Source organism: Sorghum bicolor, chromosome 5, assembly GCF_000003195.3.
Source record: "Sorghum bicolor cultivar BTx623 chromosome 5, Sorghum_bicolor_NCBIv3, whole genome shotgun sequence".
In the NCBI taxonomy this organism is placed as follows: domain Eukaryota; kingdom Viridiplantae; phylum Streptophyta; class Magnoliopsida; order Poales; family Poaceae; genus Sorghum; species Sorghum bicolor.
In genome coordinates, this window is record NC_012874.2 from 65,194,731 (window position 1) to 65,264,826 (window position 70,096).

A 70,096-nucleotide genomic window follows, 5' to 3' on the forward strand; every position below is an offset into this window, starting at 1 on the left:
TTGTTGTTCTTCACGCCCACGAGGCACCCCTCGAACGAGCCCACGCAGCGGACGTTGCCAGACCCCGCTGTCTCCCTTCCCGGCAGTGGGACGCGGCGACACGCACCCATCAGGGTCCCTTCGGAACGGAAGCTGAAGAACGAGAAGTCTGACAGCACCAGCAGGGGCGGGCACGGCGGCAGCCGCCGGTGGATGCGCGCTGCAGCACGCCACCCTCGGCAGACGGAGCGCAGCCTGGCGCGGTCCTCCAAGAGGGCGAGGCGACCGGCCACGACGCCGAGGATGTCTGGTGGGAGGTCCGCCCAAGGCCGGTGCTGCGGACCCGGCGCCTCGTCAAGCCTTGGTGCCTCCGAACCACGGACGCACTTCGTCGAACGCCTTGTCTGCGCCACCGCCACCAGCGACCTGGACGCCTTGGACCCGTTACGGGCGCAACCAGGTAGAGACGCGTCACGAATATGATCAGCGGAGCTTCCTGTCCCGGAGTCCATGGCTGCCGAACAGCGTCGCGGCGCCGGCCGCCGGGATCCCAGCCTCAGGGAGGAGAGTCTTACTCGACGGACCTTCGTTTTTTTTCTCCTCGCCTCGGGGGGCTTCTACGAGATTTGACCTTCCAAAGGCCAGGTGGGACAACCATCTTTTTTTCAGAGACTAGTGGGCCCAACCGGGCAACTATCGTGAGAATTTTTTTACTCGGAATACAATGAATTTTTTAAGCCGGTTGGCAAGTTACAAAAACTATTTACTGAAAAATAATTTGCTATAGATGAGGTGCATCAATACTTCATATCCAATTAGTATTTCAAACCCTTATATGTGCCAATTAAATTAGGAGTAAATGCAGCATGTTTGTTTGGCTAAAAAGTCATGGCTCAAAGTACTGTTCGTTGATTTGTTATGAGAGAAAAACACTGCTGCATTACTGACAGAATTCGATAGATAAGCTCAAACAAGCATGCCCGTTGTTTGGTTGCGTGCCACACCTTGCCACATTATGATTCAGTGGATGTTTGGTTCATTGGTTGTAAGACTCACGACTTCTAATAGAAGCATTTACCACAGTTTTTTATTCATATGTGTGTGTATTCACTTCAATCCACATGCGTTGAGAACTAGAGTGTAAGTTAGTTTAAGTTCGGCTCCAATCTATCCTAACACATGTAGATTGAGGTGGCCCCAAGGATATCCAAACAAGGCCTAAAGGGTGACGAATTGTCTACAATCCTATGACATAATCACATAAACATGTTAAATATTGAATTTGGCACATCAATTTTTTTGCAAAAAGAAAGATATAATCTTTCATTAAAATATCACCTAAATAGTGGAATCCAACAACTCTCTGTACTGAATCCAAACCCTAACAACATATGTAGACAATCACGACAAGGAGCTGCAAAAATAATCATAAACACCATATGCCGTACACACTTCTGGCAGTGTGCATATAGTTCTTTTTTTTTTGAAACTGTGTAATCTCATTACTCAATAGCTAACAAATCGTTAGCGATAATTACATGAACGCATTCAGGAATGGAGCTATCAATTTGCTCCTCCCCTTGATTACCCAAATGACCCAACACAGCTAGCTCATGAGCAGCTCTGTTACAATCACGGTTCTTAAAAGAGCACTCAAAGCTAATGAAGGCGGATGACACTAAAGACTTCATTTCAGTGATCAAAATACCTATAGCAGCATCATCATAATCATTGGTGCTGATCGCTTGGACAACCATCTTTGCATCAGACTCAACATTAAGTCGTCAGATCCCCAAATCAATAGCTGATTGAATCCCATATAGGCAGGCAATAAGTTCATCCTGAAAGGTGTTTAGGAGGTGATCTATCTTCCGTCTACCTGAGACCACTACATCTCCTTCACTGTCTCGGATCAAAAAACCCCAACTGCCTGACAGTGACCCTGGCAAGAAAGATGCATCACAATTCAGTTTTAAGAAGCCTCGGGGAGGTTTTGTCCACTGCTCCTTCGGCCGCATGCAGGCTACTGTTTCTCATCGTGGTGTTGTCGCACAGCACTGCAATGTTCTCATCAGCATATGACCTGATGCAGCGAGCAAGAAGTTCAGCACCCCGCCTTCGCCCTTTTTCTCTAATTTAGATTTCTTTCGCTCCAAAGGAACCACATTGTAATGTCATCAACTTTTGGTCGTCCTTTTGTTTCAGTATCATATCCACTGCATCTCTGACCATTGCAATTGATTCCAAAGCCATTCGCATACTGTCCAAATTGAGGCGCCTCCAGACCTCTTTAGCCAAGTCACACTTGAGAAAAAGATGTCCACCATCTTCACCTACTGCATTACAGGCTAGGCACCTAGTTTCAATTTTCATACTACGCTGTGCAAGGTTGCTCACTTTTATTTTTATTTGACAAACATTATTCAATTATGGAGTAACTAGGTTTAAAAGATTTGTCTTGCGATTTACAGACAAATTATATATAGTTAATTTTTGTTTTCATCTATATTTAATGCTCAATACATGTGCTGTAAGATTCGATGTGACGGAAAATCTTGAAAAGTTTTTGGTTTTTGGGTGAATTAAACAAGGCCTCTGCTTGGGATTTTCAGTTTCCAAATCGCTTTTGTGGTCGTACTTTTTTGCACATGAAATTCCTTCTCGTTTCTAGTATCCACCACGTAGGATAGGAAATTTGCCGTGTGGACGGAACATTCCAGAAGGTCAAGGAATGTGCCCACGAGCTCATCCACCCCGTACGCCGCTACGCGTCCCCAGCTGCGCCACTCCACTCACCTGCTGGGCGCTGCCTGCTGCGTGCTGACCCGGGCGACTCGCTGTCTCTCCCTCCCACCACAAAAAAAATATTCTACTACCCCCACGACCCCTCACTCACCTCCTGGACGAAGAAGAAAAATCTCGGCTTTTTCTCCTCGGCCGCTTCAAGAACGCCATGGAAACCTCTCGCGCTCGCTCGCTGTGATTCCTGCTGCGAGTGCGAGCTCCTCCCAACCACGCTCTGAATAGCCGTTCCCTTCTCCTGCCTTTGCTCTGCACGCCGCACCGCACGTCCTCTCCGAAGCAGAGACGTTCCCGTCCGTCCGTTCCCCGTGGCCATGGCCGCCGCGCCCTCGTCTTGCTGCGCCGCGACCGCGTCCACCAGCGCTCCGCTTCGCCCCGCGCGCGTCCAGTGCAGCGCGCCTTGGGTACCCGGTGCCACCCGGAGCATCTTCAGGCGCAGGCAGCTTCAGCGGCGGCAGAGAGAGCTGTCCGTCCGCGCCACGGCCGCCGCGCCGCCGCCGCCGCCCGTTGACTACGCGGCGGACGCCGCCACCGGCGCCGGCGCTGACTACGTGGCCTCGCTCAAGATCAAGCTCCTGGTCGGTGATTAGCCAGCTACCTATCATTTCTCATCCTAGCGTCTCTTTTCTAATGGATTGCTCGTGCTCTGCTTGGGTAATGATTTTGCGGCGCAGAGCGCGGTGTCCGGGCTGAACCGCGGCCTGGCGGCGAGCCAGGAGGACCTGGACCGCGCGGACGCGGCGGCGCGGGAGCTGGAGGCGGCGGGCACGGCGGCGGGCGGGCCCGTCGACCTCAACGGCGGGGACCTCGACAAGCTGCAGGGCCGGTGGCGTCTCCTCTACAGCAGCGCGTTCTCGTCGCGGACGCTGGGCGGCAGCCGGCCCGGCCCGCCCACGGGGCGGCTCCTCCCCGTCACGCTGGGCCAGGTGTTCCAGCGGATCGACGTGGTCAGCCGCGACTTGGACAACATCGTGGAGCTGGAGCTCGGCGCGCCGTGGCCGCTGCCGCCGCTCGAGGCCACGGCGACGCTCGCGCACAAGTTCGAGGTCGTCGGGACGTCGGGCGTGAAGATCACGTTCGAGAAGACGACGGTCAAGACCAAGGGCAGCCTGGCGCAGCTGCCGCCGCTGGAGGTGCCACGCGTCCCGGACAACCTCCGGCCGCCGTCGTCGTCGTCCAACGCCGGGAGCGGCGAGGGCGAGTTCGAGGTGACGTACCTCGACGACGACACGCGCATCACCCGCGGGGACAGGGGCGAGCTCAGGGTGTTCGTCATCGCGTGAAAGCTGACCTGACCTGACCTCCGACGGATCTGCCGGCCGGCTTGTGTGTGAGATTGCCATCCCTCTTCTTCTTCTCCGGTCGATTTTTGGTTTGTGCGTCTGACCATGTTCTGCCATTCTGTTCTTCGTGAAACTGAATTTGCGATTAGCTGATGTATAATGAAAAATTCGTAGAATTGGATATGTAGAGTGGGGGTAAAGAAGTGTCTCTTTTCAACGCAAAAATGGAATTTCGTGGAATTGTTCACAAGTTTTGGTTAATTAGAAAAATGTTAATATAAAAACAGTGGGGCATTCCGAGAATCGAACTCGGGACCTCTCGCACCCAAAGCGAGAATCATACCACTAGACCAAATGCCCTGTTTGCTTAAATAAAAAAATGGAAATTTGTTGAATTGTTGACAAGTTTTAGTTAATTTTAAATATGTTAATACAAAAAGTGGGGCATTCCGAGAATCGAACTCGGGACCTCTCGCACCCAAAGCGAGAATCATACCACTAGACCAAATGCCCTGTTGTGAATGATGTCCTTTTAAAGACTATTTAACGGAGATAATATCTGCCTCACAAATCAAAAATCATTTGATTATCGTTCCAAAATTTTAATTATATATATATATAAATTGAAAAGAGGGGGCATTCCGAGAATTGAACTCGGACCTCTCACAACCGAAGCGGAATCATACCACGACGTCTAGACCAAATGCCCTTTTTCTTCGTTTATTCTTTAACATTTTGCTATTATTATTTATTTCTCCCAATCACATAGTTACATTGGAAAAACTGCTATTGTTATGAAAAAAAGAAAAGATATTAACAATTTTGGCCTTTTGGGGCATTCCGAGAATCGAACTGGGGACCTCTTGATCCCAAATCAAGAATCGTATCACTAGATATACTTTTTTATTTTTTTTATTCTTTGTCATTTTTATAATTTAATATAGTTATAACTCCTAATTACATATTTATTTGAAAAGGTGCCATTTCTATTTACAAAAAGGGGCATTCCGAGAATTGAACTCTGGGCCTCTTGATCCCAAATCAAGGAACCTACAACTAGACCAAATGCCGTTTTTGTTATTTATTATTTATTTTTATAATTTAGTATTTATGCCTCCCAATTACATAATTATATTGGAAAAACTATCATTTTTATTTAAAAAAGATATTAAACTGCCATTTTTGATATTAATAAAAATGGATCATTTCGAGAATCAAATACCACTAGACCAAATGCCCTTTTTATTGTTTTATCTTTATCATCTTTATAACACATGTGTTGCTATGCCTAACTCAAATCACTTAAATACAAAGCATTAGCAACTTGGTGTCATTAATTACCAAAACAAAACTTGGGCTTTCAGCGACACACTGTAAGCCTGCTACAACCACTACTAGTGCGAGTGATATAATATGCTCACTAAGGGCAATACAAGTAGAACCTCGCATGCCCACGCCGTCACCAAAGCCCTCTATCGGTTTCCCTTGAGGTCACAATAAAGGTGGCCAGGGTGGGGAAGAAGGGGTCTCTGTCTCCATTTTTGCTTCTTCTCTAGGTAGATGATGGCTCTGGTAGTGGTGACGACAACCCCATCCGTGGCAGAGGTGGTAGATTCAACACCATGGAGGTGGATCCGTGTCGATCTCTCTAGCCGTATGTACGCCCATGGGCAGCGTTGTCTATCCTTGGTGGTTGTGGGGTAGTGCCGACTACCATTCAAGTGGTCATGGGTTGTGTTTCAGCTCCATGGGGCTTGTTGGTTGTCCTTAGACAAGATGCCAGTGGATACTACTTAATCCCTCGTCGGTGGTGCTCAAAGCTCATCGTGGAAGGCGGGAAGCAGGAGCATGGCATGAACCATGGCAACATCTTATGGCACGGTTCATGTCCCTTATAATCTAGTGATATTGATGAGGTCATATTCTCGTTTGACGTACGGACCGTCCAAGGTGTGTAATCTTTCACACTTGGTCGTTTTAGATTTGTTTCTTCACTGGTCTTGGTGCCATGCATTTTTCTCCTACATTCTTAACTCATAAGACCTAGTAGACCTGTTTAGCACATTTTTAAATGTATAGTCCTCAACACCCCCCGCGCATCATCCGTTGTCTTTCTTTTAGGAAATACTGAGATTTTTAAGCTTAATGTGATCTAAAAAGCTACTCCTTCCATTCTAAATTATATATCGCTTTGACTTTTTAAATACATAGCAAATTCTATAAACCAAAAAGACAAAGTGACTTATAATTTGGAGTAGAGAGAGTAACTTGTAATTAAGGACAGTAACAACTTAACTACTCTCTCCTTCCTAATTAGTGAGAGATAAAATGGTCTTTCGCCAAGCTCCTTTGTTTGAAAATGGAGCTATTTTGTTACTGGGTGCAGCGGTACTGATCCATGTGGTACCATCTCCTCCACGTCTCCGTAGCTCTAACAGGGACATTACTTCTTTAGATACACACATCATTCTTCAAGAAGGGTCCGATAACTAGAACTCAAGCACGACAATTTACTCTCCAGGTGAGCTTAGTACTCCATTTTGTGAATAGATTGACATCTAATGATATTATTATTTTTAAGAACTATACAGAGGTAATGGAAGTACTTGGAGGGAGGCATAGAGGTGAAGACGACCAACAAGAGCATCCAAAAAAGTTGGAGCCCCCAATCCATATCAAATTTGAGTCCAACTCGGACTTTCAGGAGCAGTCTGCAATAAAATTAAAGCCCAGACCGCACACGAACTCCGTTTTCAATGTTTTACACATCTACATAAAAGCAAAGAAGATAAGTTTTCCAACGGTGTTGATCCCACATCATAATCCGGTAGTAGTCAAAGGGAATTGTGAAAACTAGTGAGGGCATAGTCTATTGTACCTTACGAAAGATCAAACAACTATGTTCCTTGTCACGACCATTGTTGACGGTCCTTAATGCTCACATTTAACCATCAACTAATCATAGAAAAGGATCCAAATGCAACCAACACCTAGACTTAGGGTTTTATCTGACAGAATTCCACGAGTTTTGGTGTTAGTCTATTTCTGCAGGGGGTTATCAGGAAATACGGAAGAAAGGCCCACACGTCGGGTTTACATAGAGATATTAACGTGCCGCGCAATTTTACGTCATCTAGAAGACTCCAGAAGCCACGGGAACGAACGGGAAGGCGAACGGGCCCGGGGGCAGGGCGCCCGCCCACCCCCCTTGGGCGCCCGCCCAGGAGTTGTGGTCAAACACGTCCAACTTTGCGGACCAAGCTCCACCGACCTAAAGGATCAAGGAAAACCGTGCGATCAATGTCGGTTTGATCCGACGGCCCAGATTCACTTGAAGGGACTATAAAACCAGACCCCCCTGGCCCCTGGAGATCATACCTCTTCTACAGAATCAAAGCTAGGGTTTCAATTCTTCATCCAAGTAGAGAGGATCCCTCTAGTTCTTCTAGTTCTACCTCTAGTTCATCTAGATCTAGTTCTAGTTCATCTAGTTCTAGTTCTAGTTCTAGTTCTTCTATTCTAGTTCTAGTTAGTTCTAGTTGTAATCTAGAAAATAGGGAGAGAGAAGAGGAGAGCGGAGGAGGAGCCGGATCTGTCGGATCTTCCTCAATATTGTACTTTTGCAGCAACTGGTTCGTTCTTCATCGTTCTCCAGGTTCTTCAACTCATAACTCCTGAGTTCTCTAATTACTTTTATTTACATTCAAGTTATTTATTGGATTCCCGCTTGCATCAAGTGCTCTAGTCTTTATAACGCTAGAGTAGTAATTAATAGATTAGACATGGTGTTTAGTCTTGCGATTACCTGGAATTGCACCCAATCCTACGGATTGTTGTGGTAGCCCTAGGGTAGTGACAGCCCTAACGGTCGACGTATTCCACCACGTTCGGATCGGTGTTTGTAGGACCGTAGTCAGACCTTCCTAGCCCCCTTCTCATCTCTTTCTGTGGTTAGTGCTCTGATGTCCCGATATAGATAATCTTGAAGTAATTCTTGATTCTTAGATCAACTAGAGAACTCTCAGGAAACTTCCTCTCTTCCCACCAAAAAAATAATTATATAGTTATCCTTGGGCGATCTTGGATCTTAATTAGTACACTCACGTTCCCTGTGGAAAATCGATACTCTGGAATACTCCCGGTGAAGGCTACATCGGTATCCGTGCGCTTGCGGATTTTTCTGTTTGCGTTTAAAATACCCAACAAGCATCCTCTTGCGGGGGCAACCTAAATCGCAACTATGTTTAGTTTCACGGTGTAAAGTTTTGGAGTATCCTTTGGGGTGTTTGGATACTAATAAAAAAACAAATTATAGAATATGTTAGTAATCCATGAGACGAATTTAGAGTCTAATTAATCTATCATTAGCACATAAGTTAGTGTAGCACTTTATTGTCAAATCATGTATACTAACTGGGCTAAAAAGATTTGTCTCATGAAGTAGTCGTAATCTGTGTAATTAGTTATTTTTAGTCTATATTTATGTATGTGTCTAAATATTTGATAGGATATAATATAAACTTTTGGAAGAGGAGGAAGGAGTGTCATTCAGCCTTCCTTTGATCTTCTCTCAAAAAACTAGCCGAGTGTCACCGGTCGTCGTCACTCTAGGCTAGGCTGACTTGCGTGAGGATTGTGTCGGCCTTATTTAGTTCGCAAAAATTTTTGGATTTAGCTACTGTAGCACTTTTGTTTTTATTTAATAATTATTATCTAATCATGAAGATTCGTCTCGTAAATTACAGGTAAACTGTACAATTAATTATCTTTTTATCTATATTTAATGCTCCATGCATGTGCCACAAGATTTGATGTGATGAGAAATTTTAGGAACTAACAAGGCATAAGTCCCAAACGTGTATCGCCCATAGAGACAAACAAGGATGGGACAATTTTAGTTAAGGATATTTTTGAAGGGAAATATGGATTTCGATTACTCAGATAACGCTGAATCGTCGGCAATTACAAACTGATGAATACATAAAGAGATTGAACCCAGAATCGGTTCAGCATCCAAAGAACAAAGACTACCAAGAGTAACTATAGTTAAATAATCATCCTCTCTATACTATTTCAAATTATAAGACGTTTTAATTTTTATAAAAATATTGCTTTTTCTAGTATCTAGACATAATATATATCTAGTTACATAAAAAATTATATATCTAGAAAAGTCAAAATTTTAAAATGGAAAGAATATTTTTTGAAAAAAAAAATCTAAATATATGGCAGGTACATATACCACGTAGTACGTGTATTCAAAAAAGAAAATGACACAGAAACGACTGGGTACTCAAGAATTCCGTCCAAAAGGCCCATCTCTACTCTCCCTCCCTCCCTACCCGACGGCCCAACAAGGCCCAATAGCCCAACATTTCTCTCCTCCTTCCTTGTCGCTGGCATCGCATCCCCTCCCTCCAGTCTCCTCCGGGTCGGCCGGCTTCTGCTCCTCCCTCACGATCCAAACTCCCAACCAAACCCTAGCGGGCGGCGGCGTGTACTCCCTCCGGCGTGCGCAGAGACAGGCGAGGACGCTGGGCAGTGGGCACGGGCAGCTGGGGGGCGCCGGCTAGGAGGATCGCGGTGGGGCGGCGGCCGCTCGGCTCGTGGTGGGGCCCGAAGCCGGCAGCGCGCCTAGGCGGCTGCGCCGCGGGGTGGCCGGCGGCCCGGCTGCTCGGGCGTTTGAGCGACTGGAAGCCAGCGCCTATGCTGGCAGCAGCAGTTCTGCAACCTGCATAGGCACCGAGGGCAGGAGAAGGTCTGACCGATTGGAGTCTTCAGCAATCTTCAGCAAGCTATCAACTGGGAATCCAATTTGTAAGTTTATTTAGTTACTTGGCCTTACATTTCATTTTACTATGTGAAGCAATGGAACTACCATAGTTTGGCAGTGAGCACTACTTTAGTGTGATTTGCTGATTTTAGATCACTGATTCGATTTGAGGTCTCAAATATAAAGACGAAGTGAAGTGGTACTACTAATTTTTAGTAGTTCAGTTCTATGAACATGTGTGCTCAACTATGTGTTACAGCTGCTATATATTGTACAGTGACTATTATGTTGTATTTTACATGCTAAAAATAGACTTTATACTGTAAATAAAAAGAAAAACCTGAACAGCCCTTCACATTTTGAATGCCCAACCTCAAAATCCTAGACCCACCCATGGAGACAGACTTAGCTTTGAGGATCAGCAGGTTACCTATGTCATGGTTTTTTATTTATGTGTGATTTGGTAGAAAGAAAAATCATGTACCATTTTAGTGGTTGATTGAATTTATAAGTAAGGATAGGAATAAATGCTCAATTGTTCGATAAATGGATTCTTTGTAAAGCCTTGTTTAGTTAAATTTTTTTGGGAAATCGACACTGTAGCACTTTCGTTTGTATTTGACAAATATTGTTCAATCATGGACTAACTAGGCTCAAAATATTCTTCTCGTCAATTCCGACCAAACTGTGCAATTAGTTTTTATTTTCGTCTATATTTAATACTCCATGCATGCGCCTAAAGATTCGATGTGACGGAGAATGTGAAAAATTTTGCAAAATTTTCTGGGAACTAAACAAGGCCTTTTTGTAACGCCAAAGGCCTTGTCTGTGTCTATTTTCATCATTCTGAGAGCATGTGTTGACGTATGTGCAGGCTAATGCTGCTAAATGGCTCAACCTTCTGTCATTCTAGCTACTGCAAGTTATGATCACACAATCAGATTTTGGGAAGCCAAGAGTGGTCGCTGTTACCGCACTATTCAATATCCAGACTCTGTAAGTAACGGCTATTGGTATACTTCACCGTCGGCATCAGAGCTATCTAGTTTAGAAAACAATCTTACATACCTTTTCGCTGCTGTAACATGTTGACTGCAGCAAGTTAATCGCCTTGAGATAACCCCAGACAAGCGGTTCTTAGCTGCTGCTGGCAATCCTCATATCCGCCTTTTTGACGTGAACTCAAATAGCCCTCAACCGGTATTAATACATGTTTTCTATAGCAATCCCTATGAGTCATCAGGTTCCTTTTCCTTATTTAATGAGATTACACCTAGCAGGTAATTAGCTATGATTCACATACTAGCAATGTGATGGCTGTGGGATTCCATTGCGATGGTAACTGGATGTACTCAGGTTCTGAAGATGGTACTGTTAGAATTTGGGATTTACGGTGAGCTTTTCAAACCTAATATCTTGTATCATACTATCATTTCTTAAGTTACAAGCTATTTTACTTGATCTGCAGTTCTAGTGAAAACTTTTAAAAAAATGTCCAGGTGCTATCATGCATGCTCGCATTGAGTTTGCTTTAAACAGTCTAAATATTAGGGAAACTTAAAAGGGCACACATATGGACATTTCGAAAATAACTGCCTCACGAATCGATAGCTCATCTGTGAATAACAATGCCACCACACCAAATTTATTAAAACCTGACTATCTGAATCCTCCAAATCTCATACAACTTCTTTCATGAGTTAGTCTAGTAGTGTGTCTAGATGGTAGGTATGATAAATTGGATATTATCTTTTAAATTTTGTACATTGTGGACCTTACTAATTTTCTTAGCTGTAAATCATCTTATGGCTTTGATATTTATTTTTCTTATTTGTTTGTGTATGGTTTTAGGACTGGCACTTGCCAACGAGAATATGAAAGTCGTGCCGCTGTCAACACTGTAGTTCTGCACCCAAATCAGGTTAGAATCATTTTTTCATTGTTCATTTGTATGGTCTGGTAATTGATTTCAAATGTCTTCAATCGTTATCCAAGTACAACACTTATTAAGCTACAATTGGTTATAAACTTGTTGGTTTGCTACTTCTGTTCATTACATACATACTGTTTTAGGTGATTGCTTGGTGTTGATTGGATCCCTTGCCATCTCTGTAATGCAAAAATGCTGACAGTAGACAATATGACTGTGTAGCTATGAATTTAGAGGTTTCAATTTTTTATTTTTTATTTTTTGAAGGATCAGAGGTTTCAATTACTGTGATACACTAGTTGAAATCAACTTGGCAGAGTGAACTGATTTTTCATATGGCTAGCCTTCGTCTCAAACTGCAGAGATGGCTTGGCCTATTTCTCACTCTGTTTCTCAAATTTCTTGTGGAACTTTATTTTCTTGTACTGACTAAATAGTGCTATCAGTATTCTTAACCTTGATGGTTGAGTCAGATAGTTTTTGTTTTGCCTAATCTCCTCTGTTACTTCTGTTTGTTTCTTCCCACCAAATTTCATAACATTGTATGTTTTTTTCCCCCAGAAAGAGCTAATATCTGGTGACCAGAATGGAAACATACGTGTGTGGGATTTGGCTGCTAACTCATGCAGCTGTGAGTTGGTGAGTTACATACTCATATTCCAGTATTATTGTACTACTGTGGAAAGGGAAATGCAAGAAAACAATTGATGTGCTGGATTTAGGTACCGGAGGTTGATACTGCTGTAAGATCTCTGACAGTCATGTGGGATGGGAGTATGGTGGTTGCTGCAAATAACCGTGGGACATGTTACGTTTGGCGCCTGCTTAAGGGTACTCAGGTCAGTCTGTTCTGCAGACTTACCTGTTCTTAAATGCAGAATTGTGATTTCTGAATTTTTCAAGTTGACAAATTCTGTTACGTAGACAATTACCTGCTTTGAACCTCTGCACAAACTGCAAGCCCATGATGGCTACATTCTGAAGTGCCTGCTTTCACCAGAATTTTGTGATCCTAACAGGTAATGTAATAATGGTCTAAAAGGGTATTTTTCATGGTCGTTCCATTGTATTATTGTGTCCTCTTGGATTCCACGTAAAATTCTTGGGTTTGTTTGCAGGTATCTTGCCACAGCATCATCTGACCACACTGTAAAGATTTGGAATGTCGATGGCTTCAAGTTGGAAAGAACTTTAGTCGGTAATGTTCAGAGTCTTCCTTTATATTAACCAACTCTCCATCTCAGATTCATCTTATGTTTCTGAATGATATCCTGAAACATCACTGGCAATCAACTTCTCAGGCCATCAGCGCTGGGTTTGGGACTGTGTGTTCTCGGTCGATGGTGCTTATCTGATAACAGGTATGAACTACACCTTGTTGCCCTCTGCCTTCCCCGATGATTCATCAGTTAGGCCGCCTCTGCCTTCCCCAATGATTCATCAGTTACACTGTTATTATTAACCGGTTTGTTCTCTCTTGCAGCTTCTTCAGACACCACAGCGAGGCTATGGACGATGTCAACCGGAGAGGCCATCAGGGTGTACCAGGGTCATCACAAGGCCACCGTGTGCTGTGCTCTCCATGATGGAGCTGAATCAGCGCCCTCATAAGCATGTTGTGGACTGCTTTTCTGTACATACTTTGGATTGCAGAACTTTTCAGCACTCTTGTAACCTAAAGACCTGGTAGTGTTTAACGCTCAGTTGTTGAAATGCGGGGCTGTAGCTGTATGTTGCCGCAAGCCTCTGGGGTTGCGTACAAATAATCTGCGGGCAGATGCTGTTGGTGGATGATTCTGCAAAAACTTTAGTGATGACTTCATTTTGTTCTATGAATTGGAATGTAGCAATGGTTACGCGTTGGGTTTTGTGCCCTTTTTTTTAACCCTGAGCATATATATGCAGGAGAGCTATGTTCCAGAAATCTAAACCGTTTCAGTAACAAAACTCTTTAACTTTGCAAAACTGGATGAAACAAGTATCGTACACGACGCACACGTTAAAACAGTTTCCGTGACAATTGCAATTTCTTAGTGCACGATCCAAAATGTGCCCTCAATCTACGATGCTTCCTGAAATCAGCCATGCGCACAACGGCACAAGGTAACGGGGACGGGGTGCTTCCGTGGTCTAGTTGTGCAACGGGTTCGCGCTCCAAGGTGTGGTTCGCAGCTCCGGCCTGGAGACGCTCCCGCCGGCGGCCGCCGCCGCCGCCGCTGCCGGTGGAGTGCGTTCCTTGTCCTGCCTGGTGCTACTGCCGTGGTTGTGCAACGGGTTCGCGCCTCCAGGTACCCACCGCAGCTCCGCCGTGACGACGCCCCCCGCCGACGGCGGCGTCGCTGCCTTCTTCACCGGCTCGCCGCGCTGCTGCTCCGTCGGCTGACGGTAGTCAGTTGCACCACCACATGCAGAGATCAGTCACAGAAGCTTAATTTCTTCTCGTAGAAAAAAAAAAGTACTCTCTCTGTCTCAAATTACAAGTTATTTCAGAAATTTTGGAGAGTCAAACCATTTCAAGTTTATCCAAATTTATATGGTAAGATAATAATATTTATAATATCAACTTAGTATCATTACATTCTACATTAATTATATATTTTCATAGTATACCTATTTGATATTATAAATATTCATAATTTTTTCTATAATTTTGATCAAAGTTAATATAGTTTTTCTCTCCAACATTCTTAATAATAACTTATGATTTGGGATGGAGGGAGTACGTATGTATACATACTCTTTCATTTACATGAAAAAACAATAGAACGTGAAAGTAGCCGTGATACCTTTTCGGCATCCAAGCGTGGTTCGGGAAACAGGAGACGATGATCCCTGCCGGTGCCGGTGCCGGTGCCAGGACGGCGCCCCTGCACCGGCGGCAGGAGCAACGCAAGGCAGCAGCACGCCGCCGCCGCCGCCACCGCCAAGCACAGCGAGAACCGGGCCATGGCTAGGCTTGGTCGACGACGACGAACCAGAGGCGTCGATCTTCAGACTTGTGGGTTGGCTTGGATACGTACACACGCACTTATGTATATAGTCGCGATGGCGGAGAGTGTGGGCCCGACCGATTGGTTTTGGTACCGAATTGGACTAGAAAGAGATTTTTGGCAAGCAAGCGAAAGTTACCAAAAGTTTTTTCTTTAGATCATCAAAAGTTGCCAAACGTTGAGCCAACAAATGTGACGACAAGCAAATAGTAGACGTTGTCAAGGTTTGGCAATAAGAAATTAAACCAGATTATAGGGACGCATGCAAAGAGCCAAAGAGCCTGATCGAGTCGATCTCCCTTCGATCGCCTCCTCTAGTAGCTTTTCAATTTTGATATCGCAAAAAAAAAATAATAAATAAAAAATAAATAAATCGCAGGCCGTCAGTCTTGACTGCTTGTGAGTTGTGAAGCTGTGCGAGGTTTTTGCTACGTGCGTGTTGTATTATTATATATATATCCTCGATCAAGCTCCGTACGAATAATTTGAACTTAACAGTCATGGAATAGTTTTCTCTCTCTCTCTCTCTTAATAAATCAGTTTCTAACGGCTTATCAGCCGAAGAGATTGCATCAGTGGATGCATGATTCCGCTGAATTTGTAGTACGGTAATGACCAATGATTATGTGTTTGCATTTTGGTATTTTCTTTTCTTTTTCTTTTCAGACTTGGGAGCGTATGCGGGGGGAGCTACTACGTCTCATAAAGACATAAACCAATGATGAAATCCAAATAATTTCACAAATTGCGCTTTCGATCCACATGGGACGAAACCCATGTCGTACCATTTTGTATACATTGCGTAGTACTTGGTACATAAAACTGCATACAGTATATATTACCAAAACGCCCTCAACCATTCACCATGCGCAGCCCATGCCAGTGCCAGCAGCCTCAGTGCCTCACTCACCTCAACTCGGTAGGCAGCCAGCCAGACACGTGCAGGGCGAGGACGCGCGGCCACAGGCGAGGCCACAGAGTCTCCCCGCGCACAGGATCCAGCGCACGAGGTGACCGTGCAGGATTGCAGTTGCAGGCGCCGGTGGCCGGGAAAGAAGGTCCTCTGGCGCAGGTAGCCTAGCCATGCTTGCCGGCCGGGGGGCGTCACGGGGACCGCGGGGTGCGGTCCTGCTCCGGCCGCCTGCTGGGGCTGCCGCCGTGGTGGTGCAGCGGGTCCGGGCCTCCGGGCACCGCCCTCAGCTCCGGCCTCACGCTCCACGCTGCCGCCGCCCGCGGCCTCGCCTTCATACTCACCGGCTCGCCGCGTCGCTCCGCCGCCGCCGCCTGACACAGCCACAGAGGTGAGCGAAGAAAAGCTATCTAGGCGATCGAAATTAACACGCTAGAGCGCACTACTAATTGGAACCTGCGTACTGCGATAAGTACCTGTTTGGGAACAAAGAAGCGCGGCTCTGGCACTTGTGGCGACAGATGAAGCCTGCGGCGGCCGCCGGCGCCGGCTGCCTGCTGCTGCTGCAGGCCTGAAAAAGAAACACACACAGCCGAAATGAAAACGAAGACGACGATGGAGGGACTCTCAACCATCATCCATGCATCCACAATGCATGCATGCTACAATAAGTAGGTTCTTCAAAAAGAAATGCATGCTACAAGTACACAACAGCAAGATACGAAGCGCATTGCATTGTAAGCATATGAGGTAGGTAGTACATGAACTGATGAACATCGTCAGAGAGGATAAGGAAGAAAAACTAGTGCGAGTAAATGGTGGCATTGCTCGACCGTGCATACCATGGCGACGGGCCTGCGCCGGCGGCGGAAGCAGCGCGATGCAGCAGTACGCCGCCGCCAATAAGCACAGGAAGATCCGGGCCATGGGAAGCAAGAGGAACCGCGGTGTATAATAACCAGACGACGGCGGACAGTCTCCGAAGGAACGACTAGCAGTGGTGTCTGGACTCTCTGGAGTGACGTGTGGCCGGGCTTGTGTTGTGTTGTGACCATATATGCGCAGGGCCACGGTGGTACTCCTACTTATAGATGAGAGCTCGGGCCCACTTGGTTTGTTCTTAAAAATTGCTGGTTACTTACAAAAAAAAAAAAATTGATGTTTTTGACTTTGATCAATCATGTTTACCTGTTCGTTTTATTTAAATTTTTTTATGTAAATTTTAAAAATAAATAAATATTATTAAAGTATGTACCTCTAATGATCAAATAAGTTATATCAAAATAAACGATATTTATATAAAAATTTAATAAGACAGATAGTCAAATAAGATGTCTAAAAGTCAACAGTAATAGTCTTTTTAAGACGGAGGGAATAGCCGTTAGCCTCAAACTTTGGCCATCAACTTGGTCAAGCTCTTTATACCGCTGCGAGTGAGCGGGTAAAAACCTGGAGGAACACCGATTTTTTGTTTTAAAAAAAATAAAACTGGAGGAACAATGAGGGAGGCTTTGTTTAGTTAAAAAAAAATTTGCAAAATTTTTTAAATTCCTTGTTATATAAAATTTTACGATACATATATAAAACATTAAATATAAATGAAAATAAAAACTAATTATACGGTTTACTTATAATTTGTGGGACGAATCTTTTAAATCTACTTAGTCCGTAACTAAATAATATTTATTAAATATAAACAAAAATACTGCGATGTCTATTTTGTAAAAAAGTTAAAATTAAACAAAGCCTTAAATCGTATAGTTTAAGGCTTGACAAGATGGCTGCCGTCGTGTCGAGCAGTAATTTACACAGTAGTTGCTTTGTTTGTTTGTTCTGGGAAAAGGGAGCTGTGGCCTGTGGGAGGGGAGGGGAGGGGAGGGCAGTGGATCAGGATCATGCATGGCTGCACCTCCTGTGCACAGTGGAGTGGAGTGGAGGGGAGATCCTGCTCCTGCGTCGCGGATCCAGTACAGAGATCATCGTTTGGAAATTGGAAAGCGAATTGATGACCGCATCTTTTGCTTGCTCTGACGTGTTTGTGATCCGTAGAGGGTCAAATCGCAGGGCTCAAGTTCAAGAAAAGCTGGCGCCGGCTGCTTCATGCCATGCCACTCCTACTCCTACTCATGTCCAAACAAAAAGGAAGAATCAAAGCTACTGTGCTGCCACATAGGACGCATGCATGCATAGACGATAGATACGGCGGCATATATCCTCTACGTACGCACTACGCAGTAAAGTACAGTACAGTACGTAGCTCGCGCGGCGCGGAGTACGTAGAATGCATGTAGAATCTAGCCAGCTTTGAATAGTTTATACTGTACCACGTACTCCTCCTGCTGAGTCCACCAAAAGAGCGAGATGCATTTTCAGACATCCAAACTTGTCTCGATGTGTGTCATGTCGGTCTCTCAAAAGTTTCATTTTAGCTCCTCAAACTTGGGCACATTATTCCACTATGTCCAAACGAAATCCAAGTAGCCCACATGTTCACTGTTGTTCTTCTCTTCTCTCTTCTCTTCCTCATTGCTGTAAACTTGTTTACTTTTATTTAATAAATCCTCTAAGAGAGGTTACGGCCCCTCTAGTTTCCTCAAAAAAAAAAAGTAATCAACACGTTAGTCTCTACTCTGAATTACTATTAACGGTCCCTCTAGTTTCCTAAAAAAAAGTAGACTATAGCACTCTATCTACATGCTTTCCCTTTCTCTCTTCTAGTTGCATCATGATGCTCTCCCTCTCTCTCTCTCTGCATCTACCTTGTTCTCCCCTCTTTGCATTCTATTGACAGATCGACCATTGTTTGTAGTTGAAAAACAAATAAATACTCTATCTATCTCTAAATATCTATTATTTTCGCTTCTCAAGAAACAAATTTGACTAAATATGTATTAAAAATATTAATAATTTTGGTACATAATTAGTATCGTTGGAAATATCTTTGAATTTAGTTTTTTAAAGTGATTTATTTGGATATACAAATGATGCATATATTTTCTAAAATCGAGTTAAACGTACAACATGTACACCAACGACGACAATTATTTAAAGACAAAGGGTGTAGAAATACTTCAGGCCAGACTCAATTTGTTCAGGTCTATTACTAACTCATCATCCCCTCTCTATGCCTTCATCATCTACCATATCAAAGAGCAAAGGCCATGACGTCATTAGTAGTGGCGGCGGCGAGGCCGAAACTAGTGCTCTTTAGGTGGAGTTTGTCTGTAATTTGTGAGACAAATTTTTTGAGCCCAGTTAATTTTTGGTTGGACAATAATGGTCAAATACAAATGAAAGTACTACAATATCAAAATTCAAAACAAATTGATCTAAACAATGTCTAAGTTTGTTCCCTGGTCAAGAACGATATATGGATCCAATTGTTATGGTATATATTCAACATGTCGCAAAAGTAGATCGATCCTATTCGAACCTAAGGCCTTGTTTAGTTCAAAAAAATTTTGCAAAAATTTTTTAGATTCTCCGTCACATCAATTCTTTAGACGAATGGATGGAATATTAAATATAGACAAAAATAAAAAACTAATTGCACAGTTTGGTCGGAATTGACGAGACAAATCTTTTGAGCCCTAGTTAGTTCATGACTGGACAATATTTGTCAAATACAAACGAAAGTGCTACTATTCCTATTGTAAAATTTTTTGGAACTAAACAAGGCCAAATAACACATCATAACAAGTTTAGGTATCGAGATGACACACACTAAAACAAATTTAAAGACATATAAATGGCATTTCAAAAGTTTAAGACCTAAATAACACATGAAGACAAATATGAGGACTTTGAAACTACAATTTAGAGATCGAGGATCTGAACAACACGACAGAACACTTTGAAGAACCACCCATGTATGTTACTCTTTATTAGGTAATTTTAGGGTATATTGTAAAGTTCATCTCTAACTACTTTATAGACTAAAACACATACTAAGCTTTTGTCTAATCTAACTAGCTGCTAATTCTTGCTTTATAGTTTATCCAAACAGTATAGGGTAAAACTTTTAGAAACCCAAATTTTAGTTAAAGTACTAACAACCACTCTCTACGCTCCAAACTACAAGATGTTTTGATTCGTTTAGATACATAGTTTTTACTGTGTATTTTTAGATATATAAAATGTCTAGATACATATATCTAAAAAAAGCTAAAACGTCTTGTAATTTGGAATTATGAGAGGCAAGCTTCGGGCATCGGGTGCATAGAAAAAATGTTCATCGATGATGGGTAAATAATAGGCAATGAATTGATAGGCAGCGCCGCGCGCGCTCTAGTAGAACACATAAAGATCGTGTCATGTTGTGACAACAAACTAGCCCCACGTTCATCGATGCTGGTGTGTGGTCACTATTATATATATCCATGTCCCAGATCAAACGTTCTGCGCATAAGTTTTCTTTTTTTACAAAAAAAAAAATTGTGCACCAGTTCTTATACATGTTGAAAACAAACGTTCTGAGCATCAAGTTGATCAACCACTAGTTTTAGATTTTGTTTGGTTGGGGTTAAATAAATTTTATCACCCTAACTAAACATCCCCCCTTAAGGTACTTGTCCAAATTAATCATACTGTAGTGTATACAATATACTCCTATGCATTACTGTAGCTACTTGTTGTGGTGGCACCAGGCCGTACGCACTAGTGTCGCCGCCATGTTGCGCGCGTTTGGTGAACGAGTGGATCGGTCATGTGCGTGCCAAAGAGAGCAAAAGAGGAGACCAGCGGAGGAGCCTCGATGTGTGTCATGCAAAGTGGTAAAGTAGCAGCAGTATACCACCAGTACAGTACGTACGCTTGCATGCTCGATCGTAGCACTGTATCCGTATATTATATCCAGAGACTCTGTCTGGCGTCCTCCTCCATCTCCATATGCTGCGGTGCGGGCTCCTCGTCCTCGGTGCCTGCAGCTGGAGACTGCATGCAGGGACAAAACAAAAACTGGCGCGCGTGACGTCCGCCACCGGCGCAGACGGGCGACGGCCGATGCCTGCCGCGGCTCGGCTGACGCCATCACGCGCGCTAGTAGGGGTCGTGGGCCGACACGACCGCGCCGCAGGCCGCAGGCGCATGCCCTCGGGAGCGGCGGCGCATGGCAATGCAATGCAATGCAATGCAATGATGGCGCCGGCCGGGGGCACAGAGGCGACGCGACGCAACTCACGCTCGCGTCACGTCGCCTGGTGACCGCCCCAAGTGATGCTTTGGACTCGGGACACTTTTTGTTCGTTTGTTTATGACAAATATTATCTAATTATGGACTAACTAGAATTAAAAGATTCGTCTCGTGATTCTCAGCTAAACTGTGTAATTAGTAGTTTTTGTTTTCGTCTATATTTAATATTTCATGCATATGCCACAAGATTCGATGTGGCGGAAAATTTTGAAAAAACTTTTTGATTTTCAGGGTGAACTAAACGAGGCCTCGCTGGCACGGGAAAGCGTTGCAGCGGTGCGATGCCGAGCATTTACGCCACTGTCTCCACTCTCCAGCCAGCCAGCTGCTCTGCCTCTGCTCCTCCCCCCGCGCCTCACGCCTCTACTCGTCCTGCTGCTACTAGCAGTAGCAGCAGCGCACAACAGCAGTATAGTACAGTAGATGATAGAGACATGCAGTCAGGTACTGTAGGTAGCCACCTACCGTCTTTTTCCTTGTTTTCTCTTTTTTTTTCAAATATATATTTTTTGGTAGTTTGATTTTAGAATATAAATTCAGAACTCGATGTTATCATCATTAGCACCAAACTAACACATCTCGACGCCAATGGCGCCAAGGTCCTTGCACCGCGGTATTTATAGTGCTTGCGTCGCAAGGAGCTTGGCGCCAAGCTTGGTGCCAGCAATCTTGGCACCAAACCCTTTACAAGTGGATTTAGTTCTTTTTCTCTCTTTTTTTTTTCTTTTCAAGTTCACTCTTATACTTCGCTGCCTGCCTCGACGTCTTTTCCCGCCACCGACTCTAAACCTCCACCAGGGCCTCCTTCGGCACACTTGTCCTGCGCAAACGCAAGCACGCCCGTGCTCCCCCCATCACCTACTCTCCACAGCGGCTGCCGTTCCTGCGCTGCACTGGGTCGCCGCGGCAGCCATGTTGCTGCACTGTTTGCTTGCACAAAAGAAAAAAAAATTATAACATGTTGCACAAAAGAAACATACTTATATATCTGTCAATTTTTATAGTTACACTATCTGACAAATTTTATTGTTACACTATCTTCTTGCATATGTATCTGTAACACAAAACATTGGCTACAAACCTTTGTTAACTTCCTTAGCTTCTACAACATCTTAGATTTATTTTATTTACAGTAAGGTTTCCTTTGATACGTTTGACTATTTCTAAGCCATGCACGAGAGTGACAATCTTTGTTTTAATCCACATGTTAGCAAGATTTACTTGATTCCAGGGCCAAGCCTATTCGTTTGAGCTTTATCAGTTAAATCTGTCAGCCATTCAATAGTATTTTTCTCTCACAACAAATCAGCTAATAATACTTTCTGTCATAGCTTATCAGCCAAACGAACAACCTAGGTGCCTTACACCAATCAATGTTGCTTAAGCTAACTTATAAGCTAATTTAACTACCAGAGTGGGAGTTATTTTTTACTTACTTTTAGTATTGTCAGGTATGTGCTACTGTAGCGTTAGCACATGTATTATATTAAAAATATGTTAGGTTTAATCTAGGACCTCTATCCCTAGTTTGGTACATGTTCTGTCATACCATTTTATATGTTGTGTGGTGTGCATTATGTTATCATATACTTCGTTAGATTTTATTTGCACTACTTTGACTCGTTTCACTGCTTCTGTATTATTGAATTTAATATTAGAACTACAAATAATGAAACCATAAACATATATGACAGGTCCAATAGCATAAAACCTAAGAGAAAGGAGAAACAAAAAGAACCTCGAGGAGGAAGAGGGGCTGACCATTCATTTAAATAGAACTACACACAAGTATTATTAAAATAATGCGGGAACACCGCAGGTTACTAAACTAGGATGAACTTTAGGTGTCGATTAACAATTATAGTTGACCATGAGTTCTGTACATCAACTCGTCGCCTCCTCCCCCATTCCATTATTCTTCTTTTTTTTTCCCTCAATAAGTTAGAGCCGATGATTCTATGCTCCCTCAGCCCATTAATTTGAAGCAAAGACTCCTTCCTTGGTAGAGCTTTGCTTCACATCAAAAAATTATGAAGCAAACTCCATATAGTTATAAAAATTTGTAGCTTTACATATATTGAAATAATTGGATCGGAGGAGCCACGGGCTCATCAATCAATATCTAATCTAACAACACATAAAGTCACAGATCAGTTTTAGGCATCAGGCCCGGGTCCAAAAGCAACGATGTAAATCGTCAGACGATTTGAGGTTTCATGTTTCATGTTTGAGAGTCTTTAAAAATATAATTAGTTGATTAATTCAACAGTTCCAATAAAGAGTTATAGAATTGACAAGGCATGAGTCCGTGTGTTGTGAGTGACTATGTTGTAGTGTGTAATTTAAAAAAAATATAGGCATGTTTGTATGTCAGGACTCAGGACTTGCTTGGCCCATGTGGATGAATTGGGCCAGGGCGTCTCCAAGGAGACCGGTGGTGCAAGTTTCATCGTAGTGGCCTTGTGTCTGTTGCGAGTTGAGCCCAGAGGAAATGAACTCTGATTTCGCTGCAGGCCGTCAATGCTTTGAGAAGCGTGTTTGTTTTAAAATGTAAAATAAAATGTTTTAGGTCTCCCGGGCATGTACAACCCACAGATCGAGGTTTCGTCTCTAAACGCCTCGAATCTATCATACAGACAGGTATAAAGACATATAATACAACCCATAGACGAAGGATAGTCTCTTAGCTGTTTAATGCTTTGCATGTAGATAAGATCAACTATAAACAAGTTTTTGTATACCATTATGTGGCTTCTGATAGAAAATGTATAAAAAAAAAAATCTATCAACCGATGACAAATCTTCATCCATTCATTCGTACTACTCAAACAACAAAGTTTTCAGAGAAGGTTTTTGTGTTTCCAAGACTTAAATCTACAAGATGTATAGATAAGATCATACCATGTAAATTCACTTTTACTGAAAAACGAACTGGAGTGCAAGGTACTGAATGAAGAAAGTCACCTTTCTTGATTGAAGCAGTTTCAGAACTAAAGACACCAGCCTGTTACTCAAAGGGACATCAAATCAACCTTAGAAATACTATATAATCATGTAAAGATTGAATGGTTTTCAACTCTACTAAATTTATTCAGCAGTAGCAGTACACACTCACTGTCACGTACCTAAAGAACACAACTCATACACAGAAGCAATGAAATTGGATTAGTAAACCTTCAACTATATTTATTTTATGGAAAATCAAAGAATTCTCTACTCCATTCTCATTTCTATACTATTGTGCTGCTGTTTCCACTTAACAGATAGCTAGAATTCAGATAACAACTTTTTATTCTTTCTAGGTAGCAGACAGCAGTTTCTGTACATTCATATAACATGCAAATAGCTGTACATTCAGATAACAGATAGCTGGAAACTAAACATGCATAAAATTCAGATGCTGGATAGATAACAGGATAATAGTTTTCTTTTTTCAATAAGCCAAACAACATTAACTATTTAACTGAAAGTTCACATGATTAACTCAAGGTTCACACATTTAGTTTGACAGATAAGCTAAGAATGGCAGCCGATAACTCATTAGGTAGCTAACTCCAGAAGAATGACATCCTCTACACATAACAGTACATGTAACACATCAGGGATGCTATTTTTCTGAACTTCAGAACATATGGCAACATATATGGTAACTTCAGAACATATTTTGTGAACTTCAGAACATGCCACCAACATCTGTAGATCCGGTCGACAATCACCTCAGCCTCCTCCTTGGATATGCCTTGATCTTGCTCCCTGAGTCAAAGGCCTCCAGTCACAGCTCAAAGTCAGTTGCTGCTGCTGCCTTCTCCCCCTGCCATACCAGTCGTGCTGCCGCAACCACCAAGATCCACGGTGGAGTTGAGGATGGCGATGCTCGATGGGTGGTGCGAATAGGATGTCGAGGCAGCAAAGGAGGAGAGTGCGGTGGTCTCCAAACCACAACCACGCACGCATAGGATCCGGCCGTCGTTGAGTTGGAGAGACGAGCCGTACAACGCTGCTGGAACCGCCTCCTCCGCCTCGGAGCATGGGCCACTCCCGTCGTCTCGTGAGACGACGCGGCCTCCGTCTCCAAGCCACAATAGGGTGTTTTCTGCAAAAATAACAACGAAGAGACGAGCCTAGAAGACCCGTTGTACATGCCCTAACCTTCTTCTTCATTTTGACCAACATTTATAGTATATTCATTGGTGGATTCAATAACTAATTTGGTTGCTAATGTTGCTATATTTTTCTATAAGGGTGGAGTTCATTTTTTTAACCTCCAACTTACACGACAGTCTGATTTTCAATCTGGACTATGAAGTCAGACCAGACGCCCTCCAACTATTTATATCTAAACAAGGCAAATTTGGTGTAGCTTGAAAATGTAGTTTTCTACTATAAAAAAAATAAAAACCCATAACTAATTATTTTTAATATAAAAATATGAAACTAGTTCCAATTTTCTTCTAAAAGTGTTATCTAACTATTAGTAATCTATTTGGAGCCATTTTGATTTTATTTTCTTTAAACATATAATAATAAAGACCATAATGAGCAACAAAGCAATATGAACATAAATAAATAATTTCCAAATAAGTCTAAAAAGATAACATTTTTAGAAACCATATTAAAATAAATTAGTTATGGTTTTTAAAGATTAAGCTCGGTTTTTATTAGCAAGGGTACATAGATAATGCACTTATGACAAACTTAGGTCCTTTGGTTATCAGGGGATTTTTAGAATCCGGATAAAAAAATCTAGCATGTTTCATTGGACTCCATGTCTGTGTGTTAAAATCTAAAAGAATCTAACCTATTGGACGAGATTTTATTGGACGAGATTTTAGGATTCTGAGATTTTTTTATATGGATTCTAAAAGTCTGCTAGTAACTAAACGGGACCTTATAACGCACATAGATATCTCGGTGCAATACCATGGAAATAGAACTTAGAGAAGAAATAGGATGGAGAGTTCTGCAACATTATAAGTGCATTATAATTTGGAACGTAGAATGGGCATTATGACAGATCCTCCTGCTCCAGGTGCTTGAACGCCTCGGCTTCCCCCTTGCCTTCCGCGATTGGGTGTCTGCCATGCTCTCCTCAGCCAGCACGAAGGTAGTAGTCAATGGACGCCCAGGCAGGAGGATCTGTCATGCCAGGGGATTGAGGCAAGGAGACCCGCTCTCGCCTCTCCTTTTTGTGATGGTGATGGAGGTGCTCAGCTCACTCATCCGGGAGGCTGATCGGCGCGGTCTCCTCACACCGCTGCCAGGTGGGCACTTTGGGCACCGCCTTGCCGTGTACGCGGACGACGTCGTGCTTTTCCTTGCGCCTGAGGCAAGTGATTTTCTTTGCATCAAGTCCGTCCTAGAGCTGTTTGCGGGAGCCTCGGGTCTGCTCACCAACGTCAGCAAATGCTTGCTCTCCCCGATACGGTGTTCAGACGAGCAGATAGCTGCAGTACAGGCGGTTTTTCCCTGTCAACTATCGCCTTTTCCTTGTCGCTACCTGGGAGTGCCTCTGTCCTTGGGGAGGCTGTCGCGCGCCGTTGAGCAGCAGCTCGTGAACGCGGTGGCGCGGCGCATCCCCACGTGGAAGGCCGGGTTGATCACCACGGCAGGCAGGCTCACCCTCGCTCAGTCCACACTGTCCGCTATCCCGGTACATGTGTCGATTACCTGCGTGCTCTCCCCATGGGCCATTCGGCAAATTGACAAGCGCCGCCGCGCTTTCCTCTAGGCGGGCACGGAGTCGGTCGCCGCTGGCAAGTGCAAGGTGGCCTGGATCTTTGTTTGTTCTCCTCGCATCTACGGTGGGTTGGGGCTGCCGGATCTTCGTACGCTCGGCTTTGCTCTCCGCTTACGTTGGGAATGGCAGAGGCGTCAGCCGAACGCGCCAGCTTGGTCCCAGCTCCCCTCTAATGACGGCTTGATCGTACGCGAGATGATGGCGGCTTCGACCTCTGTCGAGCTGGGGGATGGGGGATGGCGCGCACGCGAGGTTCTGGACGGATCGGTGGCTTCCTGAGGGTCGCATACAGTCCTTCGCGCCCAATCTGTTCAAGGCGATCCGGCGCCGCTCCCTTTCGGTTTCCGTCAGAGATGCTGTGGCAGGACGCGCATGGGTGCGCCATATCTCCGGGGCGCTGACAATGCATGTTCTTGTTGAGTACGTGCTTCCCTGGGAACGGCTGGAGACAGTGGTACTACAGCCAGGCGTTCCGGACCGGTTTGTGTGGAGGTGGTCGCCTGATGCGGTCTACTCCTCGTCCTCGGCGTACAAGGCCTTCTTCCATGGACTCACGCTACTGCCTGGTGCGCGTCAGCTGTGGAGGGCTTCGGTTCCGCCTAAGGTCAAGTTCTTCGCTTGGCTGGCCTTGCGCGGTCGCTTATGGACCAGTGATCGTCGTCACAGGCACGGTCTGCAGGGTGATGCTTCCTGTGCTCTTTGCGACCAAGAGGACGAGACCGCCGACCACTTGCTGCTCGGCTGTGTGTTCACGAGGGAGGTCTGGCACCGTTTGCTCAGCAGCTTCCGTCTACCTCTGCGGCCGCCTGCCGCGCCCTCGACCCTTGTTGATTGGTGGTTGTCCTCGCGTGGCCTGCTACCACGACCGCTTCGCCGGGGTTTTGACTCCGTTGTCCTTCTAGTCGCTTGGTCAATCTGGAAAGAGCGCAACCGGAGGACCTTCGAAGACCTCCGCTCCAGCGCCATTGAGGTGGTCCGATCTATCGTCCAGGAGGGGCAGCTGTGGGTGTCGGCAGGGTTCAGGGCCTTGGAGGTCATCGTCGCGCAATCCCTTAGCGAGTAGTCCGCGTTGGTGGTGCGTCGTGCGTGTCTCCCACGCCTGTATCATCTTCTCCTCGCTTCCTGGCATCTCGCCGGGGGTTATTGTTTCGGTTTTCTTCGCTGTACAACTGTCAAACTTTTTCCTCTTTAATGAAATACACGTGAAGTCGTGTTATAGAAAAAAAAAAGCAAAACGAAAACAAAGAAGGGGGTTACGACTCGGAACGTACTATACGGTTACATACGGTGAGTCCGTGACTTCCTCCACAAGACCATGACCTGACCAAAAGTCATGTAACGCTGACGAGTGGGACCCACACCTGCAGTCCCCTCCACGAGTCGTGACTCCGCTCCGCTGCTTCTCTGTTGTGCCGCCGCCGCCACGCGTGGTGATCTCTGTGCCGCCGCCGGCATTGCCCTCGCCCCCCACACCACCGAGACACTCCTATGGGCCGCAAGAGCAAGAAGGGCGGCGGGACCAGGAAGCCGCCCCGCCCCGCGGCGGGGTGTGCGGCGCCGTCGCCGCCGACCAACGCGGACTGGGAGGACTCCACCGCCGCCTTCCGGAAGGAGGCCGAGTCCGCGATCCGCACCCAGTCCCGGTCCCACTCCCATGACCACGACGGCTGCGCCGCCGCGGCGGCGGCGGCCCGCCTCGCGGAGCGCCACCCGGCGTCGCCGCTGGCGCACCACATCCTCGGCCACGCGCGTGCCTCGGTCGAGGCGCGCGCGGGCGACGCGGTCCCGCCGCTCCGCCGCGCTGCCGAGCTCGCCCCGCGGTGCCCCGGGATCGCCGCCACGCTCGCCTCCGCGCTCCTCTACGCGCGCCGGCCCGGAGAGGCTCTCGCGGAGTGCGCGCGCGCGCTCGACGTCGCGGACCCTACCGACCCGGCCCTGCACGCCGCCGACGCCTCCGCTGGCGCCTCCCGCCGCGCCGCCCTCGTGGCAACAACGAGCCCCCAGGCGCGCGTCGCGGTGGCACGGGAGCGGCTCCTCGGGGTCCGCGCCGACGCGGAGGCACTCGTGGCCACGGGGGCCCGCCGCGCCACCGCGCCACCGCCACCCGTGTCGATGCCGACGATGAAGCCACCTTGCTGTTGTCGCCACGCCACCATGCGGAAGGCGGTGACCGACCACGACCTGCGCGGCTTTCTCACGGTGAACCTCGACGACTTGAGGTCGTACTGCGACCAAACTGGCGGCGGCGGCGTGCATCTGCTCACCCTCGCAGTGGAGTTTGCCAAGGCCACAAAGGCATGGGCGTACTGGCTGTGCCCTGTGTGCGACATGGTTTTCTCGGACGCAAACGCATTCGTGGCACACGTCGAGGACGAGTACATCGATGAACTGCAAGAGCTGCAGCCGTTGATGCCCAAAAGAGCAGCCTTGGATCCCGAAGAGCTTGAGTTTTCCATGAAGTGGACGCCATTTGAGATGGGAGAAGAAGACGCAGAGCGAAGAAGAAACTTGGACAAGATCAAGGATGTCTTTTCTGGTCTCAATACATTTAAGGCTCTCCCTGTTGGTCTTGTGGACAAGGTCATCAAGTTTGCGAGGAGTAGGTCCAAGAAACCATTGCCATATTCCATTCCTTCCTGTGTCACCTCATTGGACTCTATGGAAATTCAAAGACTCAATAAACCATTGGACCAGCTTTATAATCATTTATCCAGAGTCTGGGAATTCGTGAGGATTTTGGGTGATGGAGGGAAGAACAAGGGAGGTCGTTCTGATATCATATCTCTGGTTCAAGATGGGACCTTATTATCTTTGGACGCTGAGAAGATTGCTTCAAGAACAAAGGATGGTTCCTGCAAGGAGGATGCATTGTTTAGATGGCTGTTAAATTCCCTGGAAGAGGTTGCGATGCCATGGGCTAGCTTGAGGCAGAAGTGTGTCCATCATGGAAACGGAGTCCTGGAAAAGATTTATGGAATATCAGCTTTATTGCTGAGACAATTTGATATGAAGTGTGCTGCAAAGAAGAAAAATCATAGGGATTATTCCCTTACGGAGGTCCTTACTTTGCATGTTAATGGTACTTATATTTCAATTTATAACTCACTGTGGGTTTAATGCAATCAGATATAAGGAAATTATATCTTTGAGGCAGTGGAAAATAGAAGGAAGTTCGACATATATTACTACTAAACAGAAAGAGTGCATCTCACTCTCCTTGATTCTTGTCTGTTGATGTTCAGATTTTTCCTGTCAAACATGCAGGAAGATTCTATAGATGTTGAGATGTTGCTACTGGATAATGAAGTGGACTATTTAAAGGGCAAGCTCGTGGAAGTTTGTGCATTTGATTACGGTGCTGCCATTTTGCCTCTTATTAGGGCTTATATATGGGTTAGTGTAGTGCTTATGTCACTTAATTGTTGCATGTCTTTTATCATATTAGTTGCTTGAATGCTTGTATTCATGGTTGTCTCCACAGGATAAGTTGAATAATTCTACTGGACAAGACTCACAGGATGTGGGTGATATAAATGCTGTCAATAATGGAGATGGTTTAGATAATCTGCCTGAGGAATCTTTGTTCGAAGACAAAATTCCAGACACTGATTCAGACATGCGTTTTACTATCAGCAGGATAGATGAATGTGAAAACTCCTCACTCTCGCAATCCGGTAAACTGTAAACATCTCTCTCAATTTGTGATGATCTTATTTCTATGAGATCCAAATACCCAACAGAAAAGGGCTTGCATCACTTGCGCGAGACCATAAGAGAAAGTTATATACATATTTTATTAGCCATGTGATGAATTTAAAGAAATATTAATCTTGTCTGTTCTAAATAGGATCTATCGTCATTGAAGATTCAGTTATTTTACAATAAATCCATGACTTGCTTAGTTTGCTTACCCTGATTGACAACATTTACAGATAGCTCGAATTTTTCTACCTTGGAAGCTGAAAGTTCTTCCATAGACAGTGGAGTAGGTTCTGTGCTTCACTTCACTGCCGAGGTTCTGCTGTTTTTGAATGTGACTCTGCGGGTAGCAAATTATTTTCGTTCTTCTTTCAAAATTTTAATATGTTGATGTTTATCCACTTGAAAAGAACAATATTATTGCAGGCATTGTGGCATTTGATGGAGTTCCATGATAGGTTCCTGGATATACCACTTGTACTGCCTCATCTTACTGCTGAGGTCCACTGCATTATCTGTCTTTTGCGAAAAACATTCAAAGCATGGGACAACGAGAAAGACTATGGAGTCACTACTTTTCCACATGATGTAGGAACTGCTTTCAGTGATATTTTGAACGAACATAATATTTTTGGGAAGGTTTGTTGCTTTCACATTATACTTTTCTACTGGACATACTCCTGAGTGGGGCCTCCATAAAAGAATGTATTATCCAGCATTTTTAGGCTACAAACCACTAGACAGATGCCTGGAAGAATATATTATAACATAGTACTAATGGGCACTTCATTAGGTCCATTTATGATTCTGCTTATAGCTAACTAGTTGTATTTGTTTTTGCAGTTTTTTTTTTGACAGCGTTATATTTTTTTATTTGGTTATAGGAAGGTATAAACATTGCATCAGAAATTATATCAACAATCTTGGAGACTTTGCATAAGTCACATACTTATTCGCATTTTTACAATGCAAATATTGAACACCGACTAATAAGCACATCAAGAGGCTTCGATCTTGTATGTGTAGCACATAATGTTTTTGGTTTGCCCATTAGAGAACAAAAGAAATGCATCTGTCTGAACAAATCCTCTGAAGAAAAGGAGTACATTACATTTTTCCACAGTGTTGATGTCAGTGCAATTCCAACAGTGGAGGTAAACAGCATTTTCTGTCTTATTTGATTCCATCATGTTGAGGATATACATTTGACTGTTGCATTTTGTTCCTTTTTAAAACTGGAGCCTTTTGGTTTTTTCAGAAGAAATCGCTCGGTCAGCTCCTGAGAGATGCGAACAAGCAGTTTCAGTTTGCCACTGAGAACTGCCAATGTGAGAACAAGACTAAGCGTTCTCTTCTATCCGAGCCTCCTATTTTTGCTATTGGTATGTTTGCTTGCTCCAGTGCACTATTTGCTAGGATAATACATTTCGGTTGTGCTATAAAGGAAAGGCAAAGCAATAAACTATATAAGATTATTGCATTCGTTGCTATGTTCCATAAGGCGCTAGGTGCTAGACTAAACGTAGATTAAATGTGATTAAGCGTTTATGCTTTTTTATTTTTTTTATTTTTTTTTTCTAGCAACACATATGGCTCAGAGTAGATGCCCAACTACGATTTCAGAAGAAATTGTAACACATTCAGGTAATTTTAATTCCATTTTTTGCAAACTTGCAAAGAAGTGGCGAAAGGAGTTGCATTTTCACTGGCCAGTGTGGTCACACAAAGCTCACCAACAGCCAGGCCGCTGCTTTTTCGCGTGTCTGCACCGTTTAAGCACTGCCCACGCCTTCGCACACCACCTCGACGTGTCCAGAGTTTTATTGGACGCTAAGGCCCTAAAGGAGACGCTAGGGGTCCGTTTCAGGTTTAATCAAGCATATACTTAAGTTTAATTAGGTTTTTTAGAACCATGTAACCAGCACATTGATACTCCAAACGTTTGATCATTTGGGCCAAATTTGCCCCTAAGAAGGTTCAGATCTTCTTCTGGAATCTGGATTCTGAGGCAAGGCAAGATGCGCACCAGGGCATCCTGACATCCCATTTACTGCTTGGATTGCCCCGAACCTGAGAGGCCTGTGATGGTGTCCCTGAGACCATCAAACACCTTTCTGTACATGCGCATCCAACGCCAGTTTCTGGCAAATTATGTTGCCCGCTGTCTCTGCTCTGTATCGCCAGCATGCTTCCTCGACACTGACATCTTGCTTATGCTTTGGATAATCTGGTAGAGGAGGAACATGTTGATCTTTGGCAAGGTCCACTCTTGGATATGGCAAGTTGGCAACAGCTAGTCTCCTCATTGATCATGCTGAGCTTTGGGCCACCTTTTCTGCTTAATGAAACACATGCCGTTGCATGTTCTAAAAAAAAAGCTCTGTCAAACAGAGAGTTGTTGCTCTGTCTAGCTGTGAGGCTGAATATGTGGCGATGACAACAGCTGCAACCCAAGCTTTGTGGCTGTCAAGACTGTTTGCAGATTTGTTGGGAAGAAAAGTTGAAGTGGTGGAACTCAGAGTAGACAATAAGTCTGCTCTGGCTTTGGCAAAGAATCCTGTTTTCCATGACAGGAGCAAGCATATTAGAATCAAGCATCATTTCATCAGAGATTGTGTGGAAGATGGTAGCATCAAGACAGAGTTCATTCCCACTGCAGATCAGCTCGCTGATATACTGACTAAAGCTTTGGGCAAAACCAAGCTGGAAGAGATGAGGAGCAGGATTGGGATCAAGGAGATCAAGATTAATTGAAGCAGGTCTTAGGGGGAGAAATGTAGTTAATAAGCCCTGCTTCCTAAGCATTTCTTAGATAACTGTGCTAGTTAATTTCTGTCATTAAAGACCTTGGGTAGCCCAAGAGTTGTGCGGGTACCCAGGCAGCTATTCTATCTAGTTAAAGCTCTAGTGAGCTGTTTGTAATCAATGCAATATCTGTCTTTCTCTATATATATGAAGGAGACGCCTGGGGTTAGTTGCCTCAAGGCTAATCAAAATCTGTGTTACCTCTAACATTTGGTACCAGAGCTAGGTTAGACACCAGAGAGCCACGAGGCCAACTCCTCACCTCCTCCACCCATGTCGACCTCTGCTGAGCGCGTTGCCAGGCTCAAGGCCGCGCGTTTGAAGGCTGCAGAGGAAGCAGCAGCGCTGGCAGTCCAGGCAGCACAGCAGGCGGCGGCTGCTGCAGAGGCGGCAGCAAGGACGGCGCAGGAGCTGCGGGCCGAAATTGCTGCTGAGAAGGGAGAAGAAGAGGAGGAAGAGGAGGAAGAGGAAGAGGACTTGAGGAGCCAGAGGACTCCATCGCGGGACAGGCGCCGTTCGCAGTCACCACTGCGTAACAGAAGGCGTCGTGGCGGCGGCCGCTATGAATCACCGCAAGGCAGGGTGGTTTACCGCGACTCCGGCAGCGGCACATCATGGCCAATGCTGGACAAGACAAATTACTATGAGTGGAGCCAGACGATGAAGCTCAGGATGCAGGCGCGCGATCTCTGGGAAGCTGTCGAAGGAGGCCCAGTGCAGTACCGCGACGACAGGCGAGCCTTGGAGGTGATTGTCGCGTCTGTGCCCAAGGAGTTGGGGCTCCCGCTCCTTGACAAGGCGACAGCAAAAGAGGCATGGGATGCCATCGCTGCGACTCGAATCGGTGTGGACAGGGTCCGCCGAGCGACGTTGCAGCGGCTGCGTCGGGAGTGGGAGAACATGGATGTCAAGCCTGGCGAGCCGGTGGAGGATTTTGCCCTGCGGCTGTCAACTCTGCACCAGCAGCTTGTTCTTCATGGTGACAGGGACATCGACGAGAAGCGTGTTGTGGAGAAGTTTCTACGCACGGTGCCTGCCAAATACGCGCAGATTGTCGTCGCCATCGAGCAGTTCCTCGATTTCGAGGCGCTCTCGCTTGAGGAGGTGACAGGAAGGCTCAAGGCGGTGGATGAACGTGAAGCGCAAGCTGTGACAGAGCCGGTGTCCATCAACGGCAAGCTGCTGTACACCGAGGAGCAGTGGCGTGCGCGTTTGAAGAAGGAGAAGCAAGGCGCAGAAGAAGCTGGCGGTTCTGGTTTCAAGAACCAGCATGGCGGTGGCGGCAGACGCGGCCGTGGTGGCGGACGCGGACGAGGCAGAGGTGCTGGCCGTGGTGGCGGACGTGGTGAAGGCAAAGGCGCTGGCCGTGTTGGCCCCAACACCTGCCTCAACTGCAACCAGGAAGGCCACTGGGCACGTGAGTGTCCCCAGCCACGCCGTGAAGATGCAGAGCGCGGCGGTGGAGGGGGAAACCGTGCTGGCCGCGGTGGTGGCAACCGTGGTGGAGGTCGTGGCGGCGGAAATCAGGCTGGGCAGCGTGGTGGGAACCAAGGAAGGCATGAGGCGCGCGCCCAGTACGCTGAGTGCGATGAAGATGGTGCTCTGTTTCTGGCACATGGCTTCATCAGCCTGGAACAGAGCACGCCGGCGCACAGCTACACGGCACAGCACGTCGAGCTCTCTGAGCCACGCGCTCGCGCCTACCTCGGCGTGGACGAAGAAGAGGTGGACAACGGCTGGTATCTGGACTCCGGCGCGACGCATCACATGACCGGGCGCCAAGAGCTCTTTGCTGATCTGAACACTGGCGTTCGAGGAACGGTCCGGTTCGGGGATGCGTCGAAGGTTGAGATCAAGGGCGTCGGGTCTATTGTTTTCCAAGCCAAGACCGGTGAGCAGAGGGTTCTTCATGGCGTCTATTTCATTCCGGCGCTGAAGAACTCTATCATAAGTCTGGGACAGCTTGATGAAGGAGGGTCCAAGGTTGAGATTGATGATGGCGTGCTTCGCATCTGGGACAAGAGTCGCCGTCTGCTCGCCAAGGTACGCAGAGGGAAGAATAGGTTGTATATTCTGCATCTTGAGGCTGCACAACCTGTCTGTCTCGCGGCACGCAAGGATGAAGAGGCGTGGCAGTGGCATGAGCGTTTCGGCCATCTGCACTTCGATGCACTCCGGCGACTCAGCAAGGAGGAGATGGCACGCGGGATGCCGGTGGTCGACCATGTTGAGCAGGTGTGTGACACCTGCGTTACCACCAAGCAGAGGCGGCGTTCCTTTCCGGCTGCAGCAGCATACCGTGCCCAGAATCAGCTTGAGCTGGTGCATGGTGACCTGTGCGGTCCGGTCACGCCAGCGACACCGGCGGGCAACCGCTATATCTTGCTGCTTGTCGATGACGCCACCCGCTTTATGTGGGCTGTGCTGCTGCCATCCAAGGACGCAGCAGCAGAAGCAATCAAGAAGGTTAAGGTGGCAGCAGAGGTGGAAAGCGGGCGCAAGTTGAAGGTCCTGCGCACCGACAATGGCGGCGAATTCACCGTCGCAGAATTTACTGCATACTGCGCTGATGAAGGTATTAAACGGCATTTCAGTGCCCCTTATTCACCGCAACAGAACGGTGTTGTTGAGCGCAGGAACCAAACAGTGGTGGCCATGGCACGAGCTCTGCTCAAGCAACGCCAGATGCCCTCTCGGTTTTGGGGGGAGGCTGTGATGACGGCTGTACACATCCTGAATCGATCCCCGACGAAGGCGCTGAAGAATGTCACTCCTTATGAAGCATGGCACGGTCGGGCACCAACAGTCGGCCACCTCAAGGTCTTTGGCTGTGTGGCTTATACCCGGCGGCTTACTCAGCTTCGCAAGCTCGATGACCGCGGAGAGGCTGGTGTGTTTATCGGCTATGCGGAAGGGGCCAAGGCATACCGTATCTATGATCCAGTGTCCCAGCGCGTGCGTGTCAGCCGTGATGTGGTGTTCGACGAAGGCCGCGGCTGGGACTGGGCATCACCAGCAGTAGGCACACCAGAAGCAGCGGGCAGTGAGTTTTCTGTTGAATTCCCATGGGCGGAGGAACTCCCTGAAGCAGGAAGTTCAGCGTCGCCTTTACTATCTCCTCCGCCACATCCTGCATCGCCTGGTTTCTCTCCGGTGGATGCAGGAGAGCCTGCAGCAGAAGCAGAGGAGCCCGCAGCGGAGGCAGAGGTGCCTGCGTCACCCAGAACACCTACACCAGCTCCAGCAAGTCCTCAGGTTGAGCATGTGACCCCCCTGGAAGATGATGATGAAAGGGTGGATGCCTACCATGACGATGAAGAACTCCGCTATCGGAAGATTCATGACATTATTGGTAATCAGCCAACCCCTCCGCCAGCGCAGCGGCTGTTTGCAGAACTGAATCTCACCCATTCTGGTGAGCCTACAAGCTATGAAGAAGCCAAAGATGATCCAGATTGGCAAGCAGCGATGAAGGAGGAGCTGAGATCAGTAGAGCGGAATGGGACTTGGGAACTTGTTTCTCCCCGTCCTGGTCACCGTCCCATTTCACTAAAATGGGTGTTTAAGCTGAAGAAGGATGAACATGGAGCTGTAATTAGGCACAAGGCAAGACTTGTGGCCCGTGGTTTTGTGCAGCAGGAAGGAGTTGACTATGAAGATGCTTTTGCACCGGTTGCAAGGATGGAATCAGTGCGTGTTTTGCTTGCCTTAGCAGCACAAGAGGGATGGGCAGTACATCACATGGATGTGAAGTCTGCATTTTTGAATGGAGAACTCCAGGAGGAGGTTTATGTTACACAGCCTCCAGGTTTTGCTGTAACAGGAGAAGAGAAGAAAGTGTACAGGCTGCACAAGGCCCTGTATGGCCTGAGACAGGCTCCTCGGGCATGGAATGCCAAGCTTGACTTGACTCTCAAGCAGATGGGTTTTGAGCAGAATATGTATGAAGCTGCTATGTACAGGAAGGGATCAGGTGAGTCCCTACTGGTAATTGGAGTCTATGTTGATGATTTGATCATCACAGGAGTCAATCAGCAGAAGATTGAAGCCTTCAAGGCAAAGATGAAGCAAACTTTTGAAATGAGTGATTTGGGTCTTCTGTCCTTCTATCTGGGAGTTGAGGTGAGACAATCAGAGGGGAGCATCACTCTGAAGCAAACCCATTATGCTAAGAAGATACTTGAGATTGGTGGTATGGCAGGTTGTAATCCAGCCACCACACCCATGGAAGAAAGGCTGAAGTTAAGCAAGGAAAGCACAGCAAAAGAAGTGAACCCAACTCAGTACAGAAGACTGGTTGGCAGCTTGAGATACCTAGTGCACACAAGACCAGATTTGGCCTTTGCAGTAGGGTATGTTAGCAGATTTCTGGAGAAGCCAACAACTGAACATCTTCAGGCTGTGAAGAGGATCTTAAGATACCTGGCTGGTACTCTAGATCATGGGCTCTGCTACACTAGATCAACAGGCAAAGCAAGGTTTGTGGGTTACAGTGATTCAGATTTGGCTGGAGATGTTGATTCAAGCAAAAGCACAACTGGATGTTTGTTCTTCCTTGGAACCAGCCTGGTCAGCTGGCAGTCTGTCAAACAGAGAGTTGTTGCTCTGTCTAGCTGTGAGGCTGAATATGTGGCGATGACAACAGCTGCAACCCAAGCTTTGTGGCTGTCAAGACTGTTTGCAGATTTGTTGGGAAGAAAAGTTGAAGTGGTGGAACTCAGAGTAGACAATAAGTCTGCTCTGGCTTTGGCAAAGAATCCTGTTTTCCATGACAGGAGCAAGCATATTAGAATCAAGCATCATTTCATCAGAGATTGTGTGGAAGATGGTAGCATCAAGACAGAGTTCATTCCCACTGCAGATCAGCTCGCTGATATACTGACTAAAGCTTTGGGCAAAACCAAGCTGGAAGAGATGAGGAGCAGGATTGGGATCAAGGAGATCAAGATTAATTGAAGCAGGTCTTAGGGGGAGAAATGTAGTTAATAAGCCCTGCTTCCTAAGCATTTCTTAGATAACTGTGCTAGTTAATTTCTGTCATTAAAGACCTTGGGTAGCCCAAGAGTTGTGCGGGTACCCAGGCAGCTATTCTATCTAGTTAAAGCTCTAGTGAGCTGTTTGTAATCAATGCAATATCTGTCTTTCTCTATATATATGAAGGAGACGCCTGGGGTTAGTTGCCTCAAGGCTAATCAAAATCTGTGTTACCTCTAACAGTTTCTGTTACCACAATCATTAAATAATGACAAAACATTATTTATCGACAATTTTTATGACTACATCACAAACTTTTATTTCTCTCTTTGTACCATTGTTGCAGTTTTTAACTGGCCGATTGACAAGCATTGCCACATTGACATGTCAGAAGTGCTGATAAACATAACCACTCCATTGCGGTTTGATACACTTTATGATGAAGTCCTTCCTCCAGAAGATTATACTCTGGCTACAGCCGTATGTCCTGAGAGAACCTCCTGTTTTTCATATGTGTTCCTTAGTTCAATTGTTCATGAATCTTCACATCTGCAATGTTCTTCTTTTTAAAACTACATATATACACGCACTACACGTTAGGCTCTGAGTTTAAATGGGAGAGCAGGGAAGAAATTTTAAATACTCTGCCAATCCTTGATACTTACTATCCAAACTGATGGCCTATGATGGACTACATGTTGTTGTACACCTGTTCATATTAATTATCATACAGGACCAGATTATGATAGGTGCCAATCTTACTTTGTAATCAGATATGCTGTCTTGAGGAGGAATATGTCTGCTTTGCTCGGAAAGAGGAGAAATGGATCATATATGGAAGCCAGACAGTAGAGGCATGAGATCTCAATTATTTTTTTTTCACTTATTTGTTCTTCCTGGCAATTCTTATGAATTTGGTTGTATTTGCAGTTTGCAGATTCGTGGGAGTGTTTACTCCATCGGTATCGGCATAGGAGTCTCCGGCCCCAAATACTTTTCTTCGACCGTGTTAGATCAGATAGCAGTATCCATTGATAGTTGCAGATTCAGTTACTTTCTCATTTGATTAGTGGTAGCATTCACATGGATAGACGCACAACTCATATGTGGCCACAGCCGTTTGTACATCCTTGTCTAGTCCTACTACTAAATCTTTAAGGGCCATTTGGCTGAAACTCAAGCTCAGATTTTCAGTCTTTAGAGCTCATTTTCTTGATAAGTTGCCAAGTTGTATATAAGAAGTGAAGCGAGCATTTCCAACAGATCTCATATATAGTCTCTCCTAAAACCATGTCAACATAGAATTGTTGTAGCGAATTTATCTAAAATAGGAGATGAACGGATAGCGGAAAGGGTCTCTCCTTTCTTTAGGGGAGAAGGGGTTATTTTTAGAGGATCTGCAAAAGATTTAGATATGGTGTACGTGATAGTGATAAGAAATATATTGGAGCACCTTCAGCGGATCCAGAATATATACAAAGGATATGCTTAACATTTTTTTTCATTTACACTTGGTATTATAATCCATATACAATTTAATATAATAATCTAGTAAACAATTTGGTCCGACTCAGAAATTTGCTAAGGAACTTGGTACACAAGTATAAACAAACATATATACCCCCCTGGCCCCCTCTCTTCCAAATTATATGTTGTTTTGGTTTTATCCTAAGTCAACCTTGATCAATTTTATAAAAAAGCATATTAACATCTACAACACCAAATAAATGCTTTATCAAGAGATATTTGTGGTGTATCTAGTGAAATTAATTTGATGTTATAGATATATTTTTTTATAAACTTGATCAAAGTTAGACATGATTGTCTTAGAACAAAGTTAAAAGTACATATAATTTCAGAGCAAGTCTCTGGGAGTCAATAAGTTTAGTTTTTTATCCTTTTGTTTAATATAAGGGTTGATGCTAGCTTAGGGTATGTGCTGGCCAACCCGAACCATGCATTAGGTCTGCCTATGCTTCACCTCCCATTTTAGGTATAGGAGACTGGATAGGACATCTACTGAAGATGCAAAGTGTTTGGCTTGAATTGCAATTTGAAGTGATTTTCTCATGGTATATACATAAGAAAATATGAGTGACTAGTAGTAGTTCATTTTAGACTTGGCATGAACATGACAGAAACTATAAGAATATTTAAACATTATTATGTTTGTGGTCGCAGCATGATTTATTACTAATGATAAATTATTAGGGGATTTCACTTATTTTCTACTCCCTTCATCCCAAATTATAAGTCATTCCAAGAAACTTGGGGAGTTAAAGTATATCAAGTTTGACCAAATTTATATAATAACAAAATAATATTTATGGTGTCGACTAAGTATCATTAGGTTCTTTATTAATTATATTTTCATAGTATATTTGTTTGATGTCATAAGTCTTTGTATTTTTTCTATAATATTGGTAAAACTTGAGATGTTTTGACTCTGCAAAATTCTTAGAACGACATATAATTTGGGATGGAGGGAGTATTAAATTAATTTTTTATGTGATAACTGAATATTTGTTAATGAGAAACTGAACTCGTGAAAATATACTAGTGTGTGACCAGAGATGATTTCCCCTGCTGCAAAGAAATAAGCAGCAATTGCTTCTGACCACATTGTTAGGCTGTATTCCAATTGCTTATGATCATGCTGTTAGGCTTTTTGCTAGGCACAATGATCATCTGATGATTTTGGGTTACAAAGATGCCTTTTGTGGGTTCTCATAGCAAACAAAGCATTACACTTACACGTCTTTCGAACTAGATGATTTTGGGTTACAAAGATGCCTTTTGTGGGTTCTCATAGCAAACAAAGCATTACACTTACACGTCTTTCGAACTAGGAATTCCATTTAATTATGATCAGTGACTAGACCAGAGAAGAATTAGCTATATTCCTAACAACTAATATACTTAAAACAGAATTGGATTTCGTGAAATGAGGCATACATAAAGAAGATTAATTGTGGATTCACAAAATTGTGGTGTAATTTTGGATTTTGGAATATATGCTTCTACTCATTTAAACAAAACATGATATTTCTAAAGAGAGGCTACCCCCTCCTAGCAGTAGAACTTACACCCCCGCATTCAAAATTTAAACATTTTTATATGCCCCCTCCCTCCCAAGTGGAGAGAAATTGAGTTCCTGGTTCTGACCAAGAGTTAAATTATGTTACTTTTAGAAATAAACATACTACCAAAATCATAGTTTGTCTTAGGACAAACCTAAAACATCACATTGTTTTTATGAATTTAGTAATATTTATGCATGTATTGGAAATATTTACTTGTTAAATTTTGTGGGGGTATTTGGAATGTGATCCCATCCATTTGAGATGAACTCTAACTAACCTGGTTCAAATGTAACTAGATATTACGAAGAAATATGTACTCCCATTGTCTAGAAAATACAACATATCCTAGGGATTCTAGGATTGATTATGGGATAAAACAAATGATGCATGGTGGTGGATGTGAATAGTAGGTAAGCATGTAATTGGTGCTTTGGAAGAGTCAATTGACCTAAAATACTTTATATTTTGGGACAAAATTTGGATACCCCAGTACCTTATATTTCAGGATGGAGTACTAAATTTGATTTGAAGATGATCCTATCCTAGACGAGGTAAGTGTACCCTCTTGTAGTCATAAATAACCTTGTCCCCTTTAGCCTCTCTTAGCAATGGGCAATGCTCTATGTACATATTTCAAGTTATGTGTAGTAGGTTGCATTGCATATGCATCTAACACATAATATTTTTTTATAGAACAGTAATAGTTGAATATTCCTTTTTTGGTTACAACTATGAAACTAGCTATATAGAAAACAAATGCCTTGAACCATTATGATAGATTTGATATAATCTTAGTCAAATGTGAGCAAGTCCATTTACACAAAAGTATATCAAGAACCTTAGCGAAACCCTGATAGCGCCAACGAGGTTCATTTGTCATTTAATTCTCTACCGCACTATGGCATGCTCACGCAATTACACTATGCAGCTCAAGGATTGCGCAATCCACTGCACAAACAACAAATTGAATGAATATGGTGGAACCTCATGGAATGTGAGCAAGCCCATTTACATATAGGCATCACTTGGGACTCAATAACAGGAATAAAATTCATGTTTTCTTTGGTGTTCCATAAGAAAGGCTTAGAAAACTTGATATCAACCACAAGATTCATTTGTGTTGAATATAATGGGCTTTTAGTCCATAATTATATTTGATGATTAATTCAAGGGCCCATAATTAATGCTATAATGAAAATAGTTTAGTACCATATTGATGATTGACCATGTGTTAACTCAACTTAAATAGGTGGCCTTTGTTAGCCCCTATGGAGAAGTTGAGGGAGGGAAAAGGGGTGCCACACGTGCGCGCCGCCGCCGAGGCGTGGCGTGCGTTCTTGTCTTGTCTTGTCTAGGTCGAGACGAGCGAGCGTGACGTGGCACACGAGGACCAGACCAGACGTGACGTGGCACATGCGTGGTGAATAAGGAGGAAAACGGGATCTGACCATTGTGCAATTAATGACAATTAATTGCTGATTGATTGACTCGGTTTATGGCAATTAACGTTTCCTCCTGGGGTCTATATATTCTGTACGCACACACTCTTTCCATACCTGCGAGACACACAGTTGCTCTCTGTCCATCTCCGTCCCGAACCTCTGCGCGCACAGAGATCGGGAGAGCAGGCCTCCGGAACCCGACGCCTTGCATTGAGACACCTGCTCGGGTGTGCGGGCAATCAGGTTTTTGGGGAGCGTCTTCCGCGACTGCTCACCGGTGAGATCGTCTTCTTCCACTCCGGCGGATCGAGATTGACTACAGCGTCTTCGTCTTCTTCCTGGTAGACGTTCGCGGGACTGCACTGCGAACATCTTCCTGCATCGACTGCGGTCCGCTACTTCGAGCAACGCACTATGTCGACTAGTGCGAATGGAGCCGCCGGTGCCTTCGGCACTGGTCCCTCCTCAGGGTACAATCTCAAACGATTGTTTTTTATTTTCAGTATGTCTGCTGTTGTTGCAGTAGTATTTGCAATATTTATCTCTAATCTGAGTAGTGATAAAATTGTACACGTGCACATATATGCCACCACAATATTATGCGTAATTTTCTGGATTAAATCAAACATTAAAATGTCTAAATTTCTAACAATCTAAAAACCTGATATTAGGCATTTTTCTGTTAGTGGTTTTGCTGCTGCGTTAAAACTGGATGTGTTTGATGGTTCAAACTATAAGCGGTGGCACGCGAGAATGATATTGTGGTTAACTGCTATGAGTTGCTATCACGCCGCGGAGGGGAAGCCGGAACAGTTTACTCCTGAGGAGGAGAAAACGTTCATGGCTGCTGATAACCTCTTCAGAGGCGCCGTGATTAGTGCGCTCGATAAAAAGTACGTTGACAACTATATCATTTGCACCACTGCTAAGGAATTATGGGATGCGCTTGAGGCCAAGTTCGGGGTTTCTGATGCTGGTAGCGAGCTGTACCTCATGGAACAATTGTTTGATTACAAGATGGTTGATAGCCGTTCTGTGATTGAACAAGCACATGAGATACATGCACTAGCTAAGGAACTAGAACAATTTCCTTGTGTGTTGCCTGAAAAGTTTGTGGCCGGCGGTATAATCGCTAAGCTGCCACCTTCTTGGAAGGATTTTGCTACTTCTCTAAAACATCAGAGGAAAGAGTTTGGTTTTGCTGAACTCATGGAAACTCTTGATGTTGAGGAGAAGGCGAGAGCAAAAGATACATATGGGAAAGGCGTTGAGTCTTCTAGTGCCAATGTGGTGCAGAAGAAAAAGCAATTCGCATTCCGTAATAAGAAAAAGAACAAGCAAGAGAACAAGCAAGGGGCAAACCCAAAGCCAAAACAAACCGCAACTTTTAAGAAGAAAAAGGCAGATGGAGGCTGCTTTGTTTGCGGTAGCGATGACCACTGGGCGAGTGCTTGTCCAGACCGCAAATTTAAACGAGAAGAGAAAAGGTCAGTAAACATGGTCATTAGCGAGGCTGAAGGAGGAACATCTGGATATGGTAATTATTTACCTACTGTTCTTTCAGTCTGTCATTCACCTGAGTGGTGGATGGATACTGGGGCTAATGTTCATGTGTGTGCTGACATCTCTTTATTTTCTTCTTATCTGGCCGGCAACACTGGAGCCTTACTGATGGGGAACGGCTCTCATGCGCGTGTTCTTGGTGTTGGTACAGTCATTCTGAAGTTCACTTCGGGAAAGACGGTGCTTATGAAGAACGTGCAGCATGTCTCCTCCATCAAAAAGAATCTAGTTAGCGGCTCACAACTTTGTAGATATGGCTACAAAATAGTCTTTGAGGTCAATAAAGTTATACTTTCAAAGTTTGGAACTTTTATTGGTAAATGTTATGATTGCGGAGGCTTGTTCCGCTTATCCATACATGATGTGTGTAATAAAATCGTGAACCATACTGTGATTTCGAATGAGTCGAATATTTGGCATTTACGATTTTGTCATGTTAATTATGATTGTTTAATGTGGCTAGCAAATATGAATTTAATCCCTAAATTTAATTTAGTCAAAGGTTCTAAGTGCCATGTATGCGTGCAATCCAAGCAACCTCGCAAGCCTCACAAGGCTGCGGAGGCGAGGAACTTGGCACCATTAGAATTAATCCATTCCAATCTATACGAGATGAATGGTGAGTTGACTAAAGGTAGTAAACGATACTTCATTACTTTTATAGACGATTGTACTAGATTTTATCATGTGTACTTGCTTAAAACAAAGGATGAAGCATTATAATATTTTAAAGCCTATAAAGTTGAAGTAGAAAATCAACTTAAGAGGAAAATTAAACGCTTAAGGTCCGATCGTGGTGGAGAATATTTTTCAAGTGATTTTTCTGACTTTTGCGTAGAACATGGAATTATTTATGAGAGGACACCGCCATACTCACCACAGTCCAATGGGATTGCCGAAAGAAAGAACCATACTCTAACTGAGATGGTGAACGCCATGTTAGAGACTTCGGGTCTATCTAAGGAATGGTGGGATGAGGCGATATTGACCGCGTGTCATGTCCTGAATAGAGTTCCTACAAAGAATAAAGAAATCACACCATTTGAGGAATGGGAAAAGAAAAGAGTAAATGTCTCCTATTTGTGTACTTGGGGTTGTTTGGCTAAAGTGAATGTGCCAATAAACAAGAAACGCAAACTCAGACCTAAGACAGTTGACTGTATTTTTCTTAGTTATGCTACTCACAGCATAGGGTATAGGTTTTTAATTATAAATTCTGGAGTACCAGATATGCATGTTGGTACTATAATGGAATCTAGAGATGCAACATTCTTTGAAAGTGAGTTTCCTATAAAAAGTACACCTAATATTTCTAGTCATGAGTCTATAAATTCTCATAAGCAATTTATTCCGATAGAACAATCTGAGGAACCCTATGTTCACTATCCTGAGGAGGATGATAATGTAGTCACTCGAACGAGCAAAAGACAAAGAAAAGTGAAGTCTTTTGGAGATGACTATATTGTGTACCTCGTGGATGATACCCCAACAACCATTAAAGAGGCATTTTCCTCTCCTGATGCTGACTTGTGGAATGAAGCAATAAGGAATGAGATGGATTCAATAATGTCTAATGGAACTTGGGAAGTGGTTGAACGGCCTTATGGGTGTAAACCTATAGGGTGTAAATGGGTGTTCAAGAAAAAGCTTAGGCCTGATGGTACAATTGAGAGGTACAAGGCTAGGCTTGTGGCTAAGGGTTATACCCAAAGAGAAGGGGAAGATTTCTTTGATACTTATTCACCTGTTGCCCGTTTGACCACAATTCGAGTGTTACTGTCTTTGGCCGCCTCTCATGGTCTTCTCATTCATCAGATGGATGTGAAGACAACTTTCCTAAATGAAGAGTTAGAGGAAGAGATCTATATGGATCAGCCTGATGGATTTGTAACAAGTGGTCAAAAGGGCAAGGTGTGTAAGTTATTAAAATCCCTTTATGGCCTAAAACAAGCTCCAAAACAATGGCATGAGAAGTTTGACAGAACTTTAACTTCTACCGGCTTTGCTGTTAATGAAGCTGACAAATGTGTGTACTATCGGTTTGGTGGGGGTGAAGGTGTGATCCTTTGTCTGTACGTGGATGACATACTGATCCTTGGGACAAGCCTTGATGTGATCAAGGAAGTTAAAGACTTTTTGTCTAATAACTTTGAGATGAAAGATTTGGGAAAAGCTGATGTTATTCTAAACATTAAGCTTTCAAGAGAAGGCAATGGTGGGATTACACTTGTACAATCCCACTATGTGGAAAAGATTTTAAGTCGCTTTGGGTACAATGACTGTCAATCTGCTCCTACGCCTTATGATCCTAGTGTGCTATTGAGAAAAAAATCGAAGAATAGCAAGGGATCAACTAAGATTCTCCCAAATTATAGGCTCATTGATGTACCTTGCTAGTGCCACGAGGCCTGATATCTTGTTTGCAGTGAGCAAACTTAGCCGGTTTGTGTCAAATCCGGGAGATATTCATTGGCAAGCTCTTAAGAGAGTGATGCGCTATCGGAAAGGTACTGTGAGCTATGGCATTCACTATACCGGATACCCGAAGGTATTAGAGGGTTATTGTGATGCAAATTGGATATCTGATGCTGATGTGTTAAAGGGCACAAGTGGATATGTGTTTCTACTTGGAGGTAGCGCTGTTTCATGGAAGTCTTGCAAGCAGACTATCTTAACGAAGTCAACCATGGAAGCAGAACTCACAACATTAGACACCGTCGGTGTTGAGGCCGAGTGGCTTCGTGAACTCCTGATGGATCTACCAGTGGTTGAAAAACCTGTGCCGGCTATTTCCATGAACTGTGACAATCAAACGGTGATCACTAAAGTCAACAGTTCTAAGGACAACATGAAGTCTACTAGGCATGTCACACGGCGGTTGAAGACTGTCAGAAAATTGAGAAACTCCGGAGTTATAGCATTAGACTATGTTCATACGTCCAAGAATCTGGCAGATCAATTCACAAAGGGACTATCATGTAATGTGATAGATAGTGCATCGAGTGAGATGGGTTTGAGACCCACGTGAGGTCTACCATGGTGGCAACCTGTTCTATGTGATCGGAGATCCCGTGAAGTAGAATGGTGAAACAAGTCAGAAGTAGATTGTGAGGAAAGACCCTTTACTTAACTCATCTCAATTGCACTTCTTTCCTAAGTCTGTAAGGAAGGCTGGTTATATACCTTAATGTATTCCAAAGCGGCTTGAGAAGCGATAGATGTTGTCCTACAGAACATCTTTAAGGAATACACCTATATGAGTTTGACTGCTAGTCACAGTCTATGAGATTTGGGTGATCTCTAGATAATCATGAATGGGCAACCAGAGGGGATGTTCATAAAACCCGGTATCAGTTATGAGTGTAGATGAAACTTATATCACACAAAACTTGCAATTCAAGGCATAGTCCATTGTTCAAGTTGTGACTAAGTGTAGTCTGTACTCTAGGTGGAAGTTCAACTTAACAGTCTCCACCGAAACGACTGGTATATGAAACGGCATGGAAATTCGAGAGCTTTTCTTATGTGCCCTAGAAATAGGTGGGGATTGTTGAATATAATGGGCTTTTAGCCCATAATTATATTTGATGATTAATTCAAGGGCCCATAATTAATGTTATAATGAAAAAGGTTTAGTACCATATTGATGATTGACCATGTGTTAACTCAACTTAAATAGGTGGCCTTTATTAGCCCCTATGGAGAAGTTGAGGGAGGGAAAAGGGGTGCCACACGCGCACGCCGCCGCCGTCGCCGAGCCGTGCCGTGGCGTGCGTTCTTGTCTTGTCTTTTCTTGTCGAGACGAGCGAGCGTGACGTGGCACACGAGGACTAGACCAGACGTGACGTGGCACATGCGTGGTGAATAAGAGAGGAAAACGCGATCTGATCGTTGTGCAATTAATGGCAATTAATTACTGATTGATTGACTCTATTTATGGCAATTAAATATGATTTATTGTCATTAACCAGACATTTCCTCCTGGGGCCTATATATTCCATACGCACACACTCTTTCCATACCTACGAGACACACACATTCAGTCTTCTCTCTTCCTGTCGAGTTGCTCTATGTCCATCTCCGTCCCGAACCTCTGCGCGCATAGAGATCGGGAGAGCAGGCCTCCGGAACCCGACGCCTTGCATCGAGACACCTGCTCGGGTGTGGGGGCAATCAGGTTTTTGGGGAGCGTCTTCCGCGACTGCTCACCGGTGAGATCGTCTTCTTCCACTCCGGCGGATCGAGATCGACTACAGCGTCTTCGTCTTCTTCCTGGTGGACGTTCGCGGGACTGCACTGCGAACATCTTCCTGCATCGACTGCGGTCCGCTACTTCGAGCAACGCACTATGTCGACTAGTGCGAATGGAGCCGCCGGTGCCTTCGGCACTGGTCCCTCCTCAGGGTACAATCTCAAACGATTGTTTTTCATTTTCAGTATGTCTGCTGTTGTTGCAGTAGTATTTGCAGTGTTTATCTCTAATAGGTTAATGCCCGTACATTGTTACGGGTTTTAAAATCTACGTACTCTATGTTTCTTCATTGTTATTTTATTATTTTGTTTTTTCTGTCTATATTCTTCCTTTTTCATTTCTTTTCAGTTTTTCTTTTTCGATTTTATTTTATTTTCTATCCTTTCCTTATTCTTTTCTTGTTTTAATTTTACCTTTTATTTTCTTTTTCTTTTGGTTTTATTTTTATTGTTCTTCCTTGCTTCTATTTGTTTTTCTTTTTTCTTTTCAGATTTTCTATGTTTCTTGAAATTCTTATTTTATATTTTATTTCCTTTTAATCTTATTTTTATCCTTATTTAAATCATTCATTAATTTTATTTGCTCTATGCACTTTTTATCATTTGTTAATTATGTTTGTTTTTATATTTTTTTTCTTAGTAATTTTATTTTTATTTTCTATATATATGTGATATTTATGTACTATATATTTAGTGTTCTATGTTGTGTTATGTCATGTTTACGTAGTATACATATGATGTTCTATGATGTTTCTTATGGTGTTCATTTTGTATATATGTAATCTATAATAGATGTGATGTTCTATAATATATTTAATGATGTTCTATGATGTATTTAGTAATGTTAATATTCTATAAATATATTTATGATATTTGAAAAGTAACCCTTTGACATTATTTGAATTTTTTCTCCATTTTGTGTTTTTATTCTTTTTCTTATGCTTTTTACTCTAGATTTTTTATTATTTTTATCTATGTCATGTATTTATGTATTTTTATGTATATTGTAATATCAGTTTCATAAACCTAAAACCCAAATACTATTTTTCTAAATCGATAACATTTTTTTTACAAAGATAGAACATTGTCTGTTGAACCTAGAATATTGTTTCTACTTAATAAAAGAAAATATTTTATCTTTATAAGATAAATATTCATTAATAAAATTTTATATAAATATATCCATGTGTGATCTTGTTTTCAAGGATAGCGTGTCATCGCGTAGTAAAAAAGACTACCAAAGGGATAGAAGTTGTGGACGGGTCCTCTCTATAATTTTTAGTTGTAGAGATAAATATTTATTAATAAAATTTTATCTAAATATATCCATGTGTGATCTTGTTTTGAAGGATTTGTTACGAGAAATTTAATGGTGCAATCGGAATTTAATTTATATCTTCAGTTTAAAAGTTATGACTTTTTTAAATTCGCTAAAATAATTTTGCATGCATGGGTGAGTGGAGCATGGGTTGATGGGATAGCGTATCATGGCTAAAAGGGATGGGAGTTGTGGCTTCACCATGTTTATCTCTAATCTGAGTAGTGATAAAATTACACACGTGCACATATATGCCACCACAATATTATGCGTAATTTTCTGGATTAAATCAAACATTAAAATATCTAAATTTCTAACAATTTGCCACTTAATTCTCTATAGTACTTTGGTAGCCAAACCAATTTTATACAAATAAGGCAATGAAAATAACTGAGTAAGCAAAATGATTGTCATTGTTTTGGCTCACTAGTGGCAACAAGTGACAGGCTAAGTGAAAAATGCACATAGGAGGAGGATGACTTAATGATAATGACACATATTGTAGGATGGACCCTACGTGGATTCCAAACTTTTAGACTCAACAAGATCCAAATCACATTTGCTTTCTATTGGTTTCATTCCTGAAATAACCCTTTTGTATTATAAATGCATAACGTACTATACCAACAAATGTTCTGAAGTCGCCAAAAATAAATTTGATCTAGACTCACGAAATGTGCACAAGCCCTAATTCATATTTGTTTCATTGCTCACACAAATTCATAGAAAAGATCGATAACATCCACTAGTGGTGGACCTAGCTGAAAAATATAAGTGGGGTAGAAATACATGCTGAACTTAACCATTAATAAAAAAAAGTAGATCTCATGTGCATAACATTTTATGTCTAAATTATCCATATAATTAAAATACAAAGCATGTTTTGCCCCTATAAAAGTGATACGTAACTGAAGATATAATGACATAACCTCTCTTAAGGAGAGTGAACAGCATGTTTTGCCCCTATAAGATTCAACATACTCCCTCAGTCCCAAAATACAAGATTCAAATTTTGTCCCAAAATACTTAACGCTCTCACTTCCCAATGCACTTTTCTCTTCTCTCAATACACCTTTTTCTTTTTCCAATGCATCTCTACCTCTATTTCTCTCTATCTTGCTCCTTGTTTTCTGTGCATAATACCTGTTCACTTTTTCTTAATTCTAGTGTCCAAACCTAAAATGTCTTCTATTTTGGGATGGAGGGAGCACATCATATAATTAGAAGAAAACTGATCAACCTATCAAATCAAATATATTAATTAGTAAGCGATTATTAGGAGACCATGCATCCAAAAAATAGAGAGTATTGTGAGCACTATCACTAGTAAAGAATGAAGACATCTGGGCCTAGGTCTAGGTGCTCCACTAAGCATAGGCAAGTCAATTTTCCCAATCCTTCATGGAACCTTTTTTGAGTTTCTTGCAATCAAGTTCTCTAAAATTCTCTTCTCTAATACCTCAATAGGTGTTGGAATTAGCAAGTCATTGTCTATCGCCATCGTTAGGGTTCTTCATCAAGATGTCACACGAGCTAAACAAGAGTCTATAAACCGAGAGGACCTACATGTGGTACTACACTTTATGTGGGTTGTGTAGTGAAGCAAACTAAGCATATCACATTGTACCAAGGCAGATTCTTGATGTGTATTGCCTATTGGGTCAATTGCTTAGCGCATAGCCCAAGTGCTCCCTAGGTCAACTACCCAAGGTCCACATGTCTCACCTTCACTCGTTGTTTGATCGTTGGTCACGTGAGTGGCGAAGTGCTATCCATGAAAAGACTACTGAGGAGAGAGAGGTATGTACCTCACTATTGGCTACATGGGGTAACCACCCTATCCTACTATAGCAATAGGTTTTTCCGAAGAGCATCCATGAGATTCATTGGCCATTGCACAAATTTTGGCATACCCACACAAGCTTAGCACTACCAAAGGACACTATAAAGCTAGGGGTGTAGAAATCTATGCAAGAAAATGAATATTATTTAACTCCATGAAATTTAAGCAAGATCAACAATATAAACGATCACATGCATGTCACTAATAGGAGAACAATTCATGTTTGCTTCATTGTTCACAGAAAAGTGTTTGTAGAAGTTGACAACACGTACAAGATTCAACAAAAAGTTTTGGTAAGACTGCACAACTTTAGCCTTACCAAAATGACACTGTGCAGCTCAAGCAATCTGCAAATGCAGTGTACAGGCATCAAAATAAGAATTGATATGGTGGAACCTCATGAAATGTGAGCAAGCCCATTAACATATAGGCATCACTTGTACTCACTAACAAGAGTACGAATCATGTTTGCTTCAAGTGCTCACAAAAAGGGCTTAGCAAAACTTAATAGCAACCACAATATTTGCCTATCACTTAATTATATATAATTTGGCAGTCAAAGGTTTTTTTAATACAAATCAACTAATGAAAATATTGGGCAAGAAAAATAATTACTCTTGTTTTGGCTCATCCACAGTAACAAGTGATGAGCTAAGTGACAAATGCACATAAGAGGATGGACCCTATATGGATTCTGAACTTTTACAATCAAGAAGCTCCAAATCATATTTTCTTTCTATTAGTTTCATTCCTTAAAAAACCTTTTGTATTGTAGATATGCAACTATACTAATGCATACCTAAAGGCCCCTAAATAAATTTGATGGAGCCTCACTAAATGTCCACAAGCCCTAAGCCATATCAAAAGATTGATAGCACCCATGAGTGCCTTCCCTACCAAATTTTGGTAGGCCACACAAGTTTAGCACTACCAAAGCACACCATATAGCTGGAAGTGCAGAAATCCATGCAAGAAAAATGAACATGAATGAAAATGTGAGCAAACCCACTAATGTAAACAAGCACATGCATGTCAATAATAACCTAATAGGAGAACAATCCATGTTTGCTTCATTGCTCACAAAAGGACTTACTAGAAGTTGACAACGCATACAAGATTCAATGCCCATTTACTTCACTACCAATACCAAAGTTTTGGTAAGTACACACAACTTTAGAACCACAGAAAGCACAAATTATATAGCTCAGGCAGTGCAGAATTCCAACAAGCCAAATTTATATGATGCAACCTCCATATATATTAGCAAGGTATGTTATACATAAAGGCATCACCTATACTCCTACACTCTGTAACAAGATATTCATGTTTGCCTCATTGCTAAAGAAAGGCTAGCAAAAGTTGTTCATGAGATTTTTTTTTCTTTATCTAATTCACTACCAAATTTTGGTAGCCTACACAACTTTAGCATTACCATAAAACCACAAACTATACCGCTTATAGTATGGAAATCAAAGTTAAGCGTCGTAATATGATTCAACCTCAGCGGATGTGACCAAACCCCACTTTGCATAATGGCATCACCTACACTCCACGACATGATCACGATTATATTTTTCTTCATTGCTAGCAAAAGTAGGTAACGCTCGCGAGAATCATACACCTTACCAAGTTTTGTTACAGCAAGTATGCGGTACAGCTCATGTAATGCAGAACATCCAGACGAGCAAAAATGATAACGCTTGTTTTGGCTGGCCAACAGACACAATCGACAAGGCTAGGTAACAACCTCGCATAGAAGGATGGGATAGATGACAACCACACATTGTAAGCTGGACCCCACATAGATTTTCAACTTTTTGAAATTTGATCATATAATCTCATCTTCTAATACAAATCTAAAATACCCCTTTTTTTACTAGATCTAAAATACTCCTTTGCACCATTCTTGTACAAGTATCTACCTTCTTACAAATAATAAAACCACTTCTTCCCGGTTGGAAAACAACACTCTTCTTCTAGGACTGCCTAGCCTAGTAAGTAACCTCACTGACTGGTGGGCCCAACAGAATCACCACCAAACCAAACCCCTTTCCCCACTTCAACACCTCCATCGACCTGTCCCCCCAAAATCTCGTGTGCGCGACGGCACACGGAGCAGCAGCAAAACCGCAAACCTCACCGCGACCGCGGCGGCCACCGCCCGCCGGGCCCCACCACCCTCTTCCACGGCGTCACTATAAAACCCCCCTCCGCCCTTCCTTCGCCTTCACGGCTCCACCGTACCTCCTCCCCAGGCCAAAACCCAAGCAAACCCCCCCGCTCCGCCGCCCGGACCCCGCCGTCGCCGCGGCATTTAACCGAACACCCCGCGCGCGCGTCGCGCACCTCGCCGCCTTCCGACCGCGATGGCCGACGCCGAAGCGGACGCGGAGGCCGTCCGCGCCGCGGCCACGGAGGTGCTGCTCCTCGACCACCACGGCCACAACCACGAGGCGCTGGCCCGCGCCCGCGACCTCATGCTCGCGCACCAGGACGTGGCGGTCACGCACCGCCTCCTGGGCGAGCTCCACTACTCCGCCGCCGTCCGCGCGGCCCGCGCCGAGGGCACCGCGGAGGCCAGGAAGGCCGCGGCGGCGCCGCACCTCCGCGTCGCCCGCGACGCGCTCGCCGCGGCGCGCCGCCTCGCCCCGGACTGCGTCGACATCGCGGCCGCGCTGGGGGACGCCTTCGCGGCCTCCCGGATGTTCAAGGAGGCCGAGGAAGAGTACCGCCGCGCGAGCCGCATCCCGCGGCCTTCCGACCCGGCCCTCCACAACGCGTCCTACGGCATGTTCGAGGGCTACGAGCACGAGCGCGACCCGGACTTCGCGAGCGAGAGGGTGGGCGAGGCCAGGGACCGCGCCCGCGCCTCCTACGCCCGCATGACGGTCGAGGAGCTCGTCCCGATCGCGATCCACAACGTGCTCGAAGTCGGCAGGCAGCTCGGCGCGGCGGACGGGCGCAAGCGGGCCAAGCTCGTCGCCGAGACCTTCCCCAACCTCGGCCGCGCGCAGTACCTCGCCGCGTACATGGACCTCGAGTTCGTGCGCAGCCTCGACGCGGCCATCGACAAGCGCCCGTTCCTGCGCCGCACCCTCGTCATCACCGAGCGCGCCGCGCGGGACTACCCCAAATCCGCTGTCATCGCCTCCTTCCACGCGAAGCTCCTCTTCGTCCTGGGTGAGTACCACGCGGCCGAGATGGAGTGCCGCCGCGCGCTGGAAATGAAGGAGCCCGATGACCCGCAGAATGACTGCATCCCGGTTGGCTCAATCAGCGGGGACAACCGAGGCACCAGGCTAGTTTCGCTGGCCTGCGAGTTCCACGAGCTGATCAACAAGATCCTGATGCTGGCCAGCGATTACTGGGACTCCATGAGCAGTGAGAGGCAGCGTAACAGCTTCCTACAGGTCAGGCTCGATGTGCTGCAGGATGAGTACCTCAAGGTTGATCGGTCGTATGTGTTCACCATGTCTGATGTGCGGAGCTTTGTCAAGGAGCACAAGTCGTGGAGGTTCTGGGTTTGCCCCCTTTGTGATCGCAAGAAGTTCATGGATACTGGTTTGCTATTGTCACACATGTGCAGCAGGCACCCAAGGGCAGTCCTGCCGCGGCTTCAGTCAGTATTGGATCAGAAACTGAGTGATGAAGCATTGGAGAGTGATGATTCTCTGGATGGGGTGACATTTTGTGAAGATTCAGAACAGAAAGACATGATGATATGCTTGAACAAGAGCAGCGAGGTATTCAAATGGTTGTTCTATGCACCTTCAAGTGGAGTACGGCCAAAGCCATTTCCTGAAATACGAGAAAAGAAGTGTGAGAAAGGACGTATGCTGCTTGAAAGCATAAAGGACAAAATGAAGACTCTACCTACAGATAGATCTACTACTGAGGTTTGTCGATTTTAAGTGACGCCGCATGACTTGGATTTGGCATTTCTTAGATGAACTCTTGCACTTGCACTTTATATGTTAATGAGAGTCTAATGTTTCACTATAACTTTTCATCGCAGTTCGCCAAGGCTATTCCTGAAATCCAGGAGGGGTGGCATAAGTTTCTCAAATCTTCTGCATTGGATTATCGAGAAGCCATTCTTGAACTTGCAAGATCATACCTATGGGTTCGTTATCTCTGAATTTTTTTGCTTAGGTCAAGTTATACAGTTGTTTGCTCACATTGTATATGGCAATCATATTTGCAGAGAGAATTGAAGAGATGCATGACTAAAGATCCAGAACTTGCTTCTAAGTCGATCAGTGCTGCGGATATTGATGCCATATTCACCAAAGAAGTTGTTAATCCTGCCAGCAATGCTGTTGAGGTAAAGATCTAGATGAAAGTTGTTTCTGCTATTTTCACATTTTCCCAATAATACTAGGGTTGTTGATCTGTGGACCACTCTTATGTTATTTTATTGTTTCATTAGTTGATACAAAAAAAGATAGAAGTAAATTACTACACATGGCGTTTCTTTCAGTACTGTTATTATTTCATTAGATGATTGGGGAAAAATACAAAGTATACTAACTAAGGGAATTCCTTTCAGTCTTGCCAAACAGAGGGTGGTCTAATGGTCAGTGGAAATCGTCAAGAAAGGTAATGTCTATATAACAATCTTGTTCATAGCTTTGATTGATATTATCAATTGTGTATTAGTTTGATGAACTGATTCAATGGGATGAGCAACATGATATTGTTTGGGGTTGTCTAGAGTAGAACAGGGTTGTTTCAAACACATGTAGTGTCCAATCAAGCATATTGTCCAGCTGTGCCTATTTATAATATTGGAGTATTTGTTGGTGTCACAGTCACACAGAAGTTTCTTCAACACTTCTAAACACAGAAACCAAGATAATTATTTACTTATATTTTCTACAATTGTATTTGTGCTTAGATCATTTTTTCCCAAGCGGGCAGTACAGTTCACCATCTGCATGCAGGAGGGGTATCCAAATAATCCACTGGTTTTCATTTTTAGAAATTTCTCACTGGTTTCCTTTTTAGAGTTGCCACTGATTTCCTTTTTAGAATTTTCTTAAGACTTGTTTGTATACAAAATAATCCACTTCCACTAAATGTCCTTTTCTTCGCTCACCTGCTCAGCTCACAAGTTTGATTACGGTTGCAGTAATGTTCACGACCGAGGGGACAGTTCTGAGAACCTGAGAAAGAATACAGAATCACCGGATCCGACAATCAGTGCGGTACACACTGAGACTGACCTTGCTGCAAAAGTTGAAAGGTAATGATACTCTGGTTTTCATTTGTACATAAACCTCTTTTCCCTCTTAATTGTGCGGTAGAGCTCTTGCCTTTTACTTCAAAAAAAAATGATACTCTGGTTTATTGTTTGATTGTTTCCTGCTTTATACCTTTTTTCTGAGTTAGTTACTTATGTCCTGCATCTAGTTTGATTAATGTAGTAGAATGTCAGTTCAATGTGTTTTTATCTTTTTTTTTTTAGTAACTTGTGTCTTTGCCAGCAAATTGTCATATTGATCCTGACTTCACACTTAGATTCGTTATTATCAATTGTGGCACACTGGCTCTATTTTTTATATCTTATTGTTTGCAATTATACACTCGAATGGAATTACCAGCATGAAAATGTTTATAGGTTTCTAGTATAGAAATCGGGTGTCTAATAAAGCATCTTGTCCAGTGGTGCCTATTCCTAATATTGGAGTAAACACAAGGAGGCTATTATTTCATCACAGTACTCAACCATTAACCATAATCCTGACACTGGTTTCACTTTTCAAAATTCATCTAGACTTTTGGGTATCCAACTAATCACCTATCACTTAATGTCCTTTTGGTTCTCACCTGCTCAACTTACAAGTTTCATTATCATTACAGTGAGGTTCATGCTGAACACGAGAGTTCTGATTCCCTAGATGAAAAGACTAACCCAAAGCTCGGTGATAATAATAAGGAAAGGTGATATTTATTCTGGCTTACTACTTCCTGGCTGGTTTATACAATTTACAGAATTATTTAGTCGATGTCTTTTCTGTAATATAGTTTTAATGGTGTCATCAAACATCTTGTAGTTCAACAGACTGCTTCTATCTTGTTCCTTTTTTTTTCGAGTAATTTGCTTGTATCTTTGTCAACAAATTATCTTCTTGATTGTGATTAACCAACTGATGTAATGAAAAACATGACATTAATAGGGTTGCCTATTTTGAAAAGTGTTTGTACTTTTTTTTATAAAAAGAATCGCTAGCATCCTGTATTGCTGCCTATCTGTAAAAAAAGGGCCATATTACAGAGCAACAGCTAAGATGTTTGCTATGTACAACTGCTAAGCAATACTGAATGTTACGACTAGCTTTCCAGAAATGGTTATATTTGGTTTCCCTCATTGCTGGGTATTTTTGTGGTTGACCACAATGAGTGTGGTCCTAGAAATCGAAACACCCTCCTGATGCTAACCACGCATAATCTGTTCACAAAGATTTTGTTTCATCATCAGATTATATGCCATAATTAACCATGGGGTTGTTTAGGTCCCCTTTTATCCCAAAAAATTTTGGGTTTTGGTCCATCATTTTGCATAATGGAACTAAACACTATGCAAATTTTTTTGTAATAAGGGCCTATTCTCTATTTTGGATCTTGGCCTAAAGAGGCCAAACAAAGCCCAAAAGAGCCTCAAGAAATGAGGGCAATAAATTATGCATTTTGGATGAAACTAAACATAATCCTGAAAATTTTGGCATTTTACATTTTGCATTTTATAGGGAACTAAACACCCCCTATGTGACTGATTCATTTAGAAGTTTCCCAGGCTGTAACATGCAAATAATCCCCTTTCACTGAATGCCATTCCCTTTTCTCAATTCTATTGCACGCCTAGATCTCATCTGCTAAGCTCACATCATTTGTTATTGTTGCAGTGGTGTTCAGCTTGAAGGAGGAGAGACTTCTGAGGCCACGGTTACCGGCGCAGAGTTGTCAGGTCAACCTACCAACCAGGAGGAGGGAGGGAGTGACCTTGACACAAAGCTGGAGAAGCTGCAGATTGGTCCAAGCTAGCTCTGACAGCTCGGTTGTGGATTCTGATGCTGGTTCAAGTGACCAGCAGCAGCACCAGCAGGAGTGAGACTGAATACCAGTCCAAAGTATGGTAGAGGAAAAACAGTGCTGCTAGACACATGTTATGTTATGTACTGTCTTTGTAGGCTGTAGGATTTCAAACAAGGATAGGGATATGCGGGAGTATGGCTCAGGTTAGAACAGAACAGGATCGTCAGTTGTATGGACGCGTGGCTCGTATCTTCAGCTCCATCTAGATTTGTGAGAGGTCGTTATAGTAGAAACATCAGGAAGTTCATACTCCCTCTAGTGAGAGATGTCGGTACAGCAGGTTCCGAAGTTAACCAAATTTCTGGATGAGTTGGTTGCCATTCTGGCCACAAAAAAAAACGGATGCTTTGGTTGTTTTGGGTTGCGTGCCGTCAGTGGTTTTAAGTTTTGAACTTTGGTCATCAACATCTTTCATTTCGAAGCTGAACTCTTGAAAAATGGCATGAGCAGTGCAGGCATCCTAGAATCCTGATGAATCCACTCTGATGCAAATGCAGCATTGATATTATCATCTGCCCTCTGTTACGTATGCTTATCTCTGTGTCAGCAGTCATTTGCTCCAGAACTTGATCACACACACACACACACGACACGAGAACACGGTGATGTTGTAGTATCTTGATTATTACTTAAAATCAAACCACAGCTCTGAAAACTTAGCAAATGCGACGGAATAAAAGATGAACGCCGTTCTGAGAAATGCTAGAAATTCGCTGAGATAAACAGGGCCAGTACAGAAACGAACGCGAACAAGAAACCAAATGTTTGTTCTGCTCCGAACAGAGCGCACACCAATCAGGCAGATTCCACAACAGCTTCCTAATACTACAAGCACTGATCGATAATCATTCCAGAAAGTCCTGTTTTTTTCAGTAAAAAAAAAAGAAGAAGAAGAAGACGAGCACGCTTTGCCACCAACGTTCTTCCTGCTGGGCCCAAGCATGATGCCAGCAGAGGTCGTCCGGACAATGTACCCAAACTGCATAGTCAAGCGATTAGCCCTACATCGATACCGAAATACGTATATTATTACAAGGAAAAAGATTGGAAAACTTTTGTTTGATGAGTCAATCAAAATGTAAAAAAGGCTAGGGAAATGACGTGGCATGCGCGATTTCGCGGGGTTCTATGGGCCTGACCTTGTGGGAATCGGCCCAGGTGGCTTAGAAAGGGCAGGGGGCGCATTCTTCTGGTGGGCCAGTAGCAGGATTGTAGAGATGAGACTGGGCTGAGCAATCAAATATGGCCCATGGTGAAACTCATGCCCTTTTTAGATAAAATGGAAATGTATGTATCCCGTATTCCCGTTATTATGTTTGAGCAGCCAATGCAATAAGCTAGGGGGGAAATACCTAGAAAAACAATACCCAAGACATAAAAAAAGGTACTATTATACACTACTAAAAAAACAACAAATAAAAATAAAATGATAATACAGATACAAAATACCCTGCGCACCATTTCGTGGCTCGTTCCGTAATGTCGAGTAATATAAGGCTTACATAAAATAAAACTTTTCCAGAGGGATTCCACCAGTAAGAAAAACACAAGGCTAAATAGATCGAGTAGAGTTAAAAAAACACAATGACATGTTAGGATTGCCTGCCATGTAGGACTGGGATTCCCTGTCCCTCTAGCTACAAAAGGGAACTGAGCAAAACCCAAGGAAGCTAGGCATCGAAGAATACAGAGAACCAGCCTCCTCTTCCTCCTAGACTATAGTACTATACTGTTCATCTTCTTCCCTCGACTCTTCGCCTCTCTAATCCGATCCCCTTGCTATGCTTCCCCTCTCGTATTCTATATCTTATCGTATGAACCATGTGTTGAGCTATTTTTTTTCCAATGGAATAGAGATTCCTCTGTTCCTCGCCTAATTGCTCTGCTTCCCGCCTAAATTCCGATTCCTCTAATCCCCAGTCCCCCTTACTGCTAACATGACAACTTCTCCAAATTTCTCCGAAAACAAAAACATAAGAAAACTCCCTGTTCTTATATTTGTACCTACTAGTACTGGGTAGCAAATTTCAATCAAAGAACGAAACCGCATGCGGCTAAAAAAAATAACTTTGGAAGTGTCACGATTAACGACGACGTGTTGAGCTAATCAGCCAATGTGTGGCAGGCACATCATGGGGCTCTTGCGTCGTCGAATTGATGATCGCTAGCTGCTACCGCACGATGGGGCATGGCCGCAGCTGCTAACTACCACTTGGATAGTTATAGCTCGCTTGTAACGTCTGTCCTTCTTTCTAAAAAATCTCAAAAAGCTAGATGATGCTGACCTGAGACGTTGATATATGATCAATAAAAAAATAAAAAAAGGTTGTACTCCCTCAGTCCCAAATTATAAAAAGTTTGACTTTTTTGACCTTAAGTTTGATCACTCGTCTAATTTAGAAAAATTATACAAAAATAGTCAAATTTAAGTCATTTTTAAAGAACTTTATAAACCAAACCACGAAAAAAGAAGTGATATTTTGCACAAATTTCTAAATAAGATGAACGGTCAAACTTGGTGTAAAAAAAATCAGACATCTTATAATTTGGGATAGATTGAGTACTAGTTATCAATCGGATCTCTAAATTTATCTTGATAAGTCTTTTATCCAAAGTCATTTCAAGTGTTAAATAATTATTTTATTGTTCCGGATTAATAAATTCGAAACCAAAGTCATTTGAAAATTCTAAATTTTGAATTTACAAATCTAAGAAAATATATTGATATTGTGGACTCTAAATTATTTTGGATAAAAAGATTATCAACTGCAAAATTATAAAACAACTTTTGTGTAGACCATATGAAGATCCAATGTCGTTTGAAAATTCTAAATTTAAAATTTCATAACATAAGAATATTAAAATATTTTTTTTAGTTCACCAAATAATTATAAATAAAAAAACTAGCTAGGTACAACTTGTAGATCACGTTGTGAGCTCTATATTTTTTTTATGTAAAGTTTAACTTTATCCGACTTTATTTACAAAAAGTTATGATTTTTTAGATGATTATTCAGTGCTGTGGTATAATAGCTAGTTAGACACATAACGGTCACTTCTAATTTCTCACTCACATTCATCATTTTGATAGTCGTAGGATCCAAGAAATAAGAGTGTCATCTAGCAAAGAAAACTTAAATGGTATTTTGTCAACAAATATAAATAGTACGTCTAATATTATGCAGAACGTGTTCTACAAGAGCCCTTACATTTAACATTAAAAAATTATTACAGAACTCGTGCATGCTACTGGTTTGTTCGCTTGAGTTTATCAGCTGAATCTGTCAGCCATTCAGTAGTATTTTTTTTCTTACAACAAATCAGCCAACAACATTTTATGTCACGGCTTATCATCCGCACAGTGAATAATTAAGCATCATTAGACTTAAGGCGATTTAATTTCGAGGAAACATTGACGTTGGAGATGGGACTGACGTCCGAGCAAACAAATTACACACACGTCATGCATGAATTCGTGGCCCTGGTTGTTTGACCAATTAAAGCAAACCAAAAAAAAATATATGTCAATCAAAATAAGAACGAGGAGGATCGATGAACGACACTGTTGACAAATCATGCACTCGTGTCGATTTCATGAAACGCGGTGAATGACGATCACGATATATATATATATATATATATATATATATATATATATATATATATATATAAACCTACTGTAGGATATACAGTATGTAATAATAATATACTATATGCACATCATGACGCAGACCAATTAAGAAGACTTTTGATGTTCGCCTCATCTTGTATTTGAATTGAAAAGGCACAAGTACGTGTATAGAACGAACCAATGTGTACGACTGTACGCCCGTACGATTCCTTGTACCAACGACGACAACTTAACACTTGCGTCGACATCAGAGAGCACACACGTCATGCAGACGCGCGCGCAAGCGTCAGCGAGCATGGCATCCGGTCCGGTCCGGTTCGGTTCGGGCGTCTGCCATGCCACCAAAAGACACGGGCGCGGCGGGCCCTCTCGGTTCGGTTCGCCGGCCCGGCGAATGATGAGTACCTCCGAGAGCCTGCGACAGTTCCGCGCGCGTCCGGCGGGTGCATCATGCCACAGGAATTTTATTCGGACATGACAGCAAGGAGGCCGCAGGACAGCTGTTGAGATGTCTTATAAAATTCTAAAAGTTTACCATATATCGACACATGTATGGATCCGAACATTAAATATAGATAAAAAAAATAATTAATTGTACAATTTACTTATAAATTGTGAGACGAATCTTTTAAATCTAGTTAATTTATAGTTTGACAATAATTACCAAATGCAAACGAAAGTATTATGGTACCTGAATCCAAACATGATCTATAGTCTTATTTAGTTGAATTTTTTTTAGTTTGGCTATCGTAGCACTACCGTTTGTATTTGACAATTATTATCCAAACATTGGACTAACTAGGCTTAAAAATTTCATCTCGTAAATTACAGGTAAATTGTGCAATATATATATATATATATATATATATATATATATATATATATATATATATATATATATATATATATATATATATATATATATATATATATATATATATATATATATATATATATATATATATATATATATATATATATATATATATATATATATATATATGAGCTTCTAGAATGCATGCAGAAGTAGCAATGACTGTACAACCAAGACATGTACTCTCCTTGTCTCAAAAAAAATTGTTGTTTTAGAAATGAACCTGGACAAACACTTGTCAAGATTCATTGCTACAGCAACATGTCCAAGTCGTTCATTCCTACAACAACAGTCTCTTTGGGATGCAGGGAGTATTCGTTTGCAACAACTGTTGCTACCGTCGTGGCAAGAAGTTGAAGCAAACGGACCCACTCTGTATGAGAATAGACATACTTTTTCTATCTCCAAAGGACTACAATTCATAAGTTAAAAAAATAGTGTTTTCTACGTATCAAAAAGAGTGACGCTTTTGACTTTCAGACATCGTGTTTGGCTATTTATCTTATTCAAAACTTTTCTATTAATTATATAAAATAAATAAACAATTGTTAAAGTATACTTAATGATAAAATAAGTCATAACAAAATAGATAATATTTAGATAAAAAAATGAATAAGACAAATGGTTAAACAAGATATCTAAAAGTAAAAAATGACACTCTTTTTAGAACGGAGGGAGTATGTACTATTGGTTTGTGTGGTAGGTCCCAGAAGTGTAATCTTTATGAGACTGAGGGAATATGTATCACTGTGCAGTCTTTTATCGCACTATAAAATCTATATACCCGATACTGAAGCATGAAAGTCTCTTCTAAAATTTCATGTTTCATTCTCTCTGGAGTCCATCCCTCCGCTTCCTCGAACATAAGAGTTATGTCCTGGTTTATTAAGGACATGTTTGAAGAGGCTCCATGATGCTTTGGCAACTATGTAACAATATATAGTGGAGTTGTCAGAGGCCCCAAACTACGGCTCCTTTAGCTCCTTTGTTTTCTTAGTTAATTTTTTTGGCTAGAGCCATAGCTGTTGTTTGTGGAAAAAGAACAACAATATAATGTGTTATATAATACCTAAACACAGTGAGCTAAAACCCTTAGAGCGGTGCCAAACAAGCCCTAAGAGTAGTAACAACTGATGAATTAGACATAAGAGTCCTAGTTGGTTTTGTGTCCAGTCTGTGACCCAAACTCATGATATATGCTTATAGAAGTCATAAATGTTAGTGTTCTTTTCTATCAAGTTAATTAAGTTTAAAATTGTTTGACTTATGAGTTAGGACCATTAGAGTTAATCAATTTTGGGACAAAGAAAGTACGTAATATATATTCATCGATCCGTTATATCCTTTCGGGCTACTACACCCAAGTGTGTGACGACAATCTCTATGCATCTAATTTTACCATGACTTAGATATGCCTACCAAACATTATACGTCGATTTCATCATCGTCGGCTCTAAAACCATTGCACCATCATTTTGTCCTTTGACGTGAAAGTGGACAATGATAATAAGCTTCAACATACTCCCATGGTTGTCATTGCCGCCATGCCATTCACTTCGCAGTCGCTGCCTCGCGTCGAGCCGAGCTAGATGAGATGCTCCCATGGTTGTTGTCGTGAGCCGGGGACGGGGTCACCACCACTGGAGGAGCCACACGTGGGATTTACAGAGAAGGAAGGAGAGAGTAGTCACCGAGAACCAATGGGAGGAGTGGGGGAGAGCGAGTAAATGAAAAAACAAGGAGGATAAAAGAAGTTTCTAAAGGTTGTTTAATTATATATTGTTTGTTTAATTTTGTTTGTATGATAGGGTAGGAATTTACGGACGGTACCTTGTTTTGTGGGTTTTGCATGCTCTATTGTACCGAGTTTGTCACCCTAAGGCCTTGTTTAGTTTCCGAAATTTTCCAAATTTTTTCAAGATTACTGTCATATTGAATCTTTAAACGCATGTATGGAGCATGATATATGTATATATATATATATTACACCAAACTGTTATACTGAGCAGTATATATATAAGTGCTATTCTACACCCTAGGTGTAGAATACTCCATCATAGCGTCATATATATACTGCTCAACCATGGCGTCAACCGTGATAGTTCACCAACATACTCCATCATATATATCTCGGCCCATGCATGCCATCGTCCCTTTAAAGGATCCATCGATCGTCGTCATCACTCGACCTTTGACGATGGAAGAAAGTCTCGATCGGTCGATGGATCCATCCAACAACAAAAGCCGTACGTGGTGTCTTGTGTCGTCACCACATGATCGATACACATTCATGCACCAAGGTAGCCAGCCCCGGCCGATCGAATTCACCTGTCAACCGTCGCTCGCTCTGCACCTTGCTGCCATCCTTCTTTTCTCGGCGGCCTCTTGACCACCGACAGCACGCTGACGTGACCGGCGGCCGGCCGGCCGCGGCTCGTCGTCGCCGCCGGCGGCGGCTCACGGGCATGGAGTCACAGACGCGGATGAGGACGAGGATGAGCTGGGAATCTGAGGCGCAGTCGTGCAGATGCGTTAGCTGGCTGGCCCGTGTCTGTGTCTGTGTCTGTGTCTGTGTCCGGTCGACAGTAGGCTGCGCGGTAGCTGGCTCGTGTAGTATGGGCCGTCTGGAACGTACTAGGAAGGCAGATAAAAGCGACGGATCCGTGGATGGACGTGGATCCGGGGTTCCGGGCATATATCGCTGGCGACATCGATGTCGTCGACGAATAAACGATGATGCTATGTCTTCCATGTGTGTGTGTGTGTGTGGAGTGTTGTGGACTGGGGCCGCCGGGTTTCTAGATGCCGACAAGACGCGTGTGTGCGCGCGCCCGCCACGTACGGACGACATGCATGCTGCTAATTTCATCATCATCATCATCATCATCATCATCATCATCATCATCATCATCATCATTATTATTATTATTATTATTATTATTATTATTATTATTATTATTATTATTATTATTATTATTATTATTATTATTATTATTATTATTATTAATCTCCTTGTGCCAAATAAAGTTGTTCGTTCTGCTTCTCTTCATTCTCACTAAGGCCTTGTTTAGTTCTCAAAAAAATTTGCAAAATTTTTCAGATTCTCCGTCACATCGAATCTTTAGACGCATGCATAGAGTATTAAATATAGATGAAAATAAAAACTAATTGCACAGTTTGGTCGAAATTGACGAGACGAATCTTTTGAGCCTAGTTAGTCCATGATTGGACAATTTTTGTTAAATACAAACGAAAGTGCTACAGTGTCGATTTTGCAAAATTTTTTGGAACGGCCTGAAAGTATGTGCTCCGAAAGCAGGTTTTTTCCCGTAAAGGGTACATGCACTCATTCCTTATTCACTAGATTCGTACTGTATTGAGAAGTATACAAACACATATTTCTATGTACGTATTGAGACGTGTGTTTACACACTTCTCGATACGAATTCAATAAGTGAGAGAGTGAGGACACATAACTAAAGGTCAGTCTCAATGCATAGTTTCATGACTATAAACTAGGTAACCGAGCCATATGAGTTTCATGGGGATGAAACTCCTCTCTCATCTGATGAAACTCCTTCATTTAATGACCCTGCCAAGTCAGCAATTTTGCTTACGTGGCACCCTATTTAATATGCATGACACTCCCATAAAACATGCATTGAGACTGGCCTAAGGGCAGAATAAACTTTACCTATATGCTTCCCCGGTTCACAGAAAGAATCAATTTCTAAATTTGTCTCAGTTATTTTTTTAAAGTTTGACTAAAGAATAACAATAATATAAAATACACATCTTATGAAATTATTTTTGTGATAAATCTAATTATACTAATTTGATACCATGAATCTCAATAAATTCTTTAAAAATTTTGGTGAAAGTTTAAAATGTTAATTTAGAATAACTCTAGAAATTATTTTTTTTATGGATAGAGGTAGTTTCACGAATTTGGCACATACTCCTCCTAGTTCGGGTAGTAGCAGCCTGTATTTTCTTAAGTCAGGCAGGCGCGCCGCAAGATTTGCATTGCATATGCAGGAATTATAATATATATATATATATATAAATAAAGCAAGATATATAATATCAAAAGGACTTTGCGGCCAGCAATGTAAGGCCTGGTTTACTTCACCTCAAAAACTAAAATCTTTTCAAGATTCTCCGTCACATCGAATCTTTCGGCACATGTTTGTCTGTAAAATCGCGAGACGAATCTTTTAATTCTAGTTAATCTATGATTAGATAATATTTGTCAAATAAAAGCAAAAAAGCTACAGTACCGAAATACGAAATTTTTTCGGAACTAAACAAGGCCTAACTTTTTTATTCATTCCACTTCTGCGCGCACGAGCATGAAGCTGCCGCGGGCCCACAACCACAATCAGTCACGCCCACACCGCAGGCCACGACAAGTGTCAAACATAGTTTAGTTCCTCCCAACAAAAATTACTACTGTATTAAATATAGACTAAAAATAATTAATTATAGAAATTATGATTACTTTGCAAGATAAATTTTTTAAATCTAACTAGTCCATGATTTAATAATAAAGTGCTATAATAACACATGTGCTAATAATAATGGATTAGTTAGCTCTTTCACAAAATAATAACGGATTAATTAGGTTTAATAATTTTATCTTGACCGACGGATTCTATAATTTATTTTTTATTAACATCCAAATGTAACACTATAAAACTGTAAGCCCGGTAACTAAACAAGGTTGGGGTGTGAAGTTCACTCCCAGCATGGGGTCTGAAAACATTGGTAGGTAATGCAGACAAGAACAACCGCACACCACTTTAATGTTGTCAATCTGCACATAGCCACATAATATATATGGTACATAATTGCAAGGCACATCATGTGTGCTCGTATAGTACGGTCAAGTTTGGCATAATTTAGCTTAACTAGTGATTTGTTTTTAGGGCTTCACTTTCATGAGCACATTTCTAGATCAAATCAAAGCTATTTTGGAGATCCGTTTGATAAAACAACTCTGCATGTAAGTTTATTAAAAATGCTCTTACTAAATCCCAAGCAGGACCTAATAGTGTGTAAACTATTGTTTTCAGCTTCATCACACTCATTCCTCAAAGACTCATGAAGCTGTTGGTGAAGTGATGCCAAACAAGGTCTACATGTTTTCATTGACATCTCACCAAGTGCTAAATTAAAAGCGCTAGTCTTCTTATCTTATCTTATCATCATCACGCGAATTACCTATCTAGAGTACTCTAGGCCATCGTCAGTGGAGTTTCATGACCCAATTTAATCTCTCTTTATTAATACAATGACATATTAACATATTAATGTACATGAAACTCTAATAAAATTCTCATTGCGACTAGCCTAACTACGGAAGAGCAGGACTGCAGAGGAAAGTTACATTTGCTTTTTACATACAGCAAATTAAAGCATGTGAACCAAAATTACAAGACCCAAGACAAGACATACACAAGGGCCAAAATAAACGGTGGGCCCGGCCCAAGTAGGAGGATGACGAGGAGCATCGCTAGGCGCCAATCGCGTCAGCATCACCATCACCACCTAGTCCTCCTCCTCTTGTCCACCTGTCGTCGTCCACCCTTCCACCACCTCGGCCAGCGCGGTGGCGGCGGCGCCCCCGTCGCGGAGGCCCTCAGCGGCGGCCTTCTGCAGCTCGGCCACCTTCGCCCTGACCGCGGCGCCCTTCCCTTCCCCCTGCATCACCTCCCGCACCGTGGCCGCGATCTCCTCCCTCCCCTTGGACGACTCGGGCACTCGGAGCGCGGCGCCGACGCCGTCGGAGAGCATCACGGCGTTCTGCCGCTGCTCGGCGAAGAGCGGCCACGCCACCATGGGCACGCCGTAGACGAGGCTCTCGAGCACGGAGTTCCAGCCGCAGTGGGTGAGGAACCCGCCCGTGGCGGCGTGCGCCAGCACCTTGGTCTGCGGCGCCCAGGACGGGACGACCAGCCCCACGCCGGTGGCGGTGACGCGGTCCACGAATCCCTCCGGGAGGTAGGCGAAGGGGTCCTTCTTGCTCTCGGCGTCGTAGTAGTTGTCGTTGACGGCGCCCTCGTCGCTGGGGCTCCGCACCACCCACAGGAACCGCTGCCCGCTGAGCTCCAGCCCCAGCGCCAGCTCCCGCATCTCCTCCGTCGGCAGCGCGCCGCCGGAACCAAACGACACGAACATCACCGACCTCGCCGGCTGCCGGTCCAGCCACTCCAGGCACAGCGCGTCCTTGTCGTCCTCCCGTCCGTCGGCGTGGATGAGCGGGCCGATCGGGTACACCACGGGGCGGTGGTCCGCCGCCGGCTGGCGCAGGATCTTGGCGGGGCCCGGCTCGACGGCGTCGAAGGAGTTGACGAGGATGGCGTCGGCGTCCCGGTACTTGCCGCCGTGGTGCACCATCCAGCGGTAGCACGGGTTGGCCTTGTCCTGCAGCGGCATCAGGATGTCGGGCCCCGGGATAGGCACGCACCCGGGGAGCCGCAGCGGCTCCGGGAGGTCCCGGAACTCGCACGACACCGAGGCGTCGAGCTCGGGGAGGTGGAGCATGAGCGTGAGCGCGTGGAGGTTGGTGGGGAAGAAGATGCACCGCCGCCGCACCCCGGCCGCGCGCGCCGCGTCCAGGGAGTCGGCGCCGAACAGGTCCGCCACGAACGCCGCCAGGCGGCCCCCCGTGGTCCGCTTGAGGTCGAGGAGGATGGACGTGAGCGCCGGGACAGAGCGCGCGCACTCCTCGGACATGAGCGTCTCGATGGCGGCGCCGCGGGGCAGGTCGGAGAGGTCGACGGGCGGGAGCGAGAGCGAGGTCACCGCGGGCGGGAGCGACGCCAGGAACGCGCGCTGCGTCGCCGACGCCGTGGACGCGAACGTGATGAGCGTCGCCGTGGCGCCGTGCCGCGACGCCAGCCGCTTCGCCAGCTCCGCTA

At 43.6% G+C, this 70,096-nt stretch overlaps 9 protein-coding genes and 2 non-coding genes across 11 annotated transcripts in view; 5 read left to right on the forward strand and 6 right to left on the reverse strand.

The window, feature by feature from the left end:
• The window catches only part of LOC8074338, a 1,925-nt gene extending 1,318 nt beyond the window's left edge, over nt 1–607 (reverse strand). Inside the window, exon 1 of the mRNA XM_002451006.2 lies at nt 1–607. This exon is cut by the window's left edge and continues 1,318 nt beyond it. Within this exon, the coding sequence (XP_002451051.1) occupies nt 1–491 (491 nt within the window). The 5' untranslated portion in view covers nt 492–607.
• Nucleotides 2,840–4,314, forward strand: LOC8074339 (plastid-lipid-associated protein 6, chloroplastic). The gene is made up of 2 exons (XM_002449738.2): nt 2,840–3,359; nt 3,456–4,314. The coding sequence occupies exons 1-2, from the start codon at nt 3,096–3,098 to the stop codon at nt 4,062–4,064; spliced, it is 873 nt and encodes a 290-aa protein (XP_002449783.1). The 5' UTR covers nt 2,840–3,095; the 3' UTR covers nt 4,065–4,314.
• TRNAP-UGG lies at nt 4,353–4,424 on the reverse strand. Its single transcript has one exon. It is a non-coding gene; the product is annotated as a tRNA-Pro (tRNA).
• Nucleotides 4,506–4,577, reverse strand: TRNAP-UGG. Its single transcript has one exon. It is a non-coding gene; the product is annotated as a tRNA-Pro (tRNA).
• LOC8065843 (protein LST8 homolog) lies at nt 9,464–13,650 on the forward strand. Its single transcript, XM_002449739.2, has 11 exons — nt 9,464–9,881; nt 10,712–10,833; nt 10,936–11,037; nt 11,118–11,230; nt 11,689–11,758; nt 12,329–12,406; nt 12,490–12,606; nt 12,692–12,786; nt 12,886–12,965; nt 13,069–13,128; nt 13,251–13,650. Exons 2-11 carry the CDS (start codon nt 10,726–10,728, stop codon nt 13,376–13,378), a joined length of 951 nt encoding a protein of 316 aa, XP_002449784.1. The 5' UTR covers nt 9,464–9,881; nt 10,712–10,725; the 3' UTR covers nt 13,379–13,650.
• Nucleotides 13,898–14,715, reverse strand: LOC110435998 (protein FLORAL ORGAN NUMBER2-like). Its single transcript, XM_021462133.1, has 2 exons — nt 14,554–14,715; nt 13,898–14,146 (listed from the first exon to the last, which is right to left on the reverse strand). Exons 1-2 carry the CDS (start codon nt 14,713–14,715, stop codon nt 13,898–13,900), a joined length of 411 nt encoding a protein of 136 aa, XP_021317808.1.
• Nucleotides 15,509–16,594, reverse strand: LOC110435999 (protein FLORAL ORGAN NUMBER2-like). The gene is made up of 3 exons (XM_021462134.1): nt 16,510–16,594; nt 16,144–16,238; nt 15,509–16,041 (listed from the first exon to the last, which is right to left on the reverse strand). The coding sequence occupies exons 1-3, from the start codon at nt 16,592–16,594 to the stop codon at nt 15,862–15,864; spliced, it is 360 nt and encodes a 119-aa protein (XP_021317809.1). The 3' UTR covers nt 15,509–15,861.
• Nucleotides 28,084–39,335, forward strand: LOC8066665. The gene is made up of 10 exons (XM_021462135.1): nt 28,084–29,652; nt 29,860–29,988; nt 30,077–30,269; nt 30,528–30,640; nt 30,721–30,933; nt 31,179–31,448; nt 31,553–31,676; nt 38,420–38,553; nt 38,847–38,927; nt 39,004–39,335. The coding sequence occupies exons 1-10, from the start codon at nt 28,084–28,086 to the stop codon at nt 39,106–39,108; spliced, it is 2,931 nt and encodes a 976-aa protein (XP_021317810.1). The 3' UTR covers nt 39,109–39,335.
• On the forward strand, nt 43,373–44,178 carry LOC110436000. The gene is made up of 2 exons (XM_021462136.1): nt 43,373–44,085; nt 44,163–44,178. Exons 1-2 carry the CDS (start codon nt 43,373–43,375, stop codon nt 44,176–44,178), a joined length of 729 nt encoding a protein of 242 aa, XP_021317811.1.
• LOC8066667 lies at nt 53,916–59,075 on the forward strand. The gene is made up of 7 exons (XM_002449743.2): nt 53,916–55,469; nt 55,589–55,696; nt 55,778–55,897; nt 56,123–56,172; nt 56,705–56,818; nt 57,436–57,516; nt 58,479–59,075. Exons 1-7 carry the CDS (start codon nt 53,940–53,942, stop codon nt 58,615–58,617), a joined length of 2,142 nt encoding a protein of 713 aa, XP_002449788.2. The 5' UTR covers nt 53,916–53,939; the 3' UTR covers nt 58,618–59,075.
• LOC8066666 (hydroquinone glucosyltransferase) overlaps nt 68,431–70,096 on the reverse strand; it is a 1,989-nt gene continuing 323 nt past the window's right edge. The window contains exon 1 of the mRNA XM_002451007.2: nt 68,431–70,096. This exon is cut by the window's right edge and continues 323 nt beyond it. Within this exon, the coding sequence (XP_002451052.1) occupies nt 68,724–70,096 (1,373 nt within the window). The 3' untranslated portion in view covers nt 68,431–68,723.

Coding starts and splice junctions, on each gene's coding strand:
- LOC8066665 (XM_021462135.1), top strand. CDS start 28,084: ATGGGCCGCAAGAGCAAGAAGGGCGGCGGGACCAGGAAGCCGCCCCGC. Junction 29,653..29,859: donor GGGATTATTCCCTTACGGAG/GTCCTTACTTTG, acceptor TCAAACATGCAG/GAAGATTCTATAGATGTTGA. Junction 38,928..39,003: donor ATGGAAGCCAGACAGTAGAG/GCATGAGATCTC, acceptor TTGTATTTGCAG/TTTGCAGATTCGTGGGAGTG.
- LOC8066667 (XM_002449743.2), top strand. CDS start 53,940: ATGGCCGACGCCGAAGCGGACGCGGAGGCCGTCCGCGCCGCGGCCACG. Junction 55,697..55,777: donor TTGCAAGATCATACCTATGG/GTTCGTTATCTC, acceptor TCATATTTGCAG/AGAGAATTGAAGAGATGCAT. Junction 56,173..56,704: donor AGTGGAAATCGTCAAGAAAG/GTAATGTCTATA, acceptor TTACGGTTGCAG/TAATGTTCACGACCGAGGGG.
- LOC110435999 (XM_021462134.1), bottom strand. CDS start 16,594: ATGGCCCGGATCTTCCTGTGCTTATTGGCGGCGGCGTACTGCTGCATC. Junction 16,239..16,509: donor GGCGCAGGCCCGTCGCCATG/GTATGCACGGTC, acceptor TTTCTTTTTCAG/GCCTGCAGCAGCAGCAGGCA. Junction 16,042..16,143: donor GCTTCTTTGTTCCCAAACAG/GTACTTATCGCA, acceptor TGGCTGTGTCAG/GCGGCGGCGGCGGAGCGACG.
- LOC110436000 (XM_021462136.1), top strand. CDS start 43,373: ATGAGTTGCTATCACGCCGCGGAGGGGAAGCCGGAACAGTTTACTCCT.
- LOC110435998 (XM_021462133.1), bottom strand. CDS start 14,715: ATGGCCCGGTTCTCGCTGTGCTTGGCGGTGGCGGCGGCGGCGGCGTGC. Junction 14,147..14,553: donor CACGCTTGGATGCCGAAAAG/GTATCACGGCTA, acceptor GACTACCGTCAG/CCGACGGAGCAGCAGCGCGG.
- LOC8065843 (XM_002449739.2), top strand. CDS start 10,726: ATGGCTCAACCTTCTGTCATTCTAGCTACTGCAAGTTATGATCACACA. Junction 10,834..10,935: donor CTATTCAATATCCAGACTCT/GTAAGTAACGGC, acceptor TGTTGACTGCAG/CAAGTTAATCGCCTTGAGAT. Junction 12,787..12,885: donor GAATTTTGTGATCCTAACAG/GTAATGTAATAA, acceptor GTTTGTTTGCAG/GTATCTTGCCACAGCATCAT.
- LOC8074339 (XM_002449738.2), top strand. CDS start 3,096: ATGGCCGCCGCGCCCTCGTCTTGCTGCGCCGCGACCGCGTCCACCAGC. Junction 3,360..3,455: donor CGCTCAAGATCAAGCTCCTG/GTCGGTGATTAG, acceptor TTTGCGGCGCAG/AGCGCGGTGTCCGGGCTGAA.